The sequence below is a fragment of the Callorhinus ursinus genome, unplaced genomic scaffold (genome assembly GCF_003265705.2).
Source record: "Callorhinus ursinus isolate GAN/ISIS: 27379988/994484 unplaced genomic scaffold, GSC_fseal_2.0 scaffold5, whole genome shotgun sequence".
Classification (NCBI taxonomy): Eukaryota; Metazoa; Chordata; class Mammalia; order Carnivora; family Otariidae; genus Callorhinus; species Callorhinus ursinus.
Genome location: NW_027397067.1, coordinates 46,710,777 through 46,763,561, shown reverse-complemented (window position 1 = coordinate 46,763,561; position 52,785 = coordinate 46,710,777). Strand labels below are relative to the sequence as shown.

Genomic DNA, 52,785 nt, shown 5'->3' with positions numbered 1-52,785 from the left:
AAATCATTTGTAAGTCTTTTCTGTTTGCCTTAAAACAAATGCATAGGCTAAGAGCAGTTCGCATTACTTATCCAACTCTCCTCCCTTTTTTTTTCCCCTATAAAAATGTCACAAGTTTGCTTTCTTGTTGGTCAGGAGTTTAAGTTCAAAAGATGTATTAGTCCAGTTGTATTGGCAGAAAATAGTTGTTAGAGTATCCTCGAGCTTTCTCCTGACTGGGGCTTCACAGCTTTGGAAAAGGGAAATGAAAGCCCAGGCTCTGTTTTGAGAGGAAGAGAGCAGAACTGAGGCAAGTTCTGATAAAGCTCATTCCCTGGAGTATGTTTCAGGACTGAGAAGGAGAGGAGTTTTGCTTCTGTTTGAATGATCGCCAGGAGTTTATTTGGAGACTAATGTGAGCGTTAAGATCCCTTTAAGCCGAAAATATTGGTTCATTGTGAGCCCCCGGAGTGAGCTAAGTGCCATTCCAGAGTTGCAGCAAACCCTTTAACAACACAGATTGCTGGAACCAGCTGCTCATTTTCTGGACCGAGCAGACACTCCGGAGCCCTCTGGGACCAGCATGAACCCTTCCCTAGCTTCTCCTTTGCCCACACTGAACAAACCCGGAATTAGCATGGTCTCTAAGGAGTGGGACTATTAGAAGGTTAGGAAGGAAATTTAGGGCCAGAAAGGAAAGGAGAAAAGGCCAGGCTAGCCTGGGCTATGAGCTTTTCCATATTATATCCTGTTGGCTTTCCTTGCCTGCTTCTGAAAAGAAAATTTATAAACCTATTGGCTTCTGAGTTTCTAGTGCTTGTTTTGAAGTATAAAATAAATGATCAGTATGTGGACATCATCATTTCTTATGCACTCTGGAGAGTTTTTATTGACTTTTTTAACGACAAAGAACAGTGCTCTTTGGGAGATGGTTTCTTAGGTTCCCCACATAATCCTTATATGACAAGTAAGATATAACTTTCACATGCCTAAGAGCTCCTATCTCATTACTCAAGGACTGAGATCTGGTGGTCACAGGCATAATTTCTCACCAGTTGATTTTAAAGGCTTTGCAAAGCAATACATTTGCTTAAACCTTTGCAAAATGTATTCCCTTACTAATGATCAGTTCCTTAACTTTTGGAAGGGAAGCTTAATCAGGACTAAGCACTAGATACATTCCCATCACATACATCAGTCTAATATATGTGTGAAAATCCGTGTGGTTCTGGCATATGTGGGTAAGAGCAAAGAAAAACAACAAATGTGTGTTGCAGCGAGGAGCCAAGTTCTTTTCTTCTTTCCAGGGATCTAACTCTTACCTTAGTAACTCCAGAAACTCAAGATCTAAGATGTTTACTTTGCAATTAATAAAGGGAGAGAGATCCCTTTCTGAAGGTTTTGCTTGCATACTTAATTTCTACTTGTGTTGGTTGCTGGAGGGACAGATTATCCTCCTAGACTCCAAATTTTTCCCTCAGTGTTGCAGATATAATGCCGGGCACACAGGCACACTTCATTTTTTTCTGGTGGTTTAAATGTTTAAACTGTTGGGGAACCGGAATAAATCTAACTCTTGTGTAGATAAACATATACAGTTTATTCATTCTATGGTCAAGTCTTGGGAATCCGCAGGTTTGTTAAAAACACCTGATTCTCCCTAGCCAGGAGTGACAGATGGGATGCCCGTGGGAGCAACACTTTTGGTAGCATGTCTCCCTCTGATGGTCATTTGTTAGTACTACAAAAACCAACCTGAACAGTCGTAAAGCTCAAAAACAAGTAGAAATTCCTTTTCCTTTTTAGGTATGATGTTTTTTGGTTTTGTGTTGTTGTTGTTGTTGTTGTTGTTGTTGTTTAGAGAGGGAGGGGAAGAGGGAAAGAAAGAATCTTAAGCAGGCTCCACACCCAGGATGGAGCCCCACGCGGGGCTCAGTCTCACAACCCTGAGATCATGATGACCTGAGCCAAAATCGAGAGTCAGACATTTAACCAACCCAAGCACCCCAGTATGGTGTGTTTTTAAAGCACTTTCCCCATTCAAACACGTCTCTTTTCTACAGGGACAATTGGTTACACTGGGATGGTTGCTAGATCACTCTGAGTCCCTTCTGATTAGTGCTCAATTCTGTTTTTGAAAACCCTTTCTGCATTTTCTAAGACTGGATGGTAATATATAATCAGTTTAGCCCAAACTCCTTTTTTCCCTAACCAGGAAAAAAACCACCTAAAGGAAAATCCTACCCCAAGCAAATGTTTTCTGTCATCCATTCATTCACTTGCTCAGTTGTATCTGACACAGTGGTTCTCAGCCCGGCACCGTGGCTGCATATTGGAATTCCCTGAGCAGCTTTTTAAAATATGGATGCCAGGGCCATACTACAAAACAATTCTTACTTGGTTTTGACTAGGACCTGGGTGTTGGTATTTTTAGGCTCCTGTGGTGATGGTAATGTACTGCCAGGGCTGAGAACTACTAAGCTAATATCCTTGAGCACCTACTACATGCCATTCGTCATGGGAGTGCAAAGGATTCAGTGGTAGGGTCACAACTGGGCCACGCTGACCTCCTTCTCCTCCTCCTTCTTCTTTAAGTAGGCTCCAGGCCCAACATGGGCCTTGAACTCAGGACCTTGAGCTCAAGAATCGCATGTTCTCTCGACTGAGGCAGCCGGGCGCCCCCACAGTGACCTTCTGACGTCCCCATTCCCAGGCTGCACATACTATCCCCTCGTCTGGAACACTGCCTTTGTTCATCCCATAAATAACTCTTCCTCATCCTTTGTGTCTCAGAGGCAATATCACTTCTTCAAAGGTATTGCTCCCTTCCACCTAAATGAGGTCCCATGATATTTGCCTTTACATAGCATCTCTTCTCTCTTCCTTCATGACACTTACCCCAGTGTAGTTACAGGTATTCCTCCCCAGTGGAAGTCTCACAATCAGAAGTCGGGACCAAACAGATTTTGGTATTGAGGAAAAAGAGGCTGATTTACCTGAAGGGAATGGAGTTTGGGCTTCAGGGCCCTGTAGTGGGCTGAATAACATCCCCTCAAAGATGTCCATGTCCTGATCCCGAGAATCTGTGACTATGTTACCTTGCATGGTAAAAAGGACTTTGCAGATGTGATTAAGTTAAAGACCTTGAGATGGAGAGATTCAGGATTATCAAGGTGTGTCCAGTGTAATCCAAGGGTCCTTATAATGAGGCAGGAGGGTCAAAGTTAGAGAAGATGCCAGAGTGGAAGCAGAGGTCAGAAGGAGAAATGATGCTACATTGCTGGTGTGCAGGATGGAGGAAGGGGCCACAAGCCACAGAATATGGGCAGCCTCAGGAAGCTGGAGAGGGGAAGGAAATGGATTCTCTGTAGAGCCTCCAGAAGAATGCAGTCTTGCCTACATTTTGATTTTAGCCCAGTGAAACTGATTTTGGACTTCTGACCTGAACTGTGAGATGATGAATTAGTGTTGTTTTAGGTCATTAAGCCTGTGGTAATTTGTTACAGGGACAATAGGAAATGAATACAGCCCACCCCTCCCTTGTACGGTTCCCTTCCAAGACCCTGTAAATATGTTCCCACATCAAATGGTTCCGTAAAGCTTGCAAAATTAATATATTTTAACTACAATAAAGACTTCTGTCTCGGGGCGCCTGGGTGGCTCAGATGGTTAAGCGTCTGCCTTCAGCTCGGGTCATGATCCCAGGGTCCTGGGATCGAGCCCCACATCAGGCTCCTGGCTCAGTGGGGAGCCTGCTTCTCCCCCTCCCCCTGCTCATGCTCTCTCTCTCTCTCTCTCTCTCTCTCTCTCTCTCTGTTTCTCTGCGTCTCAAATGAATAAATAAAATCTTAAAAAAAAAAGGACTTCTGTCTCTTTCTACTAAGATTTCCCAAGGCTCTCTTCTCTGGTTGAGTAGCACTGGTGTGAATACAGATATTTTGGGGCTCTTGCTAAGCAGAAATGCAGTTGGGAATACTCTGTTTTGTATTTAATGGGATACATTCATGCAGTTCATGGTCACATGCAGCATTTATTGTTGAAGTGTAGGAATGGCTTCTTTGAACACTCCTAATGACCAATGTGCCGAATTCCCCAGGTGTGGTGACAAGGAGGCGTCACAGAATATGTGTAGTGTGCATCTCACCCCCTTAATCTCAACAGAGAAAAAAGTTGTCTGCCAAGTGTGGCATTTTTTTCAGATCAAACAAAAACAGTAATTCACAAAGGGGAAGAAATATGTTTGAATAGAAGTAATAAATAGGCTCTCAGATTTTTTGGTAAGCCAGTTAATGAAGAGAAGTGCATCCTAATCTCTGTGTATTCCCACGTTGGTAAAAGGTTTAAATTCTTTGCAGATTTGACACAATTTACGGGCATCAATGAAGATATTATAAACTCAACCCAAACCACAAGGAAGACATCCATGACAACTTGGTTAATAAAAGTCATCCATTCAGAGAGTATTTAATAGTTATGATTAGTCACTTCGCTGGAAAATGTGAAATACCCTGAAATCATAATTCTTTTTTCTTTTTAAGTAGGCTCCACACCCAATGTGGGGCTTCAACTCATGACCCTGAGATTAGGAGTCAGATGCTCTACCAACTGTGCCACCCAGGTGTCCCCTGAAATCATAATCTTAATGAAAGAAATTTGACAATCATCCTAAACATTTACATGACTTTACCAAGAACAAACTGTTAGACTAAATAATAGCGCTTGAGTGGATGGACATGAGACAACCCAGAGGATGGCCTGGTTGAGCCAGTGGTACTAGAATTCAGAGAAGGGATAATCACTGTGCAGAGGATGTGTGTAGGAACAATATATATAAAAATATATATTTGTATTTTATATAAAATTATATATGCATATATAATTTTATGTTTCCAGTAAATGAACTTATACCACCCCACTACCCACCACAGGTTTAGTGAGTTTTGGCTGTATACATGTTGCATTTAGTCCAGGAATCCTAAAATATGGGATGTAAATATCCAAACCATTAAGAAAAGACCTTTGCATCATATTTTAGAATTAGAGCAGTTACTATTATGAGTATGTCCATTTGGGTTATATATTAGCCTTACCTAGAGACCAGTGACTATTAATTGATGCCTACAGCTCTTAATATAACGGTCCTTGCTTTGAAGCCTTCATTTAGCTGACGAGGTGGGATGTATATTTAGAAAAGGATGTGAATAGTGCAAAGTGCTCCTGGACTCAGGTCGGAGAAAACTTTCTAGGCTGTCATTCTCTTCCCGCGCCCGGTTTGGTCCTTCCCCTCATTCTGAGTTTCCAGTTCTGGGCAAGCCGAGCAGCCGCTTGGGCCTCCCGCCTCCAGGGGGCGGGCCGTCCGACGCGGCGTGAGGCCGCTCTAGCCCGGGGGAGAGCTCCTCCTGTCTCTATGGCCTCTCCTTCCCTCAGGCTGGTGCCGCTGCCGCTGCCGCTGCTTCCTCTGCTCCACCGTGTCGAAGGTACTTCGGCTGGGGTCCGTGGGCGGCCCTAGGACTGAGCCGCTGACACTTCCCCTGCCGGCCCTGACGCACCGGAGAGGCCCGGACCGGGGCCTGGCCGAGGGGCCAAGGGTGGGGGGCGAGTCCGCCCCCCCCCCCCAGCCCCGCACCTACTCGGCGGCGGGAGGGAGCCCGACTGGGCGTCGCGGGTCCAGGGCTCTGTCGCTCGTGAGGGCTGGGAAAGGGCCTGCGAGGGTTCTTGTTTGTTTTTGCGGGTAAAGGCTGTGGTCGCTCGCAGGAGGGGGCCAGCCCGGGTTTGCGGGCCGCGGCGGGCGGGCCCGGGGTGGGGTGCGCTCGCGGTTAATCGGCAGGTCTGAGCCGCAACCCTCCGCCGGCGATTCGTTGTTGCGCCCGAAACGCGTGTGCTTTCGCGGCAGGAACGCGGCAGTAAGTGGCCGATCGTAAGGAGCCCGCATCTAGGTGTAAACAGCTGTTGCGGTGTGACTGAACAGTGCAGAATGGCACATGGCCCCGTGTTTTAAAGAGCCATTTGCCTCTTAATGTGCAATGCTAGGAAGCGGGTGGTTTACCCGCCTGGTTTTCCAGTACAGCGCCCTGCCTCGAGGAAAAGATATATTTATTCTTTAAAATTGGCTACTGAACATAATTAGGAAAAAAAATATACCACTGAATAGTGACACCTCTCACTCTTTAAAAGAAATAACAGTGGTACCAAGGAGCTCCTAGCTTAAACAGCTGTAATATCAGTGGTATAGGAATTATAGTAATAACTATTTTCAGTGCTTACTCTGTGTCAGACATGGGGCTGAGTGTTTGAAATACCTAATACCTCTGTTTAATCCTTGCAGCAACCCTGTGAGGTACCATTTCCATTTTACAGATAAGGAAAACTGAGCAGAGAGAGTCTGAGTTAACTAGTCGGAGGTCAGACAGCTAGCAGAGGGTGAGCTGGGATTTGCGCTTCATCTGCCTTACTGCGGTGTTCTTGCTTCTGTTACCTGTCCATACATGTTCTAGAGATTTTTGTTTGTTTAATTTGATTGTAGCCTGAACTGATTTCTCTCAGGCTTAATTTTCATGGTTATATGCAAGAGCCCTATACCAATTTCTTTTTAGTTTTTTAAGGAGTTTAATGAGAAAAATGTTTGCTCATTAAAGATTAGAGTGGATAATAAGTTAAGCTTGGACCACTACCAATGCAGTTTGATTTGAAATAAGAGTTGGGTTTATTTGGTTGTTTGTATGCTTCATTACCATTCTTCATTATTTGTGTTTTGATACCATTTTAGTGATTCACTTTGCAATATGATGACAGTAGTACTGAAGGGAAATGAAAGATTTTTCAATGGCAATAAGTTAATATCTTACTGGATATAGAAAAGGCACTGGAGAGAGACTGAAGTAAAAAGGAATGAAGAGATTTTTGGCATGTTTAGAGCAAATTGAGTTACTTACTATGAAGGATAAAGAATTTCCACTGTACCCATGAACATCAGAATGGAAGTCCTATTTCCCATGAGGAAAGAGGTTGGGTACTAGAATCTCCCAAATCTCTTAGCCTTATCAGGATATAAGAATTTCCATATTCAACATTTCTTGTAGCAAAATGTATGTTGAATGCCTTCCATGGCCGGGCACTGTTCTACACACTGGGGATGCAAGGGTGGGAAAAAAAAAAATCTTCATGGAGCTAACTTCCCACTGGAGGAGTGGGCACAATAAACAAAATAATTTGAAAAAATTAAAATATATCCAGTCAGATGGTAACTGTTGCTAAGAAGAAAAATAAAGCATCTAAGGGGGATAGAAGAACCAGAGAAGAAGCAGATGCAGTTTTAAAATAAGGAACAGCGTCATGGAGAAGAATCTTGAACGAAACTGGAGGGATTGAAGGACAGCCATGGAGCTATCTAGGGGAATAGTGTACCAGGCAGGTGCAGAAGCCCAGAAACTGCCAGTCTTACTGGAGGACCAGCAAGGAGGCCAGCAGGTTTGAGCAGAGTAAGGGAGTGCAGAATGGGGTCTGAGAGCTCACTGGTCCTGGTAAAGACCTTGGCTTTTTCTCTGAACGAAGAGGGGAATGGGTGGAAGGATTTGAGCAGAGGAGTTGGGGGATCTGACAGCGTTTTAAAGAGTCGCTTTGGCTGCTGTGTTCAGAATCGACTGTGGGGGCAAGGATGGAAGAGGGGAGACTGGTTAGGAGGTTGGTTCAGGAATCCAAGGGAAAGGTGATGGGGGCTTAGACCAGCTGGTAGCTGCCAGGGTTTACTGATGGATTGGATGTGGAGTGGACGGGTAAAAGAATGAAGCATGACTCTTAAGGCCTTTCTTTGGCCTGCTGTTGGAAGGATGGATTTGGTGTTTACTGAGATGGGGAAGATTTAAGGGTGGAGAAATAAGGGGAGGTGGGTAGAGTGGGAATTAAGAGTTAGTTTTAGATGTGTCCGGTTTGAGATGCCTGTTCACATGGGGTTATATGAGACTGGAGTTGATGGGAAAGATTGCAGCTTGAAATCGAAATTTAGGAGTCTTTAACAAGTAGATAGTATTTAAAACCATGAGCTTGTATGAGATCTGGTCTAAAGAACTGAGGATTGAGCTCCAGGCTTTCCACATTCAGTGGTTGGAAAGATTAAGAACCTCAAAGACTGAGGAGGAAAAAAAAGCCTTTGAAGGTAGGAATGTGGAGTGCTGGAAGCCAAGTGAAGAGAGTGTTTCAGGAAGGAGAAAGTGATCATCTGTGTCTCCTCCTGCTCAGTTGACAAGTCATGTAAGATGAGGACTGTGAAATGGCCATTGGATTTAGAAACGTGAAGGCCCTTGGGGACTGCGCAAGAGCACTTTTGGGAGAATAGTGGGGGAGAAAACCTGGGCTAAAACCTGGTTTTACAGAGAGAATAGGAGAGGAATTGGGGTCTACAAGTATAGACAACTCTTTAAAAAAAGTTAGCTGTAAATTTTTTTGATATATAAATTATTTGAAACACTGTCATCATTTTCTTTTTTGTTTCAGTCTTTTTTATTTTTATTTTTTGTTATGTTAATCACCATACATTACATCATTAGTTTTTGATGTGGTGTTCCATGATTCATTGTTTGCGTATATCACCCAGTGCTCCATGCGGTACGTGCCCTCTTTAATACCCATCACCAGGCTAACCCATCCCCCCACCCTCCTCCCCTCTAGAACCCTCAGTTTGTTTCTCAGAGTCCATCGTCTCTCATGGTGTCGTCATTTTCATAGTGACTGATTTTATTTCCAGCTTCACTTAGCAACTAGGCTTAGATTATTTTATCAATGGCTGCTGGAAGTATATAACTATGCTACTACTACTGATAATAATAATGTTATTAATTAACCTTCAAAACCAATACACCAGGAAGCTTGTCCTTTTTATATAACACATTTCAGGACTCATGAAAGTGCTTGGGTTGGAGTGTGTTCTTTTGCCACTTTGTTCTTACCTTAGGTTAAAAAATTAACTTATAAGTGTTACAGCTGTGCATTTAAAAACAAAAATACATGCATCCAGAAATTGAGAACTAGGATTTATTTTGAAGTATGCTGTCTCAGTAGTAGTAAGAACTGACTGTGCTGATATACATAATTTCTGTTATAAGAATTAATTCATAAGTAAAATACACTTGTCTTCTGTTATTTATAAAGTGTGAAGACTTAATACTTCATTGCAAGTGAATAATAATACAAGACAGCATGGTTTAAAAAGGGAGTAAATGTAAAAAAAAAAAATACAATTTTTATTTGAAGACATGAGTTTAGGTTCTTGTGTTTGCCCTAAGTAAGTTAATGCCCACATACAAATACAGAGTAATCAGTGAGATACACAGCATATGGCATATTTACACCATCTTAGCTGTGGATATAAGCTCTTTCCATGATCTTGTTGTGTACTGTTTCCATAGTAGGTACAGCCATTGGTTGCATTGTAAAGATTTAGAGTGATTAAAATATTTCAAAGTTTAGTGTTATAGCTACTGATTTTTTTAATCCATTAATCCTGTCTAGAAGATGACAGCTTCTTCAATCTTTTTTTTCAGTGAGGGAAGTAGTTTCTTAAGTTTGTGCCTTTCGTTTTTTCATTTTTTTTTCTGTGGGAATTTTTCATGGATTAGCTCTGGTTTCAAGTTGTATTAATCGTGTCACACATCCTTAACTTTTTTCTTTTCTTTTGTATTGCTTTTTAAGCAGGCCTTTCTGTCCCAGATTTGATTTTCTGCAGTATTTCTTCTGTTTCTTACTGCTCACAGATTGGATTTTAAATTTCTTTTATGTTTTTATTTTACTCGCAGTTTTGTTTTATCCCAGTCTCCTTCTAATACTATTTTTTCCCTCACCCTGAGTTCTTAATTTTTTGTATATTCCTAAAGAACACTTTTTTCTGGATTTTTTTTCCAATTTCTTATTTTAAGTAATTGTCAGTGGTATGCTTTTCTTCATGTAGAGCTGATGAATCTCTTCTCTTCTGGTGCAGAATTTTTCATTGACGCCATGTTGACTTTGTTTTGTTACTCATCCTTTAAAAATGAAAGAACTTTTGAGATTGTTACTATACTATTGAATTGTCATGCCAAATTTGCTTAGTACCATTCTACTGAAGACTTTTTCTAGATTTCTTATAAGGAAAATAATTAGAGAATTGGATTGTGTGTAGGTATTCCATAAAGAACTCTGTTGTGGTGTGGGCAAAGAATTTACCTATTTAAAATAATTTTTGCTATTATTAAAACTTAAGTTTATAGTTATATCTTTGTAATAAAGTCCCTTTTTAATGACTCAGTAAGTAGACATAAGAATGATCAACTTAGCTTAAACTTCTATGTATAAAAATAAAATCAGTGACAAAGGAACAGCTAATTTCCAGATTAAAAGTATGCTTGTTCCTTTTTCTTCCAGCTTCATTGAGGTATTAGTGACAAATAAAATTGTATATATTTAGGTTGCAGAACATGATTTTTTAAGGGATACAACATGATGATTTAGTATTCTTTTTTTTTTTTTTAAGATTTTATTTATTTGACAGAGAGCAAGAGAGTGAACACAAGCAGGGGGAGTGGGAGAGGGAGAAGCAGGCTTCCCGCTGAGCAGGGAGCCCGATGCGGGGCTCGATCCCAGGACCCTGGGGTCATGACCTGAGCCGAAGGCAGATGCTTAACAACTGAGCCACCCAGGCACCCAGATGATTTAGTATTCTTATACACTGTGAAATGTTTGCCACAGTCAGGTTAATTAGCACATGGATTACCTCACAGAGTTACCTTTGTGTGTGTGTGCTGAAACACTTAAGATCTACTCAGCAAATTTCAAGTATACACATACAGTATTACTATAATCACCATACTGTACATTAGAACTTCAGAGCTTAGTCATCTTCTAACTGAAAGTTTGTACATTTTGACCAACATTTTCCCCACCTTTCAGTCCCAGGCAACCACCATTCTATTTTCTGGTTCTATGAGTTAGGCTTTTTAAAATTCCACATATAAATATGATCATACAGTATTTGTCTTACTGTGTCAGTATTATTTCACTTAGCATAATGTCCTCCATGTTTAATCATGGTATTGTAAATAGCAGGATTTCCTCCTTTTTTATATCTGAGTAGTATTCCATTTGTGTGTGTGTGTGTGTGTGTGTGTGTGTGTGTGTGTGTGTGTATACACACACCAGATCTTCATTTTCTGTATTATTTAGCTGTCAACTGACACAGGTTATTTCCAGATTTTGACTATTGTGAATAATGCTGCAATGAACATGCAGATATTTCAAGAGAGTGATTTTTATTTCCTTTGTTTACATACCCAGAATTGGAAACTTGTTCTTGTTTTAGTGCTGTTTAGTTTTTCTGAAGTTTCTCTTTGTTCACTAAGATCGTTAGCATTTCCTCCAAGGCAGTGTTTAGAAACCTTAAATGCTTATTTATTATCTTTATTGCCAGTAATTATTAGAGAAGCAAAACAATTCTAAGACCAAAACATGTCCAATAAATAGTAGAAATTTAAAAATGGACAGTTTGTTGTCTCTAGCTCTATTTCATGTAACCATAAACACATATATATCAAAAAAATAGTGATATTTGTATGTATTTGATAAGCTATCCAATAAGTAGTACTTTTTTTTCCCTCTGGAAGTTTGTGCCTCTTAATGTCCTTCACCTATTTTGCCCATTTCCCCCCTTCCCCCCTCCCCAGAGGCAACTAGCAGTTTGTTCTCTGTATTTATGAGTCTGTTTCTGTTTGTTTTAGATTCCACATATACGTGAAATCATATGGTATTTGTCTTTCTTTGTCTGATTTATTTCACTTAGCATAATACCCTGTAGGTCCACACATGTTGTTGCAAATGACAAGATCTCATTCTTTTAACAGCTGAGTAATATTCCAGTGTGTGTGTGTGTGTGTGTGTGTGTGTGTGTGTGTGTGTGTGTGTGTGTGTGTGTGGTTACACATATACACACACCCATATAATCTTTATCCATTCATCTGTGGATAAACACTTGGACTGCTTCCGTATCTTGGCTATTGTAAATAATGTAAATAATGCTGTAATAAACATAGGGGTGCATATATCTTTTCAAATTAGTGTTTTTCTTTTCTTTGAGTAAATACCCAGTAGTGAAATCACTGGATCCTATGGTATTCCTATTTTTAATTTTTTGAGGAACCTCCATACTGTTTTCCATGGTGGCTGCACCAATTTCCATTCCAACCAGCAATCCTGGAGGCTTCCCTCTTCTCTATATCCTTGCCAACACTTGTTATCTCTTGTCTTTTTGTGACTAGCCATTTTGGCTGGTGTGAGGTGATATCTCATTGTAGTGATTTACATTTCCCTGATGATGAGTGATGTTGAGAAGCTTTTCATTATTTGTCTCTGGCCATCTGTATGTCTTTGGAAGAATGTCTATTCAGCTTCTTTGCCCATTTTTAAACTGGATTATTTGTCTTTTTTTGGTGTTGAATTCTGTAAGTTCTATACATATTCTGGATGTTAACCCTTTATTGGATATATCATTTGCAAATATCCTCTCCCATTCAGTAGGTTGCCTTTTGTTTTGTTGATGGTTTCTTGTGTAAAAGCTTTTTATTTTGGTTTAGTTCCAAGAGTTTATTTTTTGTTTTTGTTTTTGTTTTTGTTTCCCTTGCCTGAGGAGACATATCCATAAATATGTTGCTAAGTACTTATAAGTAGGACTTTTTACAAATTTCTGAATATAATCACTTAAAAGATACATGTACAATGTTGTTTAGGGATGGTAGCAAGTCAGTCAGAAAGAACTGCAAGAATACAGTTTGCTTAGCTACCTCTTCCACATTGGGTCTTTATGAGACTAGACACTTTGCTGTATTTTACATTTTAAACTAAATATATTAGGGGCACCTGGGTGGCTCAGTCATTAAGCATCTGCCTTTGGCTCAGGTCATTGAGCTCCGCATCGGGCTTCCTGCTTGGCGGGAAGCCTGCTTCTCCCTCTCCCACTCCCCTGCTTGTGTTCCCTCTCTTGCTGTCTCTCTCTGTCAAATAAATAAATACAGTCTTTAAAAAACAAAATAAAATAAATATATTAAAACTAGTCAACCTATGTATTTTCTCTTACTAATTACAATGTCTTTTTTTCCTTTAACCTAAGCTTAATTTTTTTTTTTTTTAAGTAGGCTCCACACCTAGCATGGAGCCCAGTGTAGGGCTTGAATTCAGAGCCTTGAGATCAAGACCTGAGCTGAGATCAAGAGTTGGACGCTTAACCAACTGAGGCACCCAGGCACCCCAACCTAAGTTTAATTTTAAAATGAAATGTCCTGGGCCGCCTGGGTGACTCAGTCTTTAAGCGTCTGCCTTCAGCTCAGGTCATGATCCCAGGGTCCGGGGATCGAGCCCCACATCGGGCTCCCTGCTCTGCGGGAAGCCTGCTTCTCCCTCTCCCACTCCCCCTGCTTGTGTTCCCTCTCTCGCTGGGTCTCTATAAAATGTCCTGAGTGTGACATTGGAAGAGTTTAGGCATTTGTAACTTTGGTGGCATTTTTAGTTCTAAAGTCAAGTCAGTCACTTTTTTCCCAATTGCCAAATGGCACTGCTTCTTTCATTTAAATCTTTCTCTGCCCCTTCCCCATCTTTTGGCTGTGTTTTCCTTGTTGACTGTTAGGTTGATTTTTTCCCTTAAAAACAAAAACTGGTATTGCCTGTAAAAAGAGTATCTTTTCAACTTGTTCTCTGGGTTATCTCCGTGGTCAGTTCCTAGAATTTACCCAGCTCTCAGTCAGCATCCGATTCTTTGTGCTGTTTGTTCCATTTAAATGTGGGATTTCTTAGGCCTTAATTCATCTCATTCTTGAAGCAAGTTAGATATCATTACACCCCACCCTTCCTTTGACCTTTGTCTTCTTCTGAAACATGTAACAAAAACAGTATTTTTTCCTTCTTAGAAAGCAGTGACAGGTGCATATAGCAGTAGGTTAGGTATCGAGTAGTAATGACCACTTTAGGTTCTCTGTTAAATATTTGGCTCTAAGTAACAGAAAACCTAATTTAAACTGTCTTAATAAAAAAAGGTACTTTACTGATGCCTGTATTTAAAAAGTCCAGAGTTAATATGTGCTTCAAATGAGGTTTAATCAAGGCTTGACTCCCATTTTTCTCTCTACTCTGTGTACTTCCTATATGTGTGTTCATGCACGCATGTGTGTGTATGTGTGCACATGTATATAAAATATATGTCAAAATGACTAAAGCAATTTTAGGTGTTATTTACAGTATACCATATTTTTAGGAAAAAAAGAGAATATATAACTCTAGCATTCCAAGCAGTCTTATTGGACTGGTCACATGTCTGCCTCTAAATAAACCACTACAGCTAGGGAAATGTAATTATTACATGGCTTAATATAATCAGGACTGACACCCTCAAGGCATGTGGGCAGGGAAGAGTTATACTGTTGGGTACTATGGGGCAGAAAAACATAGAAATAGATACTAGGTAGGCAGCCAGTGTGTCCACTACAGTGGCAGTAGGCTTCTGAAGATAGAAAAACACATATAGTTGGTTTTAGATCAAAATGGTATATTAAGTGCATGTTTCAGTACATGGCAATAATTAAACATAAAAAGAGGGAACCAGAAAGATGTAGTCAAAACGATACATAATATACATGTATATACATATTCTCTATAGAGTAGATGCACAGTGTGATGAGTGGAGCTGCAGCTGTTCTGGAAGTGGGCAGTGGCAGGCAAATATTTGGCTCCTGCTGGGTGATGAGGATTAAAAGTGCTCTGCATAGGACAAGAGTGGAGTAAGGTGATGGCTTGAAGTCAAGGCTTTGGGTAGAAATTCCCTAAGCAGGAAAGGAGTCCGAATAAAACAGTTCTTGACTGCTGGAATCAGATGACTTAAAGAAGCTGGACCTAGCAAGGCAGAAGGACATGGCAGTCTCACGGCCAGGAACTGAACTGGACTTTGGCTCAGCAACTAAATCTGTAATAGCCCCACTATCACTGAGAGGAGTTCAACTCACCTTTTATAAGGCGTGCTTCTGAACTACATTCCCAGGTGGCAAAGTGGAGGCAGCTATCAGAAGGAGTGAGCATGGGGGAGAAAGAATGGAGAACAAAAACAAACCAACCAACCTTTCTCTCAAAATAAGCTTGCAGCACAAATTCCAAAAGGAATGAAGAAGATGCTAAGTGCTAAGAAGAACCCATCCAATAATATTAGCACTGGAACACAAATTCAGTCCTAACATAAAAAATTTTAGGAAACCATCCAATAAAGACTTTTAATTAAGTGTCTATATGCTCAAAGAGAAAAAGGACTCACATTTATTAAAAATGAACAGTAAATTATGAAACAAAGTAACAGGTGGATATGAAGAATTAGAACTCTTAGAAATGAAAAATTACAATAGCTGAGAATTTTTTTTAAGTGTAATAAACTTTTAGACTCAAACCAGCCTGAGTGTAAGTAAATTAGAAGATGGAGCTGAGAACTGCACTTAGAAGTAGCACAGAAAAACTTTTTTTTTTTTTAAGGTTATATTGATCGTTGAGTTTCCAGCATACATTTAATAGGAAGATATGGTTGAAAAGCACTATTTGAAGAGAATTTGCCAGAATGCAAGAAAGGGATGAGTACTTAGATTACAGATACACTCTGAATTCCAAGCAGGATAAATAAATCCTCCTAAATAGATCCCAGTAAAACTGTAGAACATTAAAGATAAAGTGAAAAATTTTAAATGAAATAAAGAAAAATACATTCCTACACAAGAACAACAATTAGACTGAAGCAGACATCTCCTGGCAATAATAGATTCCTGGAAGCATCAGAGTGAGAGCTTAAAGGTACTGAGGGAAAGTAACTGGCAACTACAACCTCATGATCAACTGAACTGTTATTCAGGAATAATGTCAAATCAAGTCATTTGCAGAGACTGAAAGAATCTACTTCTCACAGATCCTCACTAAAAGAAGTAGAGAGTGAACTTCAGCCAGAAGAGTGAATCCAGAGGAGAGGCATGGGATTTTTTGAAAAAGAGTGATCTGATTGATAAGATGTTGATAAATTTAGGTAATTTTTTTTTTTTAAGTTTTAGGGGTTTGGGAGAGGTATTTTTTAAAGGTAAAGCTAAAACTCTTAGTCATGGAGTGGTCTGTGGTGGTTATAGTGCATTCTGGTCATTGTGTTCAGAATAAAATTCTAGATAATTTTAGACTTTAAGAAACATTATTAGCATGTATGTCAACATTTTTAAATAACTAGTTGAAGGAAAAAAGATAAACAGAAAACAAAGATCAACAGAAGACACACTAAGAAGAAAAAGATGATAAACAGAAAACACAAAATAGATGATAAACAGAACACACAAAATAGATGATAAACAGAACACACAAAATAGGTGGAAATCAGTCCAAATAGGTTAGAAATAATAGAAAATATAAGTTGATTAAATTCACCTATGGGAAAAAAATCCTCAGAACTGTTAAAAAGCCATCTAGTTTCCTGTTTACTGGACATACACCTAAAACAAAACTATACATAAAGGTTGAAATAGGAAAATATCCCCCCAAAGTTATAACCATAGAAAGGTAATATAATGTTAATATCATTGTCAAATGTTGAGGCAAGAAACATTAATAGGAATAAAGAAGCACACTAATAAAAGAAACAGTCTTCCAGGAAGATAGAGCAGTGATCCATGTACATAAACATAGTCTCAAAATGTAACCCCAGATTAGATGGGATTACAGAAAGAATCGATAAATTCACAATCATGGGGAAAAACTGTTAACATTACTTTCAGAAACCAGTATATCATATCGCAAAAAACTGGAAAAATACAGAATATTTCCACAACAAAATTAACAAGATTGATCAAATATATGTATATAGAGAGTAGAATCCTATCTTCAACTAATGCTTCATACATTCTTTTCAGATATGCATCATACATTAACCAAAAGAAAGTCTGTAAATTTTAATAAATTCTTGCCCCAAAGACCATTTTCTTTTACCACAGTGCAAATCAATTAGAAATTAACAAAAAGGTTTTCAAATCCCATACGTGGGTATTTAAAATGCATTTCTATATAATAGGTTTAAAAGGGGACATCACAGAAATTACATAATTTAACAACAGTGTGAAATACTGCGTGTGAAAACCAGTGGAGTCCAGTTGACACTTCAGTGTAAATTTATAGATTTTTTCTTTTTTTTAGATTTAAATAAATTTGTTAAAAGGTAAGATTAAAAGTGAGTTAAGGATACAAATCAAGAAGGTAAAAAGAAGAAACCACATACAAAATTTAAAGTAGAAGAAATTAAGAGAAACCAGCAGCAGTAAAACAGCAGAACTGGTTCTTTTTAAGATTATTTATTTGAGAGAGAGCAAGCACACCCATGCAGGGAGAGGGGCAAAGGGAGAGGGAGAGGTACTGTATTGGTGCAGTAACCTTACCTTCCTGTCTTTTTTTTTTTAAGTTAATTTTTTTTAGTAATCTGTACATTCAACATGGGGCTCAAACCCAACCCTGAGATCGAGTCGCATGCTCTTCGACTGAGCCAGCCAGGTCCACCAGTGCCCTCCTTGTCTTTATTATCTTAACAGATGTCGTCCTACCAAACTCCCAATCACCATCTACACTGCAACCAGATACAGATTCTTCGATTCAAGGCCCCTTTGCCATTAGGCTTCAAGCAGTCTTCCTTAGCTTAATTTCCCTGATACTGCTCTCTTCATTCTCCTAAGGATCTGGCACACTTTCCCCTCCTCCCCAACTCCATCTTTTTAAGACCAGTTTAAATATACATGCTTCATTCAACAAATAGAGTGCTGGTTGTGCACAGAAAGAACCCTCAAGCAGACTCCCCACTGAACTTGGAGCCGGATGGGGATGCAGGGCTCAATGCCAGGACTGTGAGATCATGACCTGAGCCGAAATCAAGAGTTGGCCACTTAACCAACTGAGCTACCCAGGCACCCCAGAATTGGTTCTTTAAAAAACTATTACAGACTTCTCCCAATAATGATCTAGGAAAGAAAAACAAAACAAGAAAAAGCACAAATAAACAGCATCAGAAACAATGCAGATATAATAGAGATTTTTTAGTCATGAGCGTATGTAATGAATAACATGCCAATAAATTGGAAAAGTTTAAAATAATGTCTGTGGGTCAGGAATTTGAAAGTGGCTTAGCTGAATGGTTCAGGCTCAGAGTATTTCAGTCAAGATTTCAGCCAGGGCTAGCCATGTGAAGGCTTGGCTGGCTGGGTCTGGAGGATCTTTTCCAAGGTGGCTCACTCACAAGACTGTTGGCAAAAAGCCTTGGTTCCTTGCTGTCTACTGGTAGTGCTTCATCACAGGAACCTCTGTAGTACTGCTTGGGTGCCCTCATGACATGGCAGCTGGCTTGTTTCAGAGTGAGCAATCCATGAGAGAGTAAGGAGGATTGTCTAATTTATGACCTGTCTTACGAGCCACTTCTACCATATCCTATTTGTTAGTAGTGAATTAGTAAGCCCATACTCAGGGGGAGGGTATTTTAACTCAAGCTCTTGAAGAAAGATGTAGTGAAGAATTTGCAGGCATGTTTTTAAACTAACACACTGTACTTATGTAAGTAATACAGTCATACATAGAAAATTCAAGAGAACCTACAGATGTATTAATAGAGTTAGTAAGAATTCAGCAGGGTTGCTGATGTGAGTCAGCACATATGCATCAGTTTCATTCTTTGTACTGGTAATAACCAAATTAAAGCTGTAGTAAAAAAAAGACCTCAGTCACAGCAGAAATAAAAACAGTAAGTTTTTAAAAAATAAAATGTATAAAAGATATATAAAACCTTCATGGTGAAAATTATAAAAATGTATTAAAAGATAGCAAAGAATACCCAGATAGTTCATCTTCAAGGGTATGACTTGGTATAGTAAATGAAATTTCCATGTCAAAATAATCCTGACACTCAGATGGGATAGAAGATTGCAAATAGGGGCACCTGGGTGGCTCAGTCATTAAGCATCTGCCTTCAGCTCAGGTCATGATCCCAGGGTCCTGGGATCGAGCCATCAGGCTCCCTGCTCAGTGGGAAGCCTGCTTCTCCCTCTCCCACTCCCCCTGTTTGTGCTCCTTCTCTCACTGTCTTTCTCTCTGTCAAATAAATAAAAATCTTCAAAAAAAAAAAAAAGATTGCAAATAATTGTTTTTTTAAGATTTTATTTATTTGACAGAAAGACATTGTGATATTGTTACGTATATATCCCATAGACTATTAGAACAGAGTAGAGAGCCAGAAACAGACGTATGTTGACAGAAATTTGTTGTATATTAAGAGTTACATTATCCAGTATTGTGGCTATTTAAATTTTAAATGTAAAATGCCTAGCATTAATAACTGCAGTACTGGTTCTCAGCGTTGTGGTGTGCTAATATTTAGTGCTGTTATTAAGTATTTTTGATAATATATCGTGGGGTTTAGGGGTATTTTTAAAACTTTTAAGTATTTACATCTTGGGACATACCAAGGGAATTATATGAAGAGCCATGTAGCTGAAAACTAGAGATCCTTAGTCACTAACCACTTTTTCTCATGTTGGTCCCAATGACCTGGGACTCTGGACAGTCTGTAAAAATAGTTCCATGGGAAACTGATACAGGGATTTACCAGCCCTACTCCCGTTTCTGAAAGATTCCCTAGAACTCTGAGTACATAGACTTAAACTGAGCCAACTCACAGATCTGCCATTTTAACAGGAGAGGTTTTGTGGGGGCCAGGTCTCAGTTGGAAAGAAGATTGCTATAATTCATTGTCCTTTTCACTCGGAATTACTGTTCTATTGACGAAGCTATCAAGACTGCCAATTCAGCTCTGCCTTAGAATACTGGCATTTCCCACTTTGTGCCCCGCATTTTAGGTTCCTAAGTGGCAGCATGAGGAAAGCGCCAGCCAAAAAATACAACTTCTTCCTGTAATTCTTATTTTTAATCCTCCTAAAATGGGCTAAAAAATTTAGGGAAAAAAGAATCCCTATTTCTCTTTTCTTGAACCTAGAGTCATTTGTATGTCATTCCCTATTTTCTTTTCTCTGGGTATCAGAAGATGCCTCTCCCAAATAGGTTGCCCCTAGTCCAAAGGAGGGGGCAGCAGGCAAGGAAACAAAGGCTTCCCTTAAAGTCTCAGATGTCTACTCTTCATCTTTTACTCGCTTCCTACCAAAGGTCTTATCCTTGATTCTTAGGGAATTAAGGAAAAAGAGGAAATGTCTCACACCCCAAATGGTGGTCCTTTTGTGGCTATACATAACCATGCCATTTTTAGAGGCTATTTGGTTAAGTTGGTTCCCTAGTTCTCTCTTCAGTCATTTTTTTCATCGTATATGCTTATTTACCAGGGTCCCTAGAGGTTGGAATAAGTGAGGTAAGATGTGGGTCTAATAATGATGTGTCAGGAGTTCTTGAATTTTAAGGGTCTACACAGGACATCGCTGTAAGCAGTATGGAGCTCTAGACCACAGCGATTCACGTAGCTTCACATGCAATCAGAGCACACCTCAAAAGAAGTCAACGAGATCCTCTGTGGGCTTGTATAGCCTAGGGAGGGCCCTTGTCCATCCTATGTCACTAGAATGGATGTTTTGTGTGAAGGATGCTGTACGTTCTAGCATCCATCTGGTGCACAATTTAAAGTACTAGATGGGGACAGATTACAATAGAATTGTGACAAACTGTTATGTTGAAGATAACATACCTTGTATTTCCACTGTGAATCATGAATGGAGCTAGAATCTTGAGGGTAAGGGGTAGTTTGCTTATAAAGTAGCATGTTAAGTTACAGCTTTTCTGATTCTCAGTATCCTTATATGTAAAATAAGGAGATTGGGTTGGATAATCCTAAATGGCCTTCCTGGCCATAAAAACTTTATGGAAGTATTCAAGTTTCTCCTAAGAACAGAGTCTTGTGCCTTCAAACTGTTTGAGGTGAATCTGGTTTACATTTTGTGAACTATTTAGAAAATGAGTAATTTACACCGTTGTAGTTCCTGTATTTTTAAATAACACCAAATAAATGAATAGTAGGAATGTCATTTTTTTAGAGGGGGGAGGGGCAGAGGGAGAGAGAATCTCGGTTTCACAACCCTGAAATTATGACCTGAGCCAAAATCAAGAGTCAGATGCTTAACTGACTGAGCCACCCAGGCACCCCAGGAATGTCATTTTTTTAGCACTTTAATTTTGTATAAATGAAGTCTGCTAAGGGGTTTAACGAGATTTAGATCCCGAATAGTCCTGGAATCATATTTATGCTATTAATTTGCTTGGTTAATTTTTTAATTGAGGTATAATCGACATGCAACATCATGTTAGGTAAACTTTTTTTTTTTTTAAGGAAAATTGAGCTTCATCTCAACTCTGAATTTTCACTTGTTAAGAATTATTGAGAATGATAATGGTAAGTAACTGAAATAAAACAAAGAGAAGAGAGCCTGGCTAGTTCATTCAGTAGAGCACTGGTCTCTTGATATCAGGATTGTGAGTTTGAGCCCCACATTGGGTGTAGAGATTACTAAAATAAGTAAGTAAGTAAGTAAACTTTAAAAACAAAAACAAAAGAAAAAAACGAAACAAAAACTTCCAAGGTGCTCCCTCCTCTTGCTCTATTCTTGTCCTGGATGCTGAAGTTGCACTTGAAGCCCAGGTAGGCCACAAGGTGGCACCATTAGGTCATAAATAAAGTGCTGCTGTTACAGGAAAAACCTGATTTTTAAAAAAAAAAATCACTTTATTACAAAAATAATACATATGCATGAAAGACTTCAGATTGACCTTCCAGTGCTTACTTACTATCTTTATTATATAATTACAAATTATAAACTGAAGACTTCCCTATGGGGGCAAGTCCCTTGCTAAGAATTTTAAACAGGCTAAAATTACACAGTAAAGATTTTGGAAAATATTGAAAGATATTAGAATAAAATAAAATACCCACGGTACCAGTACTCCATTTGTGAACAATTAATTTTTATTTTAAGCCAATATTTTTCCAAAAGTTGAATTGAACTGTTAAAATAATGCAAAAATACAAGTGACACAAACACTGGAAGAAATATATATCAGAAATCCTTGTTTTTTTTGTTTTTTGTTTTTTTTCTGATGATGAGAAAGAAAAATTTAGACAAGTATTTTCTCGCTATCCCAATGAGTAAGAAATACATGAGAATAATGACTCCAGGAATTTAGTCACTTCCTATAAAGTAGAAAATACTTCCAAATATTTTGATGTTGTTTTCTCACACTTAGAAAAGATTACTTTGAGAAGATTGCAAAGAGTTAATTCAGAATATATGACTGAATGTTTCCTGTAAACATGTGACCGATGTTTCCTGTAAAGAAAGAAACATTTCCAGGTATTTATTTTTCTGCAGTTCGAAAAATTTGCTTTGAATGAAATTATTATAAGGAGTTAATTCAGAGTGTGTGGGCTAGACTAATGTTTCCCTTTATGTAATCTTTGATGAAAAATTTCCTAAACTAATTAATTATATGAAAAAGAATCTTATGAAAGCAAACTTGGTACCATTTTTTTTTGCCCATAAAATGAGTACTTACCTTATATATAAGGCTTATCTGAGGATTAAATCAGTCATTCCAGGAAAAACACTTAAATAGTGCCTGGAATATAATAACTTAATGAATGTTAAATATTATGTATCTCATGTTGCTGAGCAGTTGCATAGTAATAGCAGACATATGAACAAATCCTTGTTTTTATTTCATTAAGCTTTCTTTCCTGAGAACGTTTACTAAGTAATGCCTGATTAGCCTACTTTCAGTTATTATATGAACTTAAACATAATGAACTGACCTTTAGTAGCATTCTGTAATTCACACATTTCAAATTAACCTCACCTTTATTGCTTTAATAAAGTTTTAATTATGAAGTAATCGGTAGCTTGGCATTGAAGAAATCACAACATTGAGAATTTTAAACAAATCAAGTTAGATTTGGAAATACCACAAAATGAGATGTAAAGTAAAAATGTATCTATAGTAGATCCAGATATATCTAAAAATTACTCTTTTTGAACTTCTGTTAGTTATTTTTGAGACTTGGAAGTAAAATTCAGAAGGTTCTACTTATAAACTTCCTCCTTTACATGTTCTTCATGGTGCTGGAATAGCCTAAAGGATAATATTCTCAATTCTGTTTTTTAATTTACTTCCATGCTTTCAAAAAGGGGGCTACCTTTTTTCTTTTTTAAGAACTCAAAACAAATATCCACATATTTTGCCCAGATACCTCAAAGGGTAAGAATTGAGATTCTAGCCATACAATCTATGAGAATTTATTTCCCCGGCCCTTTTAAGACAATCTTCCAAAAAATCGGTAAGTAAGGATTCTAAAAGGGATTCAAATTAAAGTGAACTGTAGTTTAAGATGAACTGTACACCAGAATCTTTGACGTTTTATTGTGAGCAAAGCAAGCGTTGCATCAAGATTGCTGTCAAAGTAAAACTACTGTCCATAAAGAAGTAAGACTAGGGGCATCTGGGTGACTCGGTTGAGCATCCATCCGACTCTTGATTTTGGCTCAGGTCATGATCTCAGGGTCATCTGAGATCTAACCCCCCCCCCCCAAGTGGGACTCGGGTCTCAGCAGGGAGTCTGCTTGAGATTTCTCTCCCACTCCCTCGTTCCTCCCCCGCCCCCCATGCGCTCTCTCTCTCAAATAAATAAATCTTTAAAAAAAAAAAAAAGACTAATTCCACATTATAACTGGATCCGTGTCACATCTTTTAAATACATTGCCTGAGAATCTATTATGATAGTCAGATTTTGACCAAAAATACTGTTTTAAAAGTCTCTTAGACTATGCTTTTTTTTTTTTTTTTTAAGATTTACTTATTTTAGAGAGAGTGAGCAGGGGGAGGGGCAGAGAAAGGGGTAGACAAGCAGAGTACCCCCTGAGCAGGGAGCCCCACGCAGGGCTTGATCCCAGGAACCTGAGATCATGACCTGAGCCGAAACCAAGAGTGGTCACTTGACCAACTGAGCCACCCAGGCGCCCCTCTTAGACTATGTTTTGATTGGCTTAAAATGTCAATGAGTTTAAATTCGGGTAAGAGGAAAAATGCAAAGCAAATTTTTCTTAATGTACTAAGGAATTTAGTAAGAAAATTATGGAAAATTATAGAGTATTATAGAATACAACCAATAAAAATTGTTTTTGGAAGACCGGTAACGTGGAAGGATGTTCATGATATAGTAAGTAAAAAAGTTTAACATTTATATTTATAGTATGAATTAAATATATATTCATACAGGAAAAAAAAGGCTGGAGGACCATAGTGCCAAAATAGTAATAATAGTTATTTCTAGTTGGTAGGATTATGGGTAACTTATATTTTCTTCTCTTTGTTCATATTTATTTTCTTAATAAATTTACAATAAATTATAGAATTGGTCATAAAAATGTTACCTTAAAATCTAGTTAAGATGGGGGTGCCTGGGTGGCTCAGTCAGTTAAGCGTCTGCCTTCGGTTCAGGTCATGATTCTGGAGTTCCAGGATCGAGCCCCGGATTGGGCTCCCCGCTCAGTGGGGAGTCTGCTTCTCCCTCTGCCCCTCAGCCTGTTCATGTTCAATCTCTCTTTCTCTCTCTCTCTCAAATAAATAAAATCTTAAAAAATGAAATCTTGTTAAGATGAGCTTAATTGAGTGTATAATCCGCAAAGAATTATTTGGATTCTCCTATGTCTTGATTTCAAAAAAAATGTGCCAGGCACTATGTAATCTGCAAGGATAGATACACAGACATCTCAGACCCATTTCTTGCATTTTAGAGACAAGGTCTGGCAGGAATTTTTGCAAACAGTTGTGAACATGCAACCGAGCTTTGTATGAGCCATTTCTACTGATTATCTTGGATAACTATATAGAGGTGGCATGGCATATTAGAAATATTGTAGACTAAATTTGAAGCCCACTCTTAACAGCAGTGTGGCCTTAGACTCATTAACCTCTCTGAGCCTTGGAAATTATTAAGACCACTCTATTAGGGAAATACAGCTATTGAAGATAAGCAGGCTGAAAAAATATATTTTAACGTTTTGAGAAGGAATTAAATTGTTAAAATTTTTACTTCTGCAGAGCTAGATTTCTTTTAGATGTGGCTTTTTCCCCTTGCCTAATATCTGGATCTGTACAGCACTTGGATTTTAAGAACAGTAATTCTAAAGTGCTAGCAGGATTTAATGACTTCATTGGAAGTTCTTATTTTATGGTTCTTTGAAGTTATTTTTATATTTTAAAACAACTGTATCCTTTTAAAAGGTTAAGAATAACCACATGAGGTATAGAGAATCCAGATTTGGGTTTCCATTTACTGTATATGCTCTTAAGTTTTAGTACTTTTCTATGACTTTAGAAAATGTAGGCAGTCCCCTCTGATAATGTGTCTCTCCAGGTATGCCATTTTTCCCTTGCATTTTGCTGAAGTGTCTGGTTCTTTGATCTCTAATCAAAGTTGCTTGTAGGCATAGTGTCATTCCATTTGAACCAAGAATATGGCACTTAGTCTTGCCTTTCCCAGTGGCCTTTCAAAATGAAAAGTAAATACATTATGGTTGGTGATATTAGATATAGAAGACCAATTTAAAGTTAGGTTTAATGAGTATATATTAAAATACGACAGGTTTTCTCCATTAGCTCTTAACCATCAAGAATACTATCTTAAAGTTATGTAGTTATGACCCAATATTAACATAAAAAAACGATTATTAACTAGAACTTCCCATCAGGTCAGTGACTCACATGCTTCCACTAAAACCTCCTTATTGTTTTGTCATTTGGATTGAGACAAGCGCTGTGTGGTATTAGGAGCTCTTGTTACTGATATCTAGGAGACTGCTCCATCCTCAAGTATGAGTGGCTCCATCCTCATGAAGTCTTTTAGGCTGTGCCAACCCTCCAAGACGTGACCACCCAGAGTTCTCCTTTTAACAATCCCATGGAATTGGCCTCTGAAGTAGTCACCGTCCCTCATGGACACTGTCCCTTAGGAACATGGTGAACAAGGAGAGGATTTTCTGGGGCTTGACTGTTCCCACAATTGACTGTTCTTGTGGGTTTTCCCCTGCCAGGAACCAGTTCTCTTTTCCTTTCTTGGACTTCTTTACTCTCCACTAGAGGTCACCCCATTGCTAGATGCTGCTCTGTTAGCAGGGGATCAGTGCTCAATGTTCCACGCAGGCTGTTTTCAGTACATAAAGAACTGTCTCCCCAGAGCTGTGCCCATCCTCAGGAAGGTAGTAACTATTAATTTTTGAGTACTTAAGTCACACAACTAGTAAGTAGCTGAACCGGTGTTCAAACCCCAGCAGTCTAGCTCCAGATACATTCTGGGAGAGGTAGCCAAGCTCTTTAAACAGCCTCTGACACTAGAAAAACTGCGTCTCTGGAGCATTGTACACTCCGGAAAGTAGTCCCTCAGGAAGTCAGACCATATCTTCTCTCTCTCTCTCTCTCTCCTGCTCTTCCTACCTTGAAAAGCAGTCTTCGCTATGCTTCGCTTTTATGTTCATTTACAGGGGAACAGACTCAGCCCTCTTTGGATCTTGAAAGATACCAGTTCAGTGTTCATAATCACACATTCATGTTTCTAACTCTACTTGTGGAGTGGTTCTTACTACACACTACCTTTGGTAAATACCAGGGCCCTTATTAATGCTTAATCCAACAAACTCTTCCATAAAAAACCTCTCACTGTCCTGGTTGCCTGAGCCATCCAGACAGATGATCCCAAAGAAGACCTTTCTTTTTTTCTTTTCTTTTCTTTCCTTTACTTTTTTTGCATGGGGACAGTAGGCACCTTCAGACTTGACTCTTTTTTTTTTTTTTTAAGATTTTTATTTATTTGAGAGAGAGAGCACAAGAGAGCATGAGAGAGCACAGGTAGAGGGAAGGGCAGAGGGACAAGCAGACTCCCCGCTGAGCAGGGAGCTGGATGCAGGGCTCAAACCCAAGACCCTGGGATGAGAACTTGAGCTGAAGGCAGACACTTAACTGACTGAGCCACCCAGGCGCCCCATCAACGGTCTTTGAGTCCAAACCTTTAAGCCTCCATACCAGCAGTTGCACTCCTGGCCATTTGTCCTAGAGAAATGAAGATGTTTGTTCACATAAAAATATGTACCTGAATGTTTTAGAAGCTTTAACATAACACCCCCAGACTGGAGACAACCACATGTCCTTCAAAAGGTGAATGGCTAAACAAGCTGTGGTACATTCATACCATGGAACACTATTCCACAATAGAAAAAATGATACTATTGATATACACAACAACCTGAATGAATCCTCAGAGAATTATGTTGAGTGAAAAAAAACCCAAAAGGTTACATACTGTATGGTTCCATTTATATAACATTCTTGAAATGACAGAATTCTAGAACTGGAAGACAGGATAGTGGTTTCCAGGGGATAAGGTGGGGTGGGGGTGGGAGGGAAGTAGGTGTGGCTGTAAAAGGGCAATATGAGAGAGCTCTGCGGTGATGGAAATGTTCTAGATCTTAATTAGCAATGTCAGTATCTTAGTTGTGATATTATAGTATTGTGAGATAGTAACATCAGGGGAAACTGGGTAAAAGTACACACGATCTCTGTGTACTGTTTCTTTCAACTTCGTGTGAATCGACAATTATCTCAAAAAGTTTAATTTAAAAATCTTTAGTCCTCTTCACTCTTTGAACCATAGTTAATATGTGTTCTAAGTTTTACTCACTTTCATAACTTATTGAGAAGCTGTTAATAGATTTCTAGTGATTAACTTCTAATTGGGGTCTTAGATCTTCTTGGAGGTTTCAAGTATAATTAGGTCTAACGCATTTGTGTAATAATAAGTTTGAAATTACATAAATCTGCAATTTGATCAAATGTACTTTCTTTTGGGGCTTGTCATCAGAAGAAAATGGCAGAAGCATTGTCTTGTGAATTTAAAGAAACTTTCTTGTGAAATTTTTTTAAGTTTTTATTTAAATTCCAGTTAGGTAACATACAGTGTAATATTAATTTTGGGCATACAATATAGTGATTCAACACTTCCATACAGCACTCAGTGCTCATCACAACAAGTGCATTCCTAAATCCCCATCACCTATTTAATCCATCCCCCACCCACTGCCCTTCTGGTCACCACCAGTTTAGGAACTTTCTTACGAATTTAACAGGTCATTTGAAGGGGTAACTATATAATCTATAATTCTGTCTCCAAATGAGAAGCAAAGCTTGACCTTTTCGTAATGCGAACCCTACTATCTTCAGAATTCTAACACCTGTACCATTTTAACATTGAAAATCATCTATTAGAGGTTTAGTCATGAAGATCCAGCCCCAAGTGGTCATGATAAGAAAGTAAAGGTACTATACTTTGGGTGAATTCAGAATATTTGTGCAAAGAAATTAAGTAGCTCAGTAATCTGAAGTTTGTCTAAATTGGTACATAAAATTTGTCAGCCCTCATCTTCCAGTCTAGCACTGGTAACCCTTATGATACAACCTGACTTAATGTATTTAAATGGAGCCTCATAAAATACCATTAATTATTTCTCATATAAGTTTATTTAAAGGGATTTGATAAAAATTGAGCATGAATGACCAGTAAAAGCTTAATCTGAGTCTCGACCTGAGCTACAAATTCGGGATTTAGTCTTTATATCCTACCACTTAGCATAGTATTTGCCATATTTTGAGCACATAGTAACTTAGTTTCATGAATTAGTACTGATTTTTTGTGGTCCCTACTGCCTGTACATGGCCCTTGTTCCACAGTCCCTCACAAGAAGAGTACAGTGGGGCAGACAAGGTACTTGAGATGTCTGAGTGCAGAGGGGAAACCTGAGGGGGTCCCCGCAAGAGCATGAAGGTGAGGCAGCAGCACATTTCAGGAGAAGCAGGGTCTGGCGTGTGGAAAAGGCTACAGATAGATTTGGGCCAATTTTTCTTTCACACTGAAAAGCAAAGGGGGCAGAGGATCAATCTCATGGGGAGATTTAAGTACCAGCATTCAGGATGGATTAGAAATATTTTTTCTTAAATGTGTCCTCTTTGGTTTAGATATAAGTATTGGTTCTTTTTACTTTTCCCCCCATGCAAATAGCATTTTATTTCTAGAAATGCTCTTGTGGGCTACTCTGAGATCTAAGCACCATTTATAATGTGAAAAATGTGCATTCTGAATTCCAGGGACTTAGCATGGATTTTCAGAGTCCAGTTTGTTCTCTGCTGATGGCACATAATTTGATTCTTTTTCTTTTATCTTTCTGACCATGCGTTCTTGTTTGTGGGCAACAGAGCCACTCCTTAGGAGGCCTTCTGTTCTCCTTTTTCCCTGTTTTATCACTTGTCAGTTACTACTGGCCTCGCAAATTGATGCCTTACCCATAGATTTTCTGGAGAATATTCACAGACCCCACCAGCTTGTCTGTGTTTAATAGAACAGCTAGACTTCATGTCACACCCTTGTTATAACTAAAGTTTTTATTTACTGTAGATCCTTGCTGTCACATTTCTGGATATTCTGTTGAACCTTCTTAAGAATTCAGAGAAACTGCTGGCTGACCACTGAAAGAAAGATATAATCTTCAGGCTTACGTGAGTATTTTTCTGCTGTCAACTTCCTCAGAGTATGTGAAAGCTTCGATGCCTTGCTTTATATAAGGCAGATACAGTTCTGTGATCAAGATGAAAAATGTTATCTATCATTGGCCTTATTAAATTTGGGGGTAAAGTTAGTTTCTCAAGGACACAAAGAAAAATACACCATACTTATTCTCACTTCATAAATAAACAAGGAAAGCTTTTTTTTTTTTTCCCACTGAGCCAACATTCAAAAGAATCCCAAGTCTTCAAACCACAAGAATTCTTACTGTGTTAGAAACAAAAATATCAAGTAGCTTGTTTTTCATTATCTATTCTTACAGAATTCAACCAAAACATGTTATCTCTTGAAAAGCACTTGATATGTGGTATTTTAGTTTTTTAAAAATGCTTCTGATAGCTTTGTCCTTTTTAGTGATCTAATCTAGGGAATACTGTAGGGGGAAATAGAGAGGCTACCCTCTAAAGAGAATTCTTGACTATTTTAATGAACAATTTCTTCTCAATGGGTTAATTTCTTTAAAAAGCATTATATATGTCATAATCTGGAGTCTGTTTTATCTTGATCTCTATAATTCTTAATCCTCAGCAGATTTTTCCCATATTTAGAATTAGCCTTAACAACTCCTTCTCACCTGTTGGATGCAGCGGGTCATTAAGTTGTGCTAATTCTGTCTTCTCTGTCCCTCTCCATTGTGCTCCCTTTTCTCTAACACGGCCTCAGATCCGGCTGTCATCATTTCTTGACTGGATTTCTGCAGTGACCTGCTGATTGATCATCTCCCAGTCCCCGGCCTTGACCCCCTCTAATCTACCGTCTCCCTGTGGCTGACAGAGTAATCTTTCTGAAAGACTAATATAGTAAGACCATGCCATTTCCTTGGCTTGAAATCTTTCAATGACTCCTTTCTAAAATTCAGTATAATAACCCTTACCATAGAGTTGTTAGGAAGATGAAATAAAATGCATTAGGTACCCTTGGTGTGATGCCTAGCTTGGAACAGGCCCTCAGTGTGTGTGAATGTTTCCCCTTTGCACAGAGAACCCGTGGAGGCAGCAGAGCTCTAGGGGCAAGTAGCTCATGTATGGAGGGACCGTGGCTCTGCTGGGAAACCAGGCCAAAAGGAGTGGGGGCCAGGAATCTCACCAAACTCCGAAGCCATGCTTTCCTGAATCCCCTTGAGGTCAGACACAAGAATAGATTGGTCTAACATCCAGTTCCATCAGTGTTCCAGAAAGAAGACTTTGTTTGACAAATTACAAGCCAACCCTGTCTGTGACTAAGCTTTTGTGACTGTAGAGTGAGGGAGTCATCTCTATAAACACATTGGTCTCTGCCTTTGTGTTTTCTTCTTTTGTTTCTTCTTTTGTTTTCTTCTTTATTTTCTCTTCAATTTCTTAGTAAGGTTTCTTTTGTCAGACTTGAACTTTCCTTAAATGAACCAAGAGGAGGTCAGGGAGACACACACATACACATACACAGACGAAGAGACTGCTGGGGCAAGGAAGTATCAGTGAAAGAGGTGTGGATGCGCTGGAGAGGCTAGGTTACTCAGATGGATGAAATTTGTAGGGTGGACACAGCTGGGATTGCTGCCTTTGTCCTGCTTCTGAATTCCCAGACAGACCTGTTTTTCTTCATCTCTCAGTCTTCAGACAATGGGAGTTTGGCAAAATCAGATATTTAGATAACCACAGAATAGAATCAATACTGTAAAAGACAGTCTGAATTGATTTCATGGTATTTGCAATTTTTAAATTCAGTTTGTTGCTTTTCTTAGCTTTTCTCCTTCCCCTGAAAATTGAAGTTTGTGCTATAGACAGAACATTCAGCAGGTCTTTATTGAATATGAATTAATTTATTTCATTGTTTTTTCTTGCTGATTTAGTTAACTTTTGAGCTATGTAGAATATATCAAATATGATAAAAGGCAAATATGTGAAAGAGAGTTAACTTTGTTTTAAATAAGAATCTCTACCAGCAGTAGCGTGTGTTTGAAGTTTACGGATCATGTTATGTATGTCTTCTGACAATGCAATAAACTTTAAGTGATTATATTTTGCTTACCTTTAAAAATCTCTTAATCTTTTTATTTAATGAAAAGCAAAATAAAGCTTTATAGTAATTTAATTGCAATTTTGATCAAGTAGATATGAAGAAAATAAGACATTTTATTGAGAAATAAAATATAATTGAAAACTTTGTTGTTGTTTCTGTTTGGTGAGGTAATTTATTAGAGGCAGGAGGCCAAGAAGGGTAAGAAATAGTGCTTCTCTAAATGACTTCATTGTCTTCATTTAGTTTGGCTTCACCGAATCTCACCTCATATTTCATTACAGGCATAGTCCATCTGCTCCATCAGAATAATGTCCTACGTTTTTGTAAATGATTCGTCTCAGACTAATGTGCCCTTGCTACAAGCCTGTATTGATGGAGACTTTAACTATTCCAAGCGGCTTTTGGAAAGTGGCTTTGACCCAAATATTCGTGACAGCAGGGGCAGAACAGGCCTTCACCTCGCAGCAGCTAGAGGGAACGTTGACATCTGCCAACTGTTGCATAAATTTGGTGCTGATCTTCTGGCCACAGATTATCAAGGAAACACAGCCCTGCATCTCTGTGGCCATGTGGATACTATTCAGTTCTTAGTTTCCAATGGACTCAAAATTGATATTTGGTAAGTCCTCTGTGGTTTTTGAAATCTAGTCATTTCTTCCCGTTAGTTTGTCAGCCAGTGGTCCAGTCTCAGAGTCTGTCGATTCTGCTTTCTCGTTGATCATCTGCAGTGACAAGTTCCACAAGGCATGGAGGACAAGGTAATCTTGTTAGGGGAGTGAGGAAACAAGAGACTGACTTCTAGATTTATGCCGAAACAGTGCAGGTTTTTCTATGAAAACAGTGGTGAGGTTCTGCTACCAATAATTGTGTATTGTCAGATAAGGGAAAAAGAAGAAAAGAACTAACATTTGCTGGAAATCTGTTATGGACCAGGCACTGTGTTTATTTAGCTCATTTAATCCTTAGAATGAATAGCTCTTGAGGTCGGTGTTATCTTCATTTTACAGATGCAGTAGTTGAGACAAGAAGGGTTTAAACAAAGAGGTCACACAGCTGGAATTTGAACCTAGTTCTGCCTGATTCCAAAGTGTTTGTCTTCTGTCATATAATATACCATGCTAGCTTCATAATCTCTCGGGCTCAGAGTCCTTTTTATGCTGAACAGTTTGAAGAAGGGTTTGTTTTAGTGATACCTTGTCTCTAGAGTGGAAAAGATGTGAGACCATCTTTAAAACTGAGCTTGACATTTAGACTACACTTACATGTTGCCGTGATTTACTGGTCCCTAAATCTGAAAAAGACAGTAAATGTGATGGACAAATGTGGTGGGAATTGGCTATGGGAGTCACTATTACTTGGCTGTCTTCTCTTATTAGTGTTAAATAGGTAGGTGAACCAAAGCAGCTTATTTGGTTGCTTTGGGCTTTTATTTGTTTTTAATTCTTAGACTTTTCTTTTTTTCAATATGCTCTATTGCCATAAAATGTAAATGTCAGGTAAGAATGAATCTAGAATCTAGAACTTTCCAGTTAATTTCTAAGAAAATGTCCTCTTTTTCTTTTATTTATTCTCATGTATTTACTCTTTTGCCTCTATATTCTTTTTCCTCTTTCCCTATAAGGAAAAAAAATAGGTTTACTCAGAATTCAAGTTCCAGTTCAACCATTGGTTCTGCTCTGGGCTTTGAGTTAATTCGGCCCATGCCTTTGTCACTGAGATCTCCACAAGTGGGTACTAACAATATAATCCAACTGTTATGATGACCTCTTTATATTTATGAACTTTTTTAGTAATCATCAAGGTGCTACACCCTTGGTTCTGGCAAAGCGCAGAGGAGTGAATAAAGATGTCATCCGATTGCTGGAATCTTTGGAAGAACAAGAGGTAAAAGGGTTTAACAGAGGAACTCACTCAAAACTGGAGACCATGCAGACAGCTGAGAGTGAAAGGTACTTAACAATGTAGTTTTTTAAGGGGCAAGTCACTTTAAGTCTTTGGATCTTTTATGACAACTTTGGGAGCTTTCTATTTATTTGCTTTCAAGTACAGAGCTTTGATACTTTCTTTGAACTTTATATAGGTCCGTATGGCTCCAGATTACAATTGAGAAGCTATTAACAGAAAGTACTACGTGCCCACATGCACGTAATGTTCTCTTAGTCCCTGTGCAAGGAAGGCTGCAGTATTGTCAGCACAAGGGGGAAGAGGTGGTTAAGAGCTGGTTGTGGGGGAAGGAAGCAGGAGTTTGAGAATTTTAAGTGCAGGTCACAAGCCAAATGGAACTGCAGAAAGGAGGAGAAAGATAAGGCTAGAAACTTGGATAGTATTAGAAAAGACCAAAAAGGCCATTTCAAAGGCAGGAAAGCGGAGTGCTGAGGAAAAGTAAAACAGGAAGAAAGAAATGAAGATTTAGCACACAATTCAGTAATGTGAAAGTGAAAGTACACTTTCCCATGAGGTGGAACAAATGAAATTTGGGCTCCTGTAAGTAACTGATGCTAAGATGTAGTAACTGACAGGGTCTTCAGTATCTCGTCATTTCTCGTCTCGAAGCAGTTTACAACATGGTTCAGGGAGCTCTGCAAAGGTGACAAATCGTCTTTTCTCCTGGCCCCACTAGCTCCACAGGTAAAGTCCATAGTCCAGACTGAGTTGTACTAGCATGGAGTCTGGTTGATTGCCACGGAGTTTCAGCCTTCCAGATAATTACAAGGTAGGACAGATGATGAACCTACTATTGTCTCTTCCCAAAATCTTCAGTGGAATATATTTCAGGGGCCCTCATTAGCTGTTGACCCAGTAGCTTGACTGATCAGGACTTGGAAATAGGACCATATGGTCCACTTATACTGTTGGGATCATTGTTTCTATGAGTTCTAATTGAAATCCTCTATTTTTTTTTTTTTTTTATAGTTGACCCTTAATTTGATTCCTTTGTACTGGTGATTGCTTTCCTTCCTCTTCATTTGCTGGCTGGTACTCTTTGGGAACCATGAATTCCATTCTCAAGCTTAGGACTATTTGTTTAGATACTTTCAAGAACTTACTACTGTCCAAAGAAATTAGAGCTTTACTTCTAGAACGGTGCATGCTGGTCATGAGTTATCACTGAAAGCTGACAAGTAGATAAAATAAGCAAGAAGTCCAAGATATATTGGCAAGCCCTTTTCTCTCACCTGTGTACTCTGGATTGACGGAATGCCATAAGCAATATGGTTAACATTGAGTTTTCTATTATTTGTTAAAGATCGTGTTCTTCCAAAATAACTTGAAATTTATTTTCATAAATACTTTAAGCTTCTTTACCATGAAAAATGTCCAAGAATGTGTTTTTGCTCGGTATGTTCTGGGGACCTTGCTTGCTATATTTTGTGAATAGCCAGTGTCTTGGCACCTCCTTATCAGAAATATACTTTTTTTTCCCTTTATTATAGATTTATTTATTTTTTTAACTTTATCTTGCCTAGGTTGTGATTACTTACTAAGTAGTAGAAATAATGAGTCATTTGAGTTGCTCCGTATGAAATATTTACTCCTGCTTCTCTCATATACCTGTCATTTCCTTTAGCATAAGGATTTGTATTATTTATAGCATTGGGTAAAGCCAGTTCTTAAAAAAATTGAATTACTAATATTTGTACTCCTTGGCTGCCGTACCCCTCAGTATCATGGTAGACATGTGATGGTTGAAGTTTAAATTAAAAAACTTAAAGACAGCATCATTGGTCATTAGGGAAATACAGAGCAAAGCCATAGCGAGTTACCGCTTCATACCAGTAGGATGGCTGTAGTGAAAAAGATGGAATGACAACAAGTATTGGTGAGGTCGTGGAGAAACCGGAACCCTCGTACATTGCTGCTGGGAATGTAAAGTAGAGTAGCTGCTTTGGAAAACAGTCTGGCAGTTCTCAAAGAGCCACACAGAGTTACCATATGACCCAACAATTCCACTTTAGGTATATACCCAAGAAAATTGAAAACATGGATTCACACAAAAACTTGTACATGAATGTTTATAGCAGTATTATTTATAATACCCAAAGGTGGAAACCACCCAAAAGTCCATCTACTGATAAATGGATAAACAAAATGTCATCTCTGCATCTAGTGGAATATTCCGCCATAAAAAGGAATGAACTACTGATAGGTGCTACAACGTGGATGAGCTTTAAAAGCATCCTCCGTTAAAACACTTTCATTTAAAAAATAAATAAATAAAAGCATCCTCCGTAAAAGAAGCTGGTCAAAAAAGCCATATATTGTATAATTCTGTTTATATGAATTGTCCCCAGAATCGGCAAAAAGAAAGTAGGTTAGTGATTGCCAGGAGCTGATGGAAGGGGCAATGGGAAGTGATTGCTAAAGGGTACAGAGTTGATTATAGAGGTGATTAAATGTTCTGAAATCAGTGGAGATGGTTGTATAACTTTGTCAGTATACTAAAAACCACTGAATTGTACAAGATGAATTTTATATGTGAATTATACCAATAGAAAAAGGGAATAAAGCTTAATGGGATTGGCTAGTACGTGGCATTGTGGCAAAGCTGTGTGATGATTAGCAGAACATTAAGCAAGTTTTGAATGTACTTAGTATTTTCCATCACTCTTAGGATTCTCTGAGACATAACTTAAGGGCCTATAAATCAAGATGATGAAATTTTCCCACTCCCCCATATATCCCAAATTTAGTTTAGTTATTTTTAAATTTGTGGGTATAGGATGACAAAGACAGTGTAGATGACACACGTACAAAAAAAAATATTGCACACGCACATTCATTAGAAAACATTTCACTGGATAAGGTCACTATGGAAAATTCTGATTGGCAGAGCTTCATGAGCTCCTAGAGATTGCTCAGCTGAATCCTCATTTTATATCTAACATCTTTGAATATGAGATCACATCAACTCGGACATAGTCAATATATTTCATACAAGTCAAAATTAACCTCTCCTGAACTTCTTTTTATATTCATGGTATTATGTGTTTAAACCTTCCCAAAGTTCCAATCTTATTTTTGAACTTCAGTTTTCTTAAATTTTTGTATTCATGTAGACTCCCACTGAAAATGTCTTTTCTTATTTAGGGAATAAACATCTTTTAATATAGAAAGAAGAAAAGCTCAGGTATCGAACAGAGTGGCCTATTAGGAAGTCAGCTTCCTATGATGAGAGAAGACCTCTAATACTAGTAAATGCTGAAGGATGTCTGGTTAAGTGTCAAGAAGTAAAGTAAAATTGTGGATTAAATAAAATGCCAGTTTTTGCATGATGAACCAGACTGTAAGACACTTTTATTCTGTTTCCATTGTCCTATGCCCAGATGGTTGGAAGAATATGAAGAGAAAGGGTTTAGGAAGGGTGGTAAATTACCTTTTATAAGCAACAGATAGTTGATACATAGAATTATGGTCATTGTGGCATTAATCTAAATGATACCCTGTTATTGGACATGCATGTTGTGACATAACTGTGGGTGCTAATCCCTCTGAGCTTTGAATTCATCACAGTATGGCCGTCCGCATACCAAAGTCAGATACCCTGTTTTCTACTTGTAAGGGTCATATTTCTTGTTGATAGAGTTCTGAAAACCAGAATCAAGAGTCATTGTTTTTATGGCTTGTGGTACCTTATTTTCGACTAGATTCAGCCTTTATGCAGAAGTGAGATAAACCTATTTTGTATTATTGTACAAGATAGAACTGCCACCAGTTGGAGGAAGCTCTTAAGAAGAATTCCTAATGGCTAGGCCTGTTCAGATGTACAACAGACTGAGCTAAGTGTCTGTTTTTAGAGGATTACAGTTAAAGGAAGTAATTCCTTTATTGGTCAGATAATTGAACTGAGTTAATGAAAATTCCCTTTTAACTTTAAGATTCACACACGGTATAAAAGTGACTCTAAAAATCATTTACAGATTTACCCATCTTTGCTTATTTTCATTAACATGAATTCTTAAATTATGAATCTTTGTTTTGAATTCTTCTAAATTTAAAGTAACCACAGTTTGGTTACTTAGATACTAGGAGTTTGAAACAATTCATTTGACCTACAGTCAAGACTTCTGCTTGGGACCTTTTCATTAGAAAAGGATTTTTAACTCTGACTTTACTGGATACTAAACCAAGAAACATAATCATTGCAGCTTAATTGACAGTTGAAGGTAGATTACCAGGTACATACATCAATACATGAATGTATGAGAGCACATTTGTCAGTTTTCTTCTTGTAAATGTTGTGTCTTGTCTTTTCTAAGTAACGTGGTTGCTGTTGTATCTTTCTGAAATGGGTGGAATGTGTTGTTCATGCCCCTTTCCTTTGTCTTTGCTCCTTTCACAGTGCCATGGAAAGCCATTCTCTCCTCAATCCCAACCTGCAGCAAGGGGAAGGAGTCCTGTCCAGCTTCCGAACCACATGGCAGGAGTTTGTCGAGGACCTGGGCTTCTGGAGGGTGTTGCTCTTGATCTTTGTCATTGCTTTGCTGTCCCTTGGCATTGCATACTACGTGAGCGGGGTGCTCCCCTTCGTGGAGAACCAGCCTGAACTGGTGCATTAAAGGAGCCCACGGGGATGGGGCCAGTGCCTCTTTCCTGGCTTCCACTGTTTGTTCTGAGTTTCTCAAACGTTTTCTCTTAGTGCAAGGCAGTGAGGGCTGTACATTTTTTTCTTTGTGCATTTTTATGTATTGTAATCCTTTTCGAACAACGTGTTCATTTGAACTAACCACATACCATAGTCAAGTATACTTCATCCTAAAGCTACCTCTGACTCAGCCCGACTTGTTAGGAAAGCCTTCACATAGCCTTGTTTGATAAAAACATGGAGGTGACTGAAGAATGAAAGATAAAGGAAGAGACTAGGGAGTCTTGCTACAGAAACCTTACCCTAATATGGGACCAACTAAAGTGAAGTGCTCAAAGAGAGAAAGGTTTTCTTATGTGATTACCTTTTGTTAGTTGGTTGATTTAGGTTTTGTTTATTTTTGCAAGAGCCCCTTTTTTTCTTTTTCTTTTCTGGGAATAGGGGAGAGAATGAAACATTAAGCTTAAAACTTGAAGTGCTTTTTTCACATCCTGTATAGCAAACCAGTATGTGGGATTCTGTTTGGTTTATTTTAATATTTTCAAGTCTAGTTACAAACTGAACAGAACTTTTGAAAATGAGCTACATTTTCTTCAAAAACGATTGATTTGATATTTATTTGTTCATAGGATAGTTTTGATGGGGTTTTTTTTGTAAACTGCTTTGCTTGTTGTTAATATCTGTGAAAAAAGACCTTGAGTTCATTTTGTTCACTTTCCAGTTTCCCCTAGTGTTTATATCAAAGATCTCCTGTTCATCAAAAATATAGTCAGAAAACTCTTTTTCGACTCAGTAGTTAGCAGAGAAAGATAATTCTGACATCTGTCACTGTAATTCTGTAGTGCTATTATTGTGAAAAATTCAGTGCTACAGGCTAGCTGTGTTGTTACAACTGTAAAATAGTTGATAATTATTTCATTTTATATGAAATCCTGTTTAGAGGCCCTGTTAGAATTGTCTTAACAGTCTCATTCATATCAGTAATTCTCTGATGCAAGAGTGGATGGAGCATTTCTGAGGTAACAGTGCTGAGCACTACTGTACTGGGTGCCATCAGCTCTTTACGGATGGTAATATTATGTAAAGTGAAGTCTAGTCCCCAGACTGTATTGCAGCTTTCAGCCTCTTTTGTTAATGAGTCTGTTATGTATAAATCATATTCTTGAGTTTTTAAAAAGTATATAAAGAGTTGATAATTATTCACTGAGTATAGTCAGAAAATTGTAGTGAAAGAACTAATGGTTTTATTTTTTAGAACAAAGGTGTCTAAGCTACTGCTAATTGAATTGTTGCTACAGGTAGAAATTATACTTTAGAGTAGGATTGACATTTCTGTGATTCTTGTTGCTTCTTGCTATTTTCTCTTGTATTTATATATGTAGGATTGAGGTGTTTTCTTTCGTGTGGCTTTATCCTCTCTTAAAGAGCTGTTTAAAAATTCCTGATTTAACTGACTGCTTCAGGATCAGCTCACAGAGTCTTGTTTTTAGGGTAGAAACAAAATAAATCGTACTTGGTAAAATACAGCAAAATAAAAGCCGACTTTAGAATGGAGAACACTAGAACTCAAAATCAGAGTATATTCAGAATGAAAGCTTTGGAATTCACTTTATGTTTGTAAATCTTGATAAGCAGACTTGGTTAACATATATGTAAAGATACTGCATTTTTTAAAGATTTTAAGTGCTGATTTCTTTGTATTTTAATCTCTGCATTCAGCATTCAGTAATACTACCAATAAATGCATTTAGAGTATCTTAATCACAACCCATTTTCTTAGTGTGTCATTGTTTTCTTTTAATTTAGGGCTCTTTGTATTAGGTTGCAATTGCCAGTTTAAAAAAAGTTTTTTTCAAACCTGATGTAACAGGTATATTGAATTTCACATATGTTTGCCTTGTAAGTGCTCTGAAACGAATTTGGGTGAATTGCCTGTGGATTCAAGAGTGATGTTACCTACCATGATCAAGCACCTTTCTATTGCGTATTTTACTTAACATGCCTCATCTCATGCCATCGGTCAGCCCCCCGGCCCAAGCTACATTTTACCATTTTGTAAAGTGAGAAAACTGACACAGGGAGGGTTGTGACTTGTCCAGAGTCAGACAGATAGGTCATAGTAGAACAGGGATTCCAAGCTGAAGCTCTATCCCCAATTAGAAGTTTCTGTTTTCCTTCTGCCCCACTGTCTGTCATGCACCTGACAGTGAAGTCATCTAGAATCTTGCCTGCTGCCATCACAGCAATACATTACTAAATTTTCTACCCACATTCCTAAAAACTTTTCCTCCTCCTATAATGCACCATTTCCCACATCCTCTCAGTATTGCCAGCCTTTAAAATTAAAGGTCTAACTCTGGCATGTTCAGAAGACCTTCCCTAGTTAGCCTTGACAGCCCATTTCTCTGCCTCTTATTTCCTCATCAATTACCGTACTAAATAAACGTGTGGTTTTTTTTTTTCATTTGTCTCTAATTACAAGCTTCATGAGAGCAGGGGCTTAATCCATGTTACTACCCATTTGTCCACAGTGCCTCCTATGTTGTGTAGAACTCTTTGTACACACATATTGACAGTATTACTTTTTCACCTGTAGCTATATTTTTTCTTTTTAGATTTAAAAGCTTTTTACCTTTCACGTGTTCTAACAGATTGCATGTGTGAACTGTGTTGGTCATTCTTCTTCCATGGTATGCCTGTTGGCTTGATGGAAGAATTGCACGGTCATGAACGGTGTAGCTCCTTTACATAAGAGCATGCAGGCTCATTTACCATAGGTTTAAAAAAAAAAAAAGTATAATTGGTGTATACTTGGTATAGAAGTCCGGGAACAATATTCACCTTTTGTTGTTTTGGGTTTTGTTTTTTTGTTTTTTTTTCAACCAGGCCTTATTCTTTGTCTTGCGAAGTTGTTCATGTATGTATCAAAGTGCTTTCAGTTGCAGGAAACCAAAACCCAAATTAAAAGTGGTTTAAACCATAGGAAATTACTGATGGATGTAACTGGAAGTCTCGAGGTAGAGCAGACCCCCAAGGGTGACAGTCCGAATTTACCTGTTTTCCTGTGCTTCTGGCTCTGCCCTCCTGCTTGTTCGCTTCATCCTCCAGCTACTTCTGAGATGAGTTTAGAATTCTCAGTCCTCACATCCACTTGTAACCATGAAGAGAAAAAGAAAGAGACTGTCTTTCCTGGTGATTTTCTCCTAGGAAACTTCCTGCCAGGCCCCCAGCAAACTTCCTCTGTGTTTCATTGGCTGACATTACGTCACGTTCCCTATTCTCAAACCAACCATGGCCCTGCCCTGACAGTGAAGCCTGGATTGATGAGCCAGTTATTGGTGAGGGTGGGAGTGGTAGAACTCGTGATTGGCTTGGAGCAATGGTTTTAGAAATGATTGGAGGTACTGCTGGCAATCCCTGGGCAGGGCCAGAGATGCTTTATGTCCCACAGCACATGGGAAGGTGTAGCACGACAAAGAATTGTTCCATATGTCATGATTCTTGAATGTTCTGTTGAACATTCAAAAAAAAAAAAAACTTAGTTACCTGAGCCTTAAACCCAAATCCGTTTTTTTATAGAGTTTTAACATATACTGAATTTTCCAAGAATACAACCATGAGATCAGTAAGGGAAGATTCTACTTTATTTTGTTAAAACTTGACCAAGAACTGCACCTGTCTCAAAGAATCTTGTTACCAGTGCTGCTGGTTATAATTGAGTTAGCAACACAGTTCTGTATATAGGTACTGATAACTTTATTGCTTCTTGTGTGGCTGTGCCTATGCATTTATATATCAAAATACTCGTTTTATTATCCATTACTTTCCCTTTATTTTGCCTTTATATTACATGACTTATATGAAATCATCATATTGATTTTAGCAATTGTTACTTTTATCTGGGACTCATATTCATACTATACCTTCTCTCATTTGGTCATCTTGATGTACCTTTTCCAAATAGTTTATCTTAGAGGGTACACCAGGAAATAGCATTTCTCAAAGTTAATAGAACACTGGGTGTGGGGTGCGGGGAGAAGAAGTCAGCATCTGGTTAAACTACCCTTTAAAATTGTTCGGTTCCAGGGCACCTGGGTGGCTCAGTCTGTTAAACATCTGCCTTTGGCTCAGGTCATGATCCTGGGGTCCTGGGATCTTGGGGTCCTGAGCAGGGAGCCTGCTTCTCTCTGCCCCTCCCCCTGCTTGTGCTCTCTCGCTCTCTCTTGAATAAATAAGTAAAATCTTAAAAATAAAAATAAAAAATAAAATTGTTCAAATCCAAACAGTTCCAACTGTGCTGATCAAAGTAGAACTCTGGGATCAAGCCCATTTCTTTGTGCTCTGAAGTAGCTTCAAAGCAGTTTCCTAGGGATGATCTTGGCCTTGCCATGGATACCTCCTTGGCTTCCCTCATAGCACAGATAGGTGGGCATTCTGTTGAGCCACCTTGGACTTTGCACATCAGAAATGGAGGTCCACAGCCCAAGGCATAGGGGCTGTGTTTACATGGCAGTGGAGGTGGCCACTCTCCAGTTAGATGTCAAGGAATACAATCTGGAGTCCTTGTTGCCAAATGCCAATCAAAAACTTATAATGGTATTTAGAGAATATTCCTTGGAAGATATTTATAGATCAGTACTATTCAAACTTTCTGAAATTTCTGTATCTGTGCTGTCCAGTGCAGTTATTTCAATTAAATTAGAAATTTAGTTGTTCATTAGCAGAGTTATCTGAGCCTAAAACCCAAATCCCATTTTACATTTGAGAGCAAAACTATCCACATTTCTAGTGCTCTATAGCCACAAGAGGCTATTGTATTGAATAGCACAGATTCTTGCAGAAATAGTTTTGGACAGCACTGTTCTAAAAATCTATGGGGTCAAGTCAGATCAGTGTAGAGCTAGATACTGAATTGTATTATGGCAGTACCAACCCCAATTACTTCTGCTAAGCTCTTCATTAATAAGTGGTAACACTATACAATGCTTATTAACTTGCTTAATCTTTGCAAATTGCTGTTGTTATCCCCACCTCACAGTTACAGAAACTAAGGCACTTGAGCCAGGTCGGAATAACCTGCCCAAGGTCACACAGCAAAGCTGGGATTTGCACTCGGACAGCGTAGGACTGGAGTCTCTCCTAACCATCGTGCTGTGATGTCTCTCTCTGCTTGGCTGTGATGCCATCATTTTCAAGTAAGAATTGTCTTGAGTACTAGCCCTGTGTACCCACCCACTGCATCTACTTAAGGAAAGTTACTGAGGATGCTGTTGGCATAATTCTTTATTTTTTTCATGTCCAAATTGGTCTAAGGATCGATTTAATAATAAGCTGACTTAGGGTAGTTCCAACTTGAGATGTACAAAGACCCGCAAAGAGGAGCTTTTGCTTATTCCACTGCAAGCAACTGCATTTCCACTCAGCTTTTGCTTTCATCTTATTTTCTCTATGAATTATGTAATTGATCAGGTAGACTTCCTCATTCATACGGGATGTTGGAAAGCTTAATGCCAAATTTGGGTTCCACTAGAAGCAGTTGTAATGTAGGCCGTTAATGGTGATTTATTAGAACCTCATTCCTGGCTTCTTTTGTATGCTCATCTTTTGTTTTATTTTCCTGTTGGAAATGTTTGCTTTTTATTTATGCAATTCTGTATTATTTAAGCCCCCTTAATTTATTTTTGGATCATGATAGGGGATGATAGATAGTTATTTTTATTAGTATGAATTGATAGGACTACTATAAAACTGTCAGTTTCTGGAAACTAACAGCAGAAAATGCACTGACCTTTTGCAATGGGAAACAGTAGTTTGTTGCCTCCTATTCAAAATACAATTATTTCAGCCCCTAAGAAACAAAAATAGGTTTCTGGCATAGCTGCAGTTGTTAGTTTACCTTATTCATATGTCTCTCTGTTCCAAAAAAGAATTTAAGTTCTGCTGAATAAGCAGGTGGTATTCTAAACTATGGAAATCGAATGTCCTGGTTCTCTTCTAGCATTCTGATGAATCATGTGAGTGAAGCCTGAAAAATGAACATTATAACAAGTTACTATAATCACAAAATTTTAGAGATGAAGGGACATTAGGAGTCATCTAGGGAGGGGAAAAAGACCAATAGGGATGGAATGGTCCCACAAGTAAGAAAGGGGCAGAACGGTTTTCTGAATCCAGATCTAGTGTATTACTCTTACCACACTTCCCCTTACCCACATCTCCAGCTTCCCCATAGGCTATTGGAAATGTTACTTAAAAATACAAGTATCTGGTGTTAGATACATAAATAGAAACTTTCTTGCCACGGTGTTTTTGGTACTTAAATAGTTAACCAAAATACTGATCTAATCAGTAAGTTGATCATGTCATAAGCCAAGAATGTATTTTTCTGTAACCCCCAGTCTATTTGTTTATGGGAGAATCATCATAAACCTATCATCTTCTCTTGATAAACACTTTGAGAAATCTTTCACTTCTCAAAAAAAAAAAAAAAAAAATCCACATCAGATAATGCACGTTCTCTGTAAAGCACCTTACACCATGGAAATGCTATGGGGAAGCTAAGCAGAAGGCCCCAGAGTTTCCATCAGAGGCATGGCGTTGCCAGTTTCTCACTGGTCAGCCACAGTACTTTTTCTTATTAGAACAACTATTTCTTCAATCCCGTCGTCTGCTGTATACTTTTAATTCAAAGTAGGGGGTTGATGGCGGCAGGACTAGTATAAAATGCCCTGCTTGATGGTGCTTCACACAGCCGTTCACCACTTGGTTCTCTCGTGTATCAGACGTGTCTTAATGCGTGTCAAATGAGCTCTTCAGTACTTGTTCCCATGTATCCTTTCCCACATCTTTGGTAGTATTTTTTTTTTTAAGATTTTATTTATTTATTTGAGAGAGAGAATGAGAGAGAGAGAGCGCACATGAGAGGAGGGAGGGTCAGAGGGAGAAGCAGACTCCCTGCTGAGCAGGGAGCCCGATGTGGGACTCGATCCCGGGACTGCAGGATCATGACCTGAGCCGAAGGCAGTCGCTTAACCAACTGAGCCACCCAGGCGCCCCTTTGGTAGTATTTTTTTAAAAAGCAGTGAGAAATGAGTGAAGATAGGAGAAAATGAGTGAAGATAGGAGAATAACCCACAGTCAGAAGAAAACTATCATTGTATCTACTTAGGAATCACTCACTTAGGGGTGGTCACCAGTAGATTCTTCTTGCCCCCTTTTTCTTCCTAAAGGTTTTGTTTTTAATCTAGGTTATTTTTTTTCATGTCCAAATTGGTCTAAGGATCAATTTAATAATAAGCTGACTTAGGGTAATTCCAACTTGAGATGTACAATAGTTAATCTACTCTTGAGAAAAAAAATAATGGATTAATTTTTTATTTGTAGGAATCATCACAAGTTAATGTGTGCATATATTATTTTATGGACAAACCTATTTCAGCAAATTTCAGTTGTTTATCTTTCTCTTTTTCACAGTATTCTTCTTTGTGCTTTTAAAATTGTATGGCATGCAACGTTAGCTCTACAGAATACTTGTGTGTTTTTGTATGTGTCCATAAGCCATAAAACCTTTTTGGAGGTTAAAGAACAATTGTCAGCCTACTTCTCTTGCATCTTCATGGTGCAAATGGCAAGTATTTAGTAAGTGTGGCATTGCGAGTTAGTTATTTCTTCCTATAATTGGGCTAGGAGAAGGTTATTCTCTGTCACAATAAAAATTAATGTTCCCTTTCTTTGGGGATTAATTTCTAAATTTGAAGACTCTGGGTCAGAGTTGGCTGGGCTGTTTCACTGAAATTTCAGCCCTGAAGAAACAAAAATAGGTTTTGGAATAGTTTCTAGGTCACTGGCACAGAAAGCTGGCAAAAAGCTATAACTTACTTTGGATAGTCCTAGTTAGTACAATTCCATCAGCACAGGCTGTTCTTTTAGCCTGTGACTCAAGTTTAGGAGAAAATAAAATGTAGGGATCCCCAAATTCTTACTGTGTAGTAAATATTTAGGCTTGGATTCTCCTGTATTTTAGTAGAACCCCTGACTTGAGGGGAGGGAGACATAATCAGATGTCAGTTCTATATTTTACCTTACTGAACTATTCACATTCATCTGTTATTTTAGCTTATGTTCCAGTTCTGGATCAGACAGTGGAGGCTGTGGTTATACTGAAAAGCATGCAGACTTGGGAGGTGATAGATCTCAGCTGTACTTAGTGTGGACTGACCTTGGTTAAATAATGTAAGCTTTCTAAACCTCTGTCCTCATCTGTAAAACAATACCTACCTCACAGACTTAACAATGAATAAAAATAACTTGAGTGCTGTGTGCCTGCAAGTATGTGTGCCTGGCCCTATAAATGTTGATAGTGGTGTTATTCCCATAAAGAAAACAAGGCTTAAAAAATTTAGTATGTTTCCTGAGGTCATGGAGTAGACCAAACCAAGAGTCTATCTAATTCTGACGATTTTGTGCGTAGCCATTAGAACATGGTGCTTCTCCCATTAAGTGAGTCACCATATCTGAAAGTATTTGATACTCAGTATAGGGACTCAATATAAGTTCTCCTTTTCTCTTGGCAGAATAAATTGTGTGGTTTATTGATTGAACTCTCGCTTTTTATGTGCAAATGATCTACACATCACATAATTTCTGATTTGCTGAGGAAGCTTTAATAACTATTTTATTTTTTTAAAGATTTTATTTATTTATTTGACAGAGAGAGAGACAGCGAGAGAGGGAACACAAGCAGGGGGAGTGGGAGAGGGAGAAGCAGGCCTCCCGTCGAGCAGGGAGCCCGACGCGGGGCTCGATCCCAGGACCCTGGGATCATGACCTGAGCCGAAGGCAGACGCTTAAAGACTGAGCCACCCAGGCACCCCAATAACTGCTTTATTAATTAAAACTCCTATCCATGATTCTTCATACCTGCAGCCTTATAAGAGCTCGTAGAACCTTCCAGGCATCATCTCATTAGCTCTGGCTGCCCTTTCTCGATAAAGGAACTTCTCAGCCACAAAGAGAAAGCCCAGAGATCTCTCCAGTGACAGGAAGAAGGAAAATGCTCAGGTTCATGACTGCTGGACTGTCCATTCTCAAGTTTACATTGAGAAGAGACGTGTACCTTTTAAACCAACTATGAAGCTGTAAAATGCCAAATGCACACCATGTAGGACTGAAGAGGATGATTTTCATTGAGTTCCATGAAAAAAGATCTGGATGTGGGTAGCCACGTTGACTATATTCTTTGAAAAGGGGTTCTTCTAATAGAACTACTTTTGAAGATAACAGAGTAAATGAGAGTCATGGAAGCTTATATTTTCTTTCTAGTTGAGCTCTTTTTTCTGTTTAAGAAGCGTGATATTTTTCTCTCATGATTTTTGTATCTGCGATTATGTTGGCTGTGTCAGATCCCCAGAGATGTGGTGACATCATCTTGCCTAATTACAAAAATGTTTTAATGGCTGAGCTTAGAAACCCACTATACTTCTTATGATCTTCAAAAAGTATGTGTTGGTCACATGAACTGGGAATGCACTAGATTTTCATTTAAACCTTGAGCCATACTGGAATTCCCATTCTGGAAAGTGGCAGTCCCAGGCCCCAACACAGGAGCTCTGCCCTATCTTATTTCCCCTTTGACAAACCCTACACCCTTCCAAGGCCTTCCCTGCCCTAGTCTTGAGCTGCAGTTAGAAGAGAGAGAGACTTGAAAAGCAAGGAGTTCTTGTTCTTTTGGTCCTGACTCAAAGAATGCTATAAAAAGAACTCCCAGCCCGCAAAATTAACGATTCTCTTTGGACAGACTAAACATCTGATCCTCCTCACCTCCTCAGAATACAACTTCTATTTAATCAGAAGTCTTATTAGAAAGAAATCATTTCAAATTCAGAGTTAAATGGGTAAACCCCTTTTCTCCTGCTGATTGAGATTCTTTGTCGTCGTTAATAGAGCCCTGTTACTCAACACCGGGGCCTAACTTTGGTTCGCTGGCTTACAACTGCTCAAATAGCATTTCCAGCTGTGGAATAAATACAGGCGGTCAACTTATTTCACACGTCAGCCTTTTAAAATATGTATGGATGTATGATGTTTATTAATAATTTAATTCAGATAAAATAAGTTAGACCATCTGTTGATTTTGGGGCTTCTGAGTTGCAAGAATAGGTATGAAGGGATGAGTTATAAGATGCCCCACCTTCAGCATTCCAAGGGAAACACACACACATAAACACACAACTTGGTCTCTCTATCTCACTGTTTGCCAGGTTTATATGAAAACAATAAACAAGGCACACCTTTCTACAGACACCCTCTATTTGTGATTGGGAGACAGAATGGCTTAGTGGGTAAGCATGTGGGCCTTGGAGTCAGACCTGGCTATGGATCCCAAGCCTACCACTGTAGTGGAGTGGCCTTGGGCAGGTTACCTACCCTTCTTCCCTAGTCTCAGCTTCCTCTGTTAGATGAAAATAGTAACACTAACCAGAGACTCAAATGAGATAAAGTATGTAAAATGCTGGGTGCAGGTTCTGGTAACTCTCAGTTATTAGTGTATTTATGTGATTCCTTCCCTTTAGGCTAACCACTACCTAGAACTGTGCCAGCCCCCAACACTATGCTTTAGGAAGCATTTATTTGCAGAAAGGACAACTTCTGTTCTCTTTAATTGGTCAGGCCCTCAGGCACTGGCTGATTGGCTTCCCGGATGACTGAATGGCTTCCTCTCTTCTTTGAGCTTTCTTTAAATAATACCTTAATTATTAGCTCAAGAGGAGGTTCACCCCAATCTCTGCCCATCTCCCTGAACCTTCCCTGCAGGAAGCCCAGGACATTTGAGGACCTATAGAGCACTTCCCTCTGAATATTGAAAGATCTAAGGGCAAGAACTGGAGAAGCAGGGCCTGTGCTTGCCAGGCCCAGACATTCATTCTCTTATTTGGTCCCAGTGCATCTCTGTAGGGTAGCAGAACTGGGATTTTTTACCCTCCCCACTTCTATAGAGGAGGAAACTGAGGCCTGGAAGCTTTGCAAGACAAGACAGAAGTGGAGTTCCGACCATTTAACCCAGGTCCATGCTCTCTGTACCTGGCTATTATCCCCGAGCTTCAGAGGCCAAGAAAGGAGGGACACAGACGTCACTATCCCTGTGCCCATGTCGTCCCCATCATGACTGTGTTGTGGAGCCTCAACTCCGGAGCTCTGCAGTTAGAGAAGAAGCAGAGACCTCCCCACCAGGCCCCTCCTGTCCCGTCCTGCCCTGCAGTCCGTCTGGCACACCTGTGGCCCTCCCAGTTCCTCCAGCGAGCCCAGAGGACCATCCCCTCTGCTGAGGCAGGATGCGACCTCCACAAGGCAGATCACATCCATTTGATCTTGAACAAAAAGCTGCAACCGTTTCTGAAATGACAACTCCCCGGCGGGTGATGTCATGCTGTTTTGTCTCCATGGACTGTGGGGATCTGATTTCAGTTGTGAAGAAAAATGGTCTGGGGAAAAAAGTTACTTCATTCGGAAAATTCCGAGAAGCCATAAATACAGTTTGCAGCTGATGAAAGCACATTCACAGGCAGACAATGGCTTTGGGATGGAAGAAGAGCCCTCTCGAGAGGCCAGGCCCTTCACCCCCACCCACGGCCAGCAGTGGCCCTGCTTCTCCCCAGCTTCTGGCAAGATTGAGAGCAATCCCTCTGTCCGCTGAGGAGACTCTCCACCCCCCAGGGGCAAGGCAACTAGGGACAGGTTTTCCCTGGTTCTCATCCTAAATTTCCTCCTGCCCAGTTCACTCCTGGAGCATCTTGTGCAGCTGTGTCTACCTCCCTGTCCGAAATGGCCGACCTGCACTTCTGAGGTCTGAAAGCAAATTAAAAATAACATTTTGTTTTGTTGTTTTCATTTCTTACTCACTTTCTAACCTTGCAATCTCTCTTGAATCTTTTTCACTTTGCATATTCTTTTCTCTTTTTCCTATAGTTGGCACAGTAAGAAAGGGAGAAAACAGAGGATGGAATTCTATTTTGCTTTTCATAAGAAATTTAAGAGTATAATTCCTAGTCCAGATCCTCAGGCCTGAGTCAGGAAGGAATAACCATTGCCAGGAAAGACCAGAGGCAGAGAGCTTAGAACTGGGGGTAAGTTTTCAAGAGATGTTGCATCCCTCTGCCTAGCTCCCCCCCCCCCCCCCACCTCAATAATATAAAAACAACATGGCAGGATTATAGAATTTGGGAAGATCAGAGAAAGTTTTCCTAATCCAGTCCTTCCTTCCATCATTGTGTCTTCTGGTGCCAGGTCCCTAGGTCACTGAGCCCCTCATTCTGTCTTCCCTATTCCCACAACCCCCAGCTTTGGGGCGCCCTTCTCTTGGGGCGCCCTTCTCTGGCCTCCAAGAAGTCCATGGTCTTCCCAGACCAGTGGGAGCTGGTTTTTCCTGAAACTCACCCACAGCCTCTGATTTCCATGCCAAAACTGGTTTCTAGAGACAATGAGCCCCTTGCGTTTAGTCCTGAGAAGAGGAATTCCTTCCCTTTGGCCCTCAGCCTGGGTGCCTCCCACACAGGTCTGCCCCGAGTACCTGCAGCCCCACCAGCTGCCCATCTACAGGTCTGAGCTGGGCCATTGTGGTGCAGACACCGCCCCAAGCATGGCAGGCCCCACCCGCTTCCTGCCTCCACCCTGTGAGCCTCAATGACCTGCCAGGCCACAGGTTCAGGCTCTTGGAGAGTCTAGTTCCTGGAGCAGGTGCAAGTACAGTGTCAGAGGAACCTTGAGAGGAGACCGCATGTGTCCTTTGGGGGGCTCTCAGTCCCTCAGGCACAGCATCACCAGATGATGGAAGAATAAAAACAAAGCCAAAGCTTCTTAAAAAGTCCCCATTAACCCAATTAATCAAATCCTGAAGGGGCTTTTGCCTTAATGGAATTTGACTATATCTCAATAGTACTTGAAATAAAAAAAATCAGTTCACATTTAGGAAGTGTGGATTTTAAGCTCCTGGGATTTGATTTCTAGACGTGAGTAGTTTTACCTTATAGATCAGTGTCGCCCCATAGAAATATAATGCAAGCCAATTGAGTAATTTTAAATCATCTAGTAGCCACATTTTTAAAAAGCAGTAAGAAATAGATGAACTTAATTTTAATAGTGTGTTTTATTTAACCCAATATATCCAAAATAGCAACATGGAGTCAATATTAAAAATTATTAATGCGATAGGGGCGCCTGGGTGGCTCAGTCATTAAGCGTCTGCCTTCGGCTCAGGTCGTGATCCCGGGGTCCTGGGATCGAGCCCCGCGTCGGGCTCCCTGCTCAGCAGGAAGGCTGCTTCTCCCTCTCCCACTCCCCCTGCTCGTGTTCCCTCTTTTGCTATCTCTCTCTGTCTGTCAAATAAATAGGGTCTTAAAAACAATTATTAATGAGATATATTCATTTTGGTACTAAGTCTTTGAAACTTTACCCTTTTAACATACCTCATTTTGGACTGGCCACTTTCAAGCACTCAGTAGCCACATGGGGCTAGCAGCTACTGTGCTGGACGGTGCAGTTACAGACAACTGTCGTCTCTCCTGGGAAGGTTCCCCGAGAGAGATGATCCTGGCAAGTGGGTGGTGACTCTGAGAACACAGCTGCAGCCCAGCCAACCGGAGGTCCACGCCTGTCAGAGATCATAGGGTACAACCAAAAGCAATGCAGGAGTCCTTTAGAAAGTAAGTGCTATGGGAACAAAGGAAAAAGTAGAGCAAGGTAAGGAAATAAGTGCTGAGGTGGGTCAGGTTGTAGTAATATAGAAAGTAGGTCTCCAAGAAGGTGAGATTTGAGCAAGTCTGTATGCTAAGAGTTGAAGGAGGTGAAGAAGTGGGCCAGTAGAGCATCCTGACAGGGCAGCTAGAGCATGCATATACCTGGCATGTTTGAGAAATAGCAAAAAGACCAGTGTGTCTGGAGAGGAATGAGCAAGGGGGAGAGTATTAGGAGATGATATCACAGAGGTAAGGTGGTGGGGGGCTAGATCATGTCGGGCCTTACAGGCCATTGCAAAGACATTGGCTTTTATTCTGAGTAAGAATCACTAGAGAATTTTGAATGACATGGTCTGACTTAAATTTGAACAAGGCCACTGGTTGCTGTGTTGAGAATAGAGTGTAGGAGGGCAAGAATGGAAGGAGGAGGACCAGTTGGGAGTTTCTTCCAAGATGATGGCAGTTGGACCAAGACAGTAGTAGTGAAAATGACAAAGAATACACACCTTATGGATATATTTTCAAGGTAGGGCCAGTGGAGTGTGAGAAAAAGAGTAGTCCACGATGCGTCCTAGGTTTTTGGTTTGCATAAAGGGTGAACTGTCAGGGCCATCTATGGAGATAGAAAAGGCTGCAGGGGGTCAGTCTTATGGGAAAAGATCAGGTGTTCAGTTTTGAATGTATTTCATGTGAGATGTCTGTTTGACATCCCAATAGAAATGTCAAGTAGGCAGTTGGAATTATGAAGCTAGAATTTGGGAGAGAGGGCTGGGCTTGAGATACAGATTTGG

General features: G+C 39.3%; 1 protein-coding gene across 4 annotated transcripts; it reads left to right on the top strand.

The window, feature by feature from the left end:
- The first annotated feature begins 5,345 nt into the window (after nt 1-5,345).
- ANKRD46 (ankyrin repeat domain 46) lies at nt 5,346-40,031 on the top strand. 4 transcript variants are annotated; one of them, XM_073893050.1, is made up of 6 exons: nt 5,435-5,456; nt 21,356-21,418; nt 29,516-29,616; nt 31,963-32,300; nt 33,472-33,630; nt 38,022-40,031. In XM_073893050.1, the coding sequence occupies exons 4-6, from the start codon at nt 31,990-31,992 to the stop codon at nt 38,236-38,238; spliced, it is 687 nt and encodes a 228-aa protein (XP_073749151.1). In that variant the 5' UTR covers nt 5,435-5,456; nt 21,356-21,418; nt 29,516-29,616; nt 31,963-31,989; the 3' UTR covers nt 38,239-40,031. The 4 variants fall into 4 exon arrangements, with proteins under 4 accessions (XP_025726700.1, XP_073749151.1, XP_025726701.1 ...); XM_025870915.2 differs by lacking the exon at nt 21,356-21,418 and having other exon boundaries at nt 5,346-5,456; XM_025870916.2 differs by lacking the exons at nt 5,435-5,456; nt 21,356-21,418 and adding an exon at nt 22,267-22,373.
- Nucleotides 40,032-52,785: the final 12,754 nt, after the last annotated feature.

Coding starts and splice junctions, on each gene's coding strand:
- ANKRD46 (XM_025870915.2), top strand. CDS start 31,990: ATGTCCTACGTTTTTGTAAATGATTCGTCTCAGACTAATGTGCCCTTG. Junction 32,301..33,471: donor GGACTCAAAATTGATATTTG/GTAAGTCCTCTG, acceptor GAACTTTTTTAG/TAATCATCAAGGTGCTACAC. Junction 33,631..38,021: donor CAGACAGCTGAGAGTGAAAG/GTACTTAACAAT, acceptor CTCCTTTCACAG/TGCCATGGAAAGCCATTCTC.